The following is a 60,948-nucleotide window of genomic DNA, read 5'->3' as shown; positions in this document are numbered from 1 at the left end:
AATACCATAATAATGCTTCCAAACATCCTTATATCATAAGAGAACTCCAGACAAACACACAGCATTCATGTCTGATTTGTAATACTGCCCTCTGTGGCAAGATGTGGACAGCTAGGCTTGGAATCTCTTCAAAATAAAAAGTCTATCAATTAATTGCTAAATATGAAATATAATTTAGATGACTGGCTCACCATGTCCCATCATAAAGATTAGATAATGTATATATGGTTAATTGCATGGTTGGTTGGTTCTGGAAAGACAATACAGACAAAGGGAGAAAAGGGTAATTTGGAGAGAGAGTGAGAATGCTGTTATCTTCATATCTGCAAAGGAGTTTAACAAAAGAAGAGGAGGCAAGCAAAAAAAAAAGAAAGAAGCAAAAGATATGTCACTACTTTATAATTGCTGATATAATACTGAACAAATGAAGAGTAGTTGTAGTGGTGGGCTATTGGTGAATTGCCAAAAAAAAATGCCCAGGCACCTGCCAATTTCTGCCCTCTTTCATGTATTGTAAGTTTAACTAGATGATTCTCTACTTTACAGGAAATCAGTAAGGAACCTGGATGATTCCCCTTGGCACTGAGCCAATGAGGTGTTGACAAGTACCTGGGAATGAAGGAAGGAGAGAATGAAAGAACGAAGGGGAGATAGATATTTGAGTTCATTAATAGCTCTATTTCAATAAGGCAGCAAATGCTCAAAACTATACTAAGAATTTGATTTTGTGAAGTGTTTTTTCTTCTTTTTTCTGCAGTGATAATCTTTCTCAAGCTGTATAAAATCTATAAATTAATTTATAGTTTGAAAGTAAAAACAAAAGTTTACATCGCTTTTAACATCATTAATGGAGAAACATTCAGATAACATCATATATCTGAGAGTATGAAGGTTTTTTGTGAACTGATATGTCTCCATGAATTTTACAATGAAATTATTGCACTTTACTGGGCCTTTTCAGTCTAATGGACTAAGAGCAAGCCAAATTTCCAAAACATCTAGAATTCATCTAGAATTATATACAATTAGTGTGTACACATATTTCTTTAGTTTTCCCCTTCTTTCTCTCTCCATCTCTTCTATTTCTCATTCATTGTCATCTTTTTTTTTCTAACCTTTTTTGGTCTTTTGCTATTTTTTATCCTCCCTTTTTGCTTTTTCTTTTATTCCCATTGTAGAAGTTGTTTTTCCCCTTTCTCTCTTTTTTTTTTTTGCAGGCTTCTTCACTTTATTTTGTCTCACCTTCTCTCCCCCTTCCCACCCTTTTCTGTCTTTTCTCTTTCAACTTAAAGAGTTTTCTGTCTTTCTTTTTGACATAACGTTCACCTCCTTGTCGGGTTGCACTAATGGTTTGAGCAGAGAGTGCATTTTTAAACTCTCAATTTGTTAAAATACTTAAAGCCCTGTGGGCATAAATTCAGACTTGTCCTGCGTTTCATTCCATTGTTGTACAAAAGGTTGTTGACAATATAACTAAAAACAAAAGAATCAGTGCAGGGAAACTGGCTTGTCTATATGACTAACCCAAGTGTAAATTAGGATGTCTAGTGACATGGGCTATATTTGGGACAGTAAACTAGCTTTGGCTGGTGATAACATCATCACTAACAGATCATGTGACATATGATCACAATTGAACACAATGAATTGTTCATGTCAGACATCAACAATCTTCAAGAATGACTGTGATCACTCTTTTAAGGAAGACAGTCTCATTTTTAAATGCAAACAGATATGCTTGTGAAAGTAAGCTAAATTGGTTAATCCACTTTCAAATTAGAGCTCACATGAGTTTTCTTCAATAACAAAAACTAATTTCACTTTGCACCCATCCCATCATGACTCCTAGCTACTGCCTAGGCAATAAAGCATCAAAATAAGATACCAACAATATCAGACCTTCTGTGTTACCATGGAATTCAGCTACAAAACCATTGTATTACCATGGAGCTAGTAAGGTCTAAGGTGTTTACGAAGCCCTCCATGATAACTATCTGAGGATGGTGAATACACATATGCCGACAGTGGATTGAAGCCGGCGTCAGAGGCAGCTACGACTTATTTTTGAAAGCCGCTGGCTTTGGCCGAGTCCACTTTTTGATGTGGTTTGAAGCGGGTGTCAGTCCTGCAAATTGGTAGGTGTATTGCCCAAAGTGGACTCAAGCCGGCTTGACTACTGAACCAGAAATGGCGAACAATAGATATAGGTAACGAAAAATGTTAAATGTTGACATGAAAAGTCCGGCGACTCCTGTCACATGAATAGGGAACATGAAGGAGGCTTATCTGTATCAGGTTGATAATGATCTTAAAGTATCGCCACCCACATTGCAGGCATGACGGCAGCTTCAAAGCCACCATCGGAGGTGGCCTGAAACTCGACGCATGTGTATCAGGGTCCTAGGAGAATCACTTTAATTTCTAAAGGGCTCATGTTATTCAATGCTATTCTGAATGCACAGTGTTCCTATTTGACAATTCTGATAAATTCTTAAGCTTTTGTTTATTAATCATGATGGTAATGTAAAAGGGTAGTTGCAGTTAAGATCCTATATGATGAAGCTAAAAATCCAATTTACATTGTTTTGTTTGGCAATAAATCATAATCAACTATTGTTTTGTTACATACATCCAAAAGAACAGTTAATGGAAAAAAGAAAAGTGGCGAATAATTATTGACATATGTCGACTTAGCTACCCAGACTGCACTTATTATGAGTGAGTAAAAATAAATCTCAATAGAAATCAGATACAAAGTAGGGCCTCTCTGTGAAGGTCAATTTCACCTACCCCCTCCTCCATTACCATGCCCCTTGTCCAGTGTCTGTCTGTGAGTCATACTTGACCTCTATTTACAAAGCACCTGTCCTAGTTTATGCCTCATAACATTACCCCTGGGACTAAGAGAATCTCCCTAGATATCAAGTCACGTCAAAAAAAAATAGAGATCTACAATTAAGATTATGGGAATAGATATCCCATCAATACACCACTACTTAGTTTTTTTAACAACCAAACCCACAATTGTGCAATAAAGATCCTCTGACATAGTAACAGTTAATCCTTGCAAATTCAAGCTAATCTAGCCCCCTTTACATGGGATGACCCCAATTATGATATGGGACATCTCATATAAAAGGGGAATAAGCCCTGCATAAACTAAAAAGTTGTTCATTAAGAAATCTATTTCTTTGTTACATACTTAAAAAAATGTTTGATCCTGTACCAAGCAGTATATTTAACATTGAATTGATGAAAATTAAAATTCATATCCTCATTAATATGTTTTTGATGGAACTAGGATCTTACCTATCATTCATTGGAATCTCTTCTACTACAGCAGAACCTGTGTTTGCCTTCCAGTTCCCAGAAATTGAAATCCTCCTGAAAACGATACAATGAAAATAGCAACATTCAATTTCAAAATACTATATGAATGTATATTGTCGCAGAACCTGGTGAAATAGAGTGAATCATTTGAAGTATTTAATAGTAGAAAAGGAAATAGGGTAATGCCATAAAATATGTACATACGACCCCTATGTGGGACCTTCATGAAATTTTCCGTCTCTGGTTTCTTGTTCTTATGACAGTCTGTAATGTTCTCAAAGGACCATGACTTGGTCAGTTTATGAAGTGAAGTAAGACTTGAGAAAAACGGGGTCGGACGTACAAAAAGGTTGATCATTTTATGGAATTGCCCAATACATGATAACTAGATACATTAAAAGAAGAAAAAAAACCTAGATAGAAATTTGGGCCTTAACCCATTCTTGTTGTGATATAGAAAGGCAAAATCAAGAAATTTAGGACTAAATATGAAAAAATGCATACTTTGTATGGATTCTTGGAAAGAAAAAAAAATGGATTGAAAAAGATTAGAGAGGGAAAAATCGTTAAAGCACTTCTCTGAATTGATGTTTTCATTGTTACCATAGCAATATAGCTACATTTCAAGTATGCCATGATTGAGGTAGAATAGAGATATTTTTCTCCCCAGATCAGTGCCAATTTTATCATTTCAAATACCCTGGGAATTCCCGAACATCTCACAAGCCAGTCATCTTGTAAAAGACAACCAACCTACAACTAAATTCAGGGGTACATGTAGGCATGGAACTTGTCTCCTAAAACTAAAAACTAACATTAACTGAAACATGGCTGGTGTCATGTAATATGCCATACAGGTCAAGTTCACCCCAGAAGAATGTTGATTTGAATCAATAGAGGAAAATCCAACAAGCATAATGCTGAAAAGTTCATCAAAATTGGATGTAAAATACAAATGTTGTGACATTTTCAAGTTTTGCTATTTTTTACAAAACAATTATATGCACAACTCAGTGACATGTAAATGAGAGTCATTGATGTCCCTCACTCAGTTTATTTTGTTTTTTATTGTTTGAATTATCCAATATTTCAATTTTTACAGATTTTATTTATGTTTGTTGGATTTTTTTTATTCATATTCAAATCAATTTTTGTTGGGGTGGACTTGTCCTTATAAGAACGTCTTTGAATACCTTGGCTAGATCTACGTCTATGTATATCAAGGTTTCTCATATAAAAGCAACAACAAATCAGCAACATAGTGAAGTAGATTCAAATAATTTATTGTGTGTTACAAAATTCAAGATAACTTCCAAATACATAATCATGTGCAAAAAAGAATGAAATGCCCTGAAAAAAATATTTAATAAAATATCCTTTGAAAATAAGTTTGTTTACATTGCAGTAGTCATTCAACTCTAACAAGAAAAAAAAATTAAATAAAACCCAGTAAAGTGCAGAGAGATTAGAACTTTTTTCAAGATAGAGAGAGAAAGGCTGGAAAAGGTGATGAGAGAACTTTCCTAATTGAATTAGAAGGGGTAAACCTATGTACCTCTATACACCAGTAGATTGGTATCAGTCAGCACCCATTACTACCCACATTGTCCTGTGTGTCCCTTAAGTAACAGGGAAACTCCCGAGGAACTATTTCTCATTGACTTGAACTATATTCTTGTAAAAACTAAAATTGTGACTTTTTTACATAGACTATAACAAAAAAGAAAGATCAGTAGGTTTTGTGTGTCTTCAATGTGGTTCTCTAATCTGATGAAGATATTAACATGTTGAAGTACATTAACATTATTTCGACATTCCAAGTTGGTATCAAGCAGATTTGTTCTTTAAAGCTGCAGACAACATGGGTCTCCCAACTTAACAATTCATAGGATCAAGAAATGTTTTAAAGATCATTTAGATGAGATGAGAAAAGACATTTATATCTTGGTATAAACTAATAAGCAAGTGTGAAAGGATTGATTGGAAATTACTAAAGGAGAAAAAGAGAGAAGAGATAAATGTAGAGAGAGAGAGAGGGGGGGGGGGGGGGCTCTACCAAAACAATAAGTTATAAGATATGACATATATGGTGAATCTAGTCATTAATCTTAAACTATACCATGTTTGACATGATTTCTACCTACCCTGAATTTAACCCTTTTAAATTTTCATATTCTTAAGATCTGTTTAAGGTACTAAGGGGGCAGCGGACCTGGAGAATGAACCTACAATGACCCCCATACAACCCTGATACTAACCAGAAAACAGGATCTAGTCTTTATGTTTAGGCACTATCTACTTGTTAATCTAATCTGATGGAAGGAGGTTTTTATTAGAGGGACAGACTCTTATCAATTTGAAAACTAAACACAATCGATAATATTTCACACCATTTTGCTAAAAAAAAATCTGGTTTCATATTGGAAGTTGAACCTTGTAACATTTTTCACACACAGCTGGTAATGGTAGACATTACAGTTAGAATATTCATTATATTTATCAGACAGAGCACTACTTACATGTAACATGTGGGGTGAAATTTTGACATTTTCAAATCCAAAATTATATTGAGACTAACATTTTAGGTGGTCTGGTACAGATGCATGTTTTTTTCCAAAGATTTTTTTTCGAAGTTTTTTTTTTTTTTTTTGCATTATAAATAAAAGTGTTGAATTTATTATCTATCTTGTTTAATTTTCATACAGGAAACAAAAATTGTCTAAGATGAAAAAAAAATGTATACGTGATCTTATTCAAATCTGCAAGTACAAGATATCTTATTGCACATATTTTGTTTAATAGGGTATGATAAACGAGACTAGTCGTCACCACCATATCATGTGACAATGAGACCTAATTCAAACCTGACAGAACACAAACTCAAAACAATTGTTAATACTTTTTTAGACAATAACAGATGACAAAGCTTACTTCCAGGTCAGTTTCAAACAGACCCCTTTACACAATGCATGGAATATTCTTTTTATGTTTTAGTCTCTATTGTCATAAAAACATTAGATGAAATTAGAGTTTCCAGCATAGCCAGCTACAAATATTCTCACCCCTGGGGGAAAAGAAGACCTGTCAGAGCTTTGGTTGCTAGTCTTCTATGATAGCATTATAGATTTCTTTTCTGCAATCAAATTGAACACTTGCTTTTCCTGAAAATTCACTCTACAAAAAATATTGAATGTAGAGTGTCTTTTCCAAGATTGATCTTCCTTTTTTTTCTGAAGTATCCAATGTATTGCAGCCATTCTTTACAGGTCATGAATTTATTAAATTGAGCAATTTCTTGATTGTAGACTGACACCGTGTCATTAGCTCATCTTTGTGCCTTTGGGGAACATGCCTGGGACATACCCCCGATGACATACAGAATATTGGGGGGGGGTAGTGTTGGTTCATAATTAATCACAGTTGCTTTTCTCAGAGAAGAGCTTGACTCACAAAACCTCAACCAAACATGTCACATATCATACCATCCATTGATCTCATTTGTTATATCATGGGATATTTCTTGGAAAAAAGACATAACCTGGATGAGATAAAATGTGCAGTCTGTATGTGAAATCAGTCATAGTATATAAAGTAACATACTGCCACATTGTCCAAATGTAATGAAAAATTATATGATTTATATTAAATGCATTGATATTATCTTGTATAGGGTTTGTTGATGGTATAATTATTAACAAACATTATTGGTCAGTACAAAAAATATCAAATGACCAAGATTTGAGATTTATCAAAGATTAAGGAATTATTAAAACCTTTGATTAGAGCATCACAGCTGAAATGATAGAGATCTTACATAAAATAAATGTACAATATAACATACTAAGTAAAATTACAATATCATATTTTAAAGGTAAAGCTCACCCTCACTATCATAGCTATCCAACTAGACATTAATTTGATTTTCAATTGTTCACTCCGAGGAGTGCCTTAGCCCATAAATTTATAAGACATGTCGGACCTAAATTTGGAATTTGCTACCTTCATATATAAAAATTTGTAAAATATTTTATAATTTAAGAGGAATATGAAGGAATTATTTCTGTCAAAATACTATAAATGATGTTTTTTCAAGTACTTTTCATAATTTTGGTCAATGATGACATCTTTTAAAATTCAAGATGCAAATGATGTCTAATGTCTTACCATGGTATAGGGGCATTTTTTAAGTTTTTGTTTTTAATATTTTATGAATGCTTATTTCAAGCTATGTTTAGTTAAAACAAATTATTTACATATGATGCTATTTAAAGAACTCTGAACTTCAAATATATTTTGTTTATGCTTAGTTCCTACTACTAGTAGTATGTATCATTATCAATGTAACATTTTATTCTCTCAATTATTTTTGTTATGTATAGTGAAAAATTAAACAAACGAACAAACTAGAAGTTTGTTGTAAAAATGCCAGAAAAAACTAAACATATTTGTGTAGGTTTGAGGAAAATCCATCAAAGGTTAGGAATGTTAAGTTTTTAATCTGTGACGTCATATATGAGCAGCTGCCCCCTATGTTATACTCAGTATGTAATATAAAATGCATGAATTTCTAATTTTTCTTTCTTTCAGGAGCAAATGTGAAATGATTTGTCTGTTGACATACTGAAGGTACAATAAAACCATTTTCAAGTTTTGGAGAAAAGGACATTTCATTCATTCTTTAGTATACGATACATGGGGAAGCTGCTCAAATATGTTACCAATTTTTTTTTTTAAATAATTCAAAATCCTTGATGGATTTTCTTTGAACCTTCACCAATATTCTTTTTCATTATTTTGTCTATTTTTAAAATAAACTTTCATCAGGGTGCACTACTTCTTTAAGACAGCAAATGTTGGTCATTATGAAATTCTTACAAAAGATAGATACTATTTTTATGACCCCCCCAAAAGAAGTTTATTACTGGATAAAAAAATTTAATGAATCATAAAAAATTGTTTTTTCTTTAGAAAGTGATTATTACCATGATTACAGATAATGCTTCTAAATAAGATACAGGGTGATTGGAATAAAGAAAACACATACACACACCCAAGAATAAGCAAAAAAAAATCAGTTACTCATTATTAAATGTTTATCCTGAACAACCTACTATAGTCAAGTAGTGTAACCATCTGACTTCTCCTCAGAAAAAAACTGTTTTTATTTTTGTTTCTCGACCATGACCACAAACTTGAATAAGTTCCTGCAATTTACTACTAAACCGCATCAATGACTGCCTTGGGTTGCCAAACTTTTCCCTTCAAGTCCCCCTCATTCCTGTTCTTATGGGGAGATAATGCAAAGAAGCATTTGTCTATCAAATCAGACCCTGTTGGCCTACACAAATAGACAATTACATCTAACGAAATGAACTATACACATACTTGAAATAAATTACTGATTAATTTTTTTCACTAATTCAAATTGTAGTTGAATTTAAGTCATGTAGGTGTGAGGACCTTGTTGAAATAATCACTGACTAGGACAGTTCTTAACAATGTAACTCAAGAATAAATACTGGGTGAAAATTTATCATGAAAATAATATCTAAACCTATTTTAAGAAGCTAAGTTATATATTTTTACCAGTTGAGATGTTAAACAAATCTGTCACAAGAACCTATTTGTAGATATCATTGACTCTGAATTTCATTATACAAACATTCTCCACAAGGCTTTTATGACATTGGTCTTTTAAAACTACAATGCATACAATCATACCATTTCAAGTATCTTTCTAGAAATATCTTGATAAATATGACAAGTTATTTTTCCTTGTTTCTTATTTTTTTAATTCTTTTATTTGATATCAATATGATTCCAAAGTTTTTAAAACATTCAAAATCTCTCAACATTTGTTTGTAATATCTTTTACATTGTTATTTTATGCTGTCCATTTTTTACAACTTTCTAGCGTTCCACTTTAAAATCGTTGCTGATAACACAGTCGTCTTTACCTATATCTTGTTTTATGATCCTGATTTTTACTGATATTTGCAGCTTACTTGGAAAAAAAAACCAGATGACATGGAGGTCATGGAAGTCTTTAGTGCTACATGTAGGAAAAAATACTTATCTTGGAAACATAGTTAATATGCCACAGTATAATTAGATTTAATTACAACAAATGTGATGAGAGTTGACTTGTACAATTCTCTTTCAATTGAGATATCTCCCCAGGGAACTTAACATCACCTTTTCCATTACATGCAAAGATCAATAGATGACACATAGGTAAGGAGCAAATGAAATTTAGTGAGTAGATACAAACAGTGTCATCCTTCATTTGGCCAATCTCTTAACTCTCTTTCCTGTTTGCTTATTATTGAATCGCTCCCAGCACGCAATCTACACTCTACTTTCTTTCCTGCCTGCGTGGGGTGGGGGAAAGGTCTAGCGGTCTAGCTTTAGCAAGGGGGTGGAGATTTTCTGGAGAGATAATTGTTGTGATATGTTGTATGTTCATGTATGGATGAAGATGTACAAATGTATACATCAGAGATGATGGACTAGTTCAGAGCTGTAAACCTGATGTATGTTTCAATATCAGATTGCGATCAATATAATTCTGATGTCTCATATGAAAATGAAATATCCATTTGTAAAGAGGAAAGTGTTGTTGACAAGATGAACAATCTTTAATTTGAATAAGTAGAAACCTTGAAAATAATCTGAATAGAAGAACAGGAAAATGGCTTATCCCCAAATTACAAGATCGGACATTCTTCACCCAAGGATGACCTTGTTTATTCTTGCTAACCTTCGCTTGCTTTTTCCTCAAATCATGTCCATTAGAAGGCTTTTTAAATGATGCACAGGAAAGTCTAATTGCTTAAAATTTGTTTTCATCAACTGGTCTGTCACATGCTATTTGAGAACTTTGTTCCAAGGTGTTATAAGTATATTATATGCTCAATCACAAATGCATCCTCATGCAAGTATTTATGTAGTGTCAAAGGATTGACATATTTAACAATTAATGAAATATATGAAACAACTAACACGAACTAGTGCAGGGTGAATATTTCTATAAGTTGTTTTCAACCCATTGAAAATCAAAAGAGCACAAAAAAGGAGGAAGGGATGAACAGTTATCAATGCGCGCCCCTATTATCTATTTTTTCTTTGTGTGTGTGTGTGCGTGAGTGGGGGGGGGGGCAATTGTTGGGTTGTCGAGTATCATCTGAATGCATCAAAAACAATAGCTAGGCGATAATCAATTTAATTGCAAACCGGACTTACTTGAAAGCTTTGTAAGTATTGCCAATTTTCTGCACTCTAATGTCATACTGAGCGTCGAGGAATGATTCTGTTGTAGCATAACAGTTGGTGATGGCGATGATGCTGCCAATGTCTTGGAAGTCTTGATGATTGTCTACCTTAACCTGAGATACATAAAGAAATAAAAATACATCATCATCAACATCTAATTTTGAAGCACTGCAGTAGTGGTAATAACAAAAACAACATTACTATGCCTACTTGCTGACCAATGGAAATTAAAATCTACAAAATGGTAATAAAATATGTCATGATTATAACAAGGATAGAAGGGTAAGGAGAGCATTAAACTAAAAAAAATCACACAGCCCTCTTTCTATCCAACATAATAAAAAAAAAACAGTTTAAATCTGGAGGAAGGGAAGAGGATGACCCTGGAGCACATCAAGGATTGTCTTGTCACAATTTCAGTCACTTTCTAGTCAACAATTTGTTCTCAACCAATAAGATGTGAGGATTATAGTAGCTTATAACAGTTGTCAATCCAAATCAGTGACAGACAGCTTTATGAAACGTTCCCCTGGTATGCTGTTCAACTACTTCGACCTGCCAAAGAACTTAATGATGCCTTTACCCTGGAAGAAAATGGGCCATAATCATGGACTAATGATCACCTACAGTTATATTGTTTAAACTTATCATCTATAATATTGAAGATGCTGCTGCTGTTATGTCACATTCAATAACTACTTCAAACCCACCCAGGAAATTGGTTCTGATCAGAATTTATCATGGATTTGGTACTGCGGGAGAGTTGCCATGGTAACAGTTTGACATTCAAGTTTCACAACTCAGTATCATGAAGTTATTCTTAGTCAGTGAGGTGAAGCAGAAGGTATGATCTAACATTTGATGTTTTACAAACAGAGGAGCTGGGTGTCATTTGGAAATTAGTACATAGTTTTAGAATTTACAAAGAAATGAGTACAAATGTACAAAGAATAAAAGGGTCATTTTCTATGATGTGTCTTAAAAACATTAATAGTATGAATAACACTGATTCAATGCTATTATAATTACTAGTCACAAAAACCCCAGATCCAAGTGATAAATTTGTTTAAGTGTCTTACTGTCAACCCTCTATTTAATCCATCATGGGGATTGGAGGTGACAATATTAATCACTTAGAGTCATCCAAAGGAAACCCTCAACTGATCTCAAGAGCACTCTGGAAGAAATCTACCTCACTTTCTCATCCCCACTCCTTGCTTTAACTTCTTTCAATTTAGCCCCCTCCCCTCTTCTCCCCATTTCATTATAAGATAAATTAGTTGATATTTATATTATATTGGATGGCTCAGAATGGAATACCTGAAATATTCCAAGAGTTCAGGAAAATATTCCACAAATCACAGATGAGTGGAATATTGGCCCTAACGATTGGAATATTTCTGGTATTTCATGAAATAAAGCCATCCAATATAATTATTATCATCTATCCCACCCCCCCAAAAAAGAGGGAGCAATTCGATTGAACAAGTCATAGATCACTTATCACATTATGCCATCATCACTTCATAGGGCAGTTTATAATCACTCGTGTCGCGTGCGGGTTCGTAATCACTCGCGTTTTGAATTTTTGGCGATTTTTTTTATTTCGGTGCGATTTTTTTTTTAACGGTGTCTTCAATGGGACAGACATGCAGGGAAAATAAAATGAAATTGAAATTCGAGTTTCGTTTTAAGCCGGCAATTAAGTGCCTTAAAATTAAATGTACTCGACTACTGTTTTAACATAACAAACAAGCAAATCAGCCATGTGGCTCAACTAACTTAGAATAGATCCGGACTTCTACTGTGTCTTATACGAGGACTCCGAGTCGGAACTTGCCATATCTGCCACATCGATATTACATCGTATCATTCCCATATGGACATGCCTGCATGCAATGGCCCCAAGGCGGCCGGACCCGGCCGCGGTCGGACACGACGTGCATCGGTAGCATGGAGCAAGCTAACGTGAGTCGAGCTGAGTTAGATCCCACGTTATATATGAGGCGCCGATTGTACCAATATTATATAGAACAATTATTTGTTATATAAATCATTATTCATTAAATAATAAATATTATTTATGTATAATTTACATTCTATTTGTAAATAATTACTATTATATAAAATAACATTTCTAATTATTTATATATAATTCCAAGTAATACTTCATTACTTGTAAATAATAATAGTTCGACATTCCATTATTTATAAATAATGATTATTTATTTTTCATTATCTATAAATAATAATTTTTGTGTTTCATTATTTATAAATAATGACACTGCATACTTCATTATTTATGAATAATTGCAATTCGTTTTTTTATTATTAATAAGTTTGTCGAGTTTTCTATTATTTGTAAATGATAATTATCTATTAAAGGAGAATGAAACTCTTGGAGCAAGTTAGCTTTTGTGAAAGCAGAAAAATCAAAGAATAAGATCAACAAAAGTTTGAGTAAAATAGGACTAGCAATAAAAGAGTTATGAGCATTTGAATGTCGAGATCACTAATGCTATGGAGATCCTCCTATTGGCAATGCGACCAAGATCTATGATGTCACAGATGAACAACTCTCCCCTTTTGGACACTGAAAATATACCCCAAAACATCTCTTTTTGCTCATTCTAATCATATGACAAACGATTCATCAATTATATAATGTTGTGAAACCTCTGTATTTGTCCTCTCATAAAGAGAACACCTCACCTTGTGATAGACTCTATGAAAGTGAGAATATAAGTGAAACAAGTACTAAAGTAATGAGGGAGATGTACGTGTGTGACATCACAGATCTTGGTCGCATTGCCAACGGGAGGATCTACATGGCATTAGTGATCTCAATATTCAAATGCTCATAACTTTCTTATTATTCATTCAATCTTCCTCAAACTTTCAACAATATGTTTATTTGATTTTTCTCTTTGATATGGATTCAGCTGGTTTCAAGGGTTTCATTCTCCTTTAACAATGCCAGTGCACATTTCTTTATTTATAAATAATTTGTTGAGTTTCCCATTATTTATAAATAATGAAAATTCATCGTGTTTCATTATTTATAAATAACATTTTTGTTTGAATATCCCATTATTTATAAATAATTATTATTTATAAACGATTTTTACAGTTTGCCATTATATACAAATAATCGTTATTTATATACAAATAACCATTATTTATAAATAATGAAAAACAAATAATCATTATTTATAAATAATGAAAAACAAATAATCATTATTTATAAATAATGAAAAACAAATTATCATTATTCATAAATAATGAAAAAAAATAATCATTATTTACAAATAATTAAAAAGAAATAATCATTATTTACAAATAATGAAAAACAAATAATCAGTATTTATAAATAATGAAAAACAAATAATCATTATTTATAAATAATAGAATGTCGAACTATTATTATTTACAAATAATGAAGTATTACTTGGAATTATATATAAATAATTAGAAATGTTATTTTATATAATAGTAATTATTTACAAATAGAATGTAAATTATATATAAATAATAGTTATTATTTAATGAATAATGATTATGTAACAAATAATTGTTCTATATAATATTGGTACAATCGGCGCCTCATATGTAACGTGGGATCTAACTCAGCTCGACTCACGTTAGCTTGCTCCATGCTACCGATGCACGTCGTGTCCGACCGCGGCCGGGTCCGGCCGCCTTGGGGCCATTGCATGCAGGCATGTCCGCATATGGGAATGATACGATGTAATATCGATGTGGCAGATATGGCAAGTTCCGACTCGGAGTCCTCGTATAAGACACAGTAGAAGTCCGGATCTATTCTAAGTTAGTTGAGCCACATGGCTGATTTGCTTGTTTGTTATGTTAAAACAGTAGTCGAGTACATCTTATTTTAGGAACTTGCCGGCTTAAAACGAAACTCGAATTTCAATTTCATTTTATTTTCCCAGCGTGTTTGTCCCATTGAAGACACCGTTAGAAAAAAAATCGCACCGAAATGAAAAAAAATCGCCAAAAATCAAAAACGCGTGTGATTACCAACGCGACGCGAGTGATTACGAACGCGAGTGAATATAATAAGCCCTTCATAGGATCAATTTTGGTCGTCGACATATGCGACTTGCATGTCGCTCATTATGATGTCATCAAGCGTAATTGTGCTCTACGCTGCGCATCTCATTGCTTTCATTGTTGTACGCATTGTATATTTTACGCATACGCGCATGAGCATTAAACTGTTGATTATGCTTTCATATTCAGTAGCAAATTTTTACAGGAGCCTATGGGATATTCGTCAGATTTCGGTCCTTTTTAGGGATACGCTCTGATACTGCACAGGCAATTGATGCAGACCAAAATACGCGTTTTAATGCATCGTTAGAAAGCTCTATGTATATGATAATGTATGCACCAATTTAAATCTGATATTGATCTTCCTGTCTGTTACAAGATCTTCTATTCCAGCCTCACCCCCTCCCTGACCCCTCTTTACATCACATCCTTGCCCTCAATATAAGAGGGAAACTAATAAGGGGCTATCTTTTCTACTTCTATTCATTCCTTATGGCACAAAATATTGTAGGGACTTTTTTAAACCAAAAAAAATACACTTGAGGGTGAACTGCCTATTGTCAACATTTTATTTCTTCCCAGCCATTTGTGGTTTCTCTATGACATTACCCTTATTCTATCCCTCTATACCCCCTACCCTCTCTCTTGCCATAACTTTCAACTTTTTTGGAATACACATAATAATAATAATAAACAGTTCTTGTATAGCGCATATCACGATTATGAATAATGTCTCTATGCGCTTCCAAAGGACTTGGATATTATTACCCCAGCTGTAGCTTGGCAGTACCTGTACCTAAGATAGATAGCATATGAAATACACATTCAAATTCTTTGTTAAAATCGAATTATTTTGACAGAATAACTGACAACATTGATAGAGTGTAATGAAAATGAAGTAAAATACCTTGCCCATTCCTGCATGTGCATGCCCTATCTTGATGACAACAGGAAACCTAGGTGTTGTGAGCTGAAAATAAATAGAGAAAAAGAAAATCAAGTTACATTATACCTATAGTAATTAAAAATCAAATTAGCATACATACCCACTGTAATACCAATCAATACATGGGTTAGCGAACATTTTTTAGAAGTAGCCAATAGTCATGTATGATACCATCATTTTCTATTATGACATAATTTAAAAGATGATATGAAGGCATTCAATACCATTAAGCACATAATTTTCTTTCTACATATCAATAACCAAAAATCTAAACTACAAGGATTAGTGTAATCAATAAATCTAAGATTCTTAGAAATAATGAAAATAAAATCAATAAATGAAATTGGATTTAAAAGATTTTGATGATTTGTTAGTAAAGTTTTTAGTTTTACATTCTAGATTTGTATTATAACACATCTCACCTCTGTATTACATTGAAATTTAGACAAAGAGAAAATGGTACAGATGGGACAGAAAAGAATATTGAAAAAAAGGGAGAGATGTGAAGAATAAGAATCATATTAATTATCAAAATTGAAAGAGCAATTAGTAGAGAGAAATAGCAGTTAGAACAGATAAAAGTACGAGTTGTCAAGATGCTTTAATTACAAGTGCATTTAATAGATGAATGCATTGTACAGGTTCAGACCTGTCTTTTGACTTTTCTTTTTGCGCAATTTATAATATCTTTAAAAAAAATTATCCACTGGATTTTTCTACAGAGTTCAGCAAAAAGATGAAGAATTGTTTCCAGCATGATGGATATTGCCATAGCAATAAGGCTTATATACCTTAATTATGACTGTAATATTTTGGACATACACATCTTTCCCATCAATTTGATATCATTGTTACTTACAATGTGTACTTTGTTTCTTTTTATAAACTTTGTACAAGTTTCGGTAATTATGAACAATCAATTTGGATTACCATTTTCTCTTTCTCAATTACAATCAGTCTTTAGCCAGTTTCCATTAAGATTTCAAAGTGAAAAATTTAATTGGGATCATTGCCTAATGTAGCAGGTGTAAGGTAAATACTCTTAGAAATTGTATTAAAAAAATATGTGCACATATTGGTAACAATGATGCCTTAAGCATTTTTATTATCAACTGTTTGAGAAAAGAGCAGTTCATAAATGCCTTACTCAATGTGATCTGGCTTGAAATTGAACCCTTGACCTTCATGTTACTAGTCAGCTACATTATAACTGGGTCACAGAACCTCCATGATTGTAATTCATTCAAAATACATACAAAGTCATATTTAATACTGTAAACAAAACTAGGAACAAAGCTTAACTCTGAACAACATTTAACACAATGGGGGCAATTAATTTTCTATACAGTTAAGGTATCTAACGTGATACTGATAACTATTTCTATTGGGAAAACACACAACATAGTAATTAGGAAAAACTGCAAACTTCTATATACACTCTAAAAAAACAAGAGTATGTTAATGCAACTGAATCTTTGAATTTTTTACAATTTCCATGTCAGAAATAGTAAAATTGGAACAACAAAAAAGACAAGAGAGAATGTGGGGGTGGGGGCTATTCCATACATTTTATTTTTTTTGAATAATAATAATGTTTGTGGATGTAAATTGAGGGTGGCTTAAAAATAATTTTGGAAGAACCGGAATATACAATGGTAAATGATATGTGTTGTGTAATATGCTCTGATCTAAATTATACCCTATTTCATGGTGAGACACAATAATTAAACATTGAATAAGAACATTGGAGACATCAGGAAAGTGGTGTTGTTTCTCTCTGTTAACTTACCATGCTCATGTACATACATACATGTATGCACACACTACATTTTTAATATCAGATACATGATACTCAAGCAAAGCAGTCCAAAATTCATAGCAAAGTTCTGAGGAGTTGTAAGAAGGTAAAAGTGAATGTTTATATGTAAATAATGTGTGCAGTGAAATAGGAATGTTCAAGTAGTCTTTGTTCCAGTAAATATACACCATTGCACTGATTTATAACCATTTATATGGCACCATCCTGAATGTGCTCATAACAGAAATTATAATAGAAAAAATCTTCTTCTAATCTTCTCTTAATAAGGAAATGAGTTAAGAGAAAAAAAAGTTGGTCAAGTACAGACTTTGGTAAATTCATGCAGGTCTTGATATATCTTAATATAATATAAAAAAGAATGATGTTGTCCCTCATACATCATTTTACATGATGTTTTCCCATTTATTCATTTTTCTTATACTGCTTGTTAGATTTTTCAACAGGTATTGACCTATATGATTTTTTTTCTAGTAATAACTTTCTTTTTGAGTGTGACAGTGACATCTTTCCCCAAAAACCAATCAACATGAAAGAATTTTCTAGGCTTCCCATGCCCCCCTCCCCATTTACTAAATACTGGATCCATCCCTTGGTACAACTTCTGATAAGGTTATTGAAGCCTGGCTGGAGTTTTGGTACAGGGTCAATAAAGTGAATTATAATCTAACATTCACATCATACATAAAGTGTGGTAGCCACTGGCATTCTGTGAATTGCAAAATTTATCCTTAAATACATTTTCATTTCAAATCCATCATAACTGTTTCAGGAAATATACATTCATATAATCTAGTAATGAATTGGAATGGTAGTAGGCACATTTGGGGATTAACAAAGGCTAAATGCTCTAAACTACAGCTCATCTTACATTGCAGGATTTGACCAACTTTATATGATCCAATGTTACGCAAACATCAAAAGTAAGGTATTGTTAGTAGAAGTATCAAAGATATGATTTCATTTTAAATAATATTTTAAATGTTACAAGTAAATGATGCATGGGACAATATCAAAACACTCTAGATCTTTAACACTAATCAAGATTATGTTCACTGAATTAATAACATAATATCAAATGACTTTAAAAATACATTTTTCTGATCTGTCTTTCAGGTGGAGAGGGGGAGGCTGCATCAGGCAAGAGTTATTCAACATCACTTCAAATGTTCACATCAAACATAAGAACAGCTATAGCAAATCTAAAATAATCACAATGTTAAAAAGTTGGATGATCAAGTGACTGCAATGGGGGAGGGGGAGGGATGCAATAACGACAAAATTATGAAAGAAGATGAAGTTTGAACTGGTAATAGAAACATAGAAACCAATCAAGGAGCTGGGGTTACTAAAAGATGGAGAGAAGGTGGGGGGGGGGGGGGTACCAAGCCGATGAAAAGGAGGGGAGGGTGAGATGATGTTAACATAAAAACACAGTGCCAGTGAAATGTCAAATTGTTTACCATGCCCGTGTAAAATCCAATCGCCTAGATGCAAAATGCAAGTGATGGACAATAAAGAAACATGAATAAAAAACATTCACTGGTGAAATAAATATAACAGAAGCCATGGAAAAATATAAAGCAATAAAAACTAAATAAAACTTGTTGACAGAGATGAAACTATGAAGTAATTCTTTTCACCTGCATTACGTGTGCCCTGAACTGACCCGTTTTTAATGTCTATCAGAACAGAAAGAGGTGTACAAGAAAAGAAGAAAAAGGTACAAGGTATTCAGATCATCTCAATCACACAACAAAATAATAAAAATCAAAAAGCATGAACTGTATCATAACAAATAAATTTTCAATAAATAATCACTTATTCAAATTATTTCAACTAATAAATTAACATCACATGTTGGAAGAGAAATTGCATCTCCATCCCAACAGAAATTGGTGGTCTATCTGGTGGTCTAACTTGATTCAAAAGTTTACTTTTGAATGAAATCATAGATATCTATATGATCAATATGGAAAACTTATACTGAAGAAAAACAAGCTCAAAAGAATAACCTATTAAACTACCTTAAAATATTGATATACTAAATATGGTAAATCTATCTATTGACAAATGGACTAGCATTAGCTCATTTAAAAAGAGCTCATTAACAATCCTACAGTGACACAAGAATACAGAAATCAAACTAGAGAATGAGTGATCATGATCTCAATGAACAAACAGTTTATCTCTCCTGGGGGCCGTTTCATAAAGCTGTTCGTAAGATAAGAGCGACTTTAAGAACGACTGGTGATCCTTTCTTTTGGTTAATAGTATATTCATTGGCGATGGTTTAGAGTGTAAGAAAGGATCACCAGTCGTTCTTAAAGTCGCTCTTAACTTACGAACAGCTTTATGAAACACCCACCAGGTTGATTTTTTTTTACATGATTCAATATACACATATAATACTTTTTATGTATATCGAGTATAAAACATAGGTTGATGACAGTAAATTTCAAAATAGAGGACCTGATTTTTTGTTAACAATATCATAAAATCTCAGCTTGTTTACTTTAGATGAAAGTAGTCCCATGTGAGAAATAAATGAGAAGAGAACGAAATGTACAATTTTAAGATAAACAGACCCCTGAAGAGCTGCGCATATATAAATGAGCATCTCTGGTTGTTATCTGGTCAGGGTTCATGGATCTACCTACCTGGAATTTCCTGGGAAGGAGGAAGGGGTTCGTTAGAGGTGTAGATCAGCCAAACCCATAACAATAACAACATCACTACCATTATCATTGTTCTAGTATAAGATTATCTACATTTGTTACCAATTGTTCAACCCTTTCTGTGAATGTTAAGTGAAATAACGCTCTCACTCTCTCCATAGATCTTTGCCTGATCTATGCAGTGTATTATATAAATGACCACCCAAACCTTAATGACTGGAAGTACACTGGTTAAAATCATGATTTGTGAATGGAGGCAAGCTATAAGTGGCACAAGTGTAGCTAACCCCAGACAAGAGACTACACAAAGACAAACTTGATTGGTTGGCAATATACCTACCATATCTATTATTACATTGCCGCCCACATAAACTTGGTAAATGGTTAGATCCAATAGTAAAATCTTGAAATTGGTGTTAATTTTTGTTACCAAAGCTATTCAGAACATTCATTGTACGTCATTCTAACTGCACTTATAAGCACAATGTTCATGTCAAGTGTTTCATTTTACACACTTAAAACTGTGCACTACATTTCTTCACACAGTATGTGGTTCATCAGCAGTGTTGTTCACTAATCTTTCAATAAAGGAACATCAAATTGACCTCCTTCTTCCTCTTTCCACTAATAATTAAATATAGAAAATGTTCATTGGTTTAGCTAGTTCATTAATGAGTTAATGTCCTGTTTGCAAACAGATACTAGTACTTTAAATTGAATATACATATGATACGTCCAGTTCAATACATGAAGGTGAAACGATCTCATCATAAAACAGGACCTTGAATGTAACAGAAATATTTCACAGGTCTGTCACATTTTCAGAAACAAACACTTTGTGAGGCATTCCATTACAATTTATTATCTCTTTTGATTAGAAGGCATATGATCCAACAATGAATATATCTGATCTACCCTTGACAGATATTCCAATGGGTCTACCAAACTCAAGTTAACAGGAATTACCTAATTTCCCCCTCCCTCCAATACTTTACGAGTCGTTTTGGCTCAAGACCAAGACTGCCTTATATCATTCTATTCACACCAGGATTTCAAACTTTTTTTCAATGTACGAATGTGGCAGGATCTGTGTGAAAAATAACTCACTTCATGTCTGTTGTGTAAAAAAGTCACATGGAAATAACGAGGGGAGCATTTCATAAAGTGGTTTGTTATTGATTTTTAAGCCAACTGTAAAAAGCTACTGAGAATATACTTTTTTCTGTAAAAATATCTGGAAAGATGTTTCATAAAAAGCCTTAATACTTAGGGTTCACACTTTTGAGAACATGTTGCTTAATCTATCTATTTCCTTTGCAATGTGAATAGGGGTAGAATTAAATTCATTAAACAACATCAGTTATAGGAGATCCCTTCGCATTCATCCCTCCTCACGTAATAGCTGACAGAATTCAACTACGTGAGGTAATTAAGTCTAATAAAGCGGATAAAGAGGGCTGGCAAGCGTTGGCCATGCTTTCTGACGATATGTCCATGACCAAGGTGATGATGAATGGCAGAAAAACAAGGAGAGGGCGGGATGTGCCCCTGGAGGTCCTTTTGTATCGTAATTTTGGTCGCTCTGGGGGCTGGCATAGAATATTTAATAACAGAAAACCAAGCCAAATACCTCAAACTTAGAACACACCATGAAGAGACATGATCATAACAATTCCCTCTGCTTGTCATTGCTAGTTAGTTTCAGAAGGACTTAAGAGTAGCAAATGCTGAATTTTAAGCTTCCTTCTGCATTTAAAGCATTCAGCACAATGCCTGCAAACTGATTCAGAGCATGTGAATTTGCGTCATTGTGGTAAGTAATTGAGAGTTCAGAAACTATGAAAAAGCACACAAAAAGTTCAATAAAGCACCCTAATGATTACTAAGGAAATGAAACATTGAAGGGAAACAGCTTCTATGAAAAATATGTGAAAATCTATTACTTACACTTGAAATGTCAATGTTGTTATTCAAATCACATTAAATGATAGACAAATTCACACATGTTTTTTTTTTGTCAAAACCAATTATAAAGGTTCTATGAGAGACTGATGTATGATGAAAAACATTCTGGCATTGTTGGCTTATGTGAATTATTTTCCCTTAGCAAGACTATTTTGAGCATTGATAAACAATGTTGTATTCAGAATATAGAAGACTAGTGTAAACATTGCTTTATTAGAAGAGGGATATTACCTCTAAAACAGCTACACTAAAATCATACGGTGTACCCAGGACAGCCAGTTGGGTAATCATTGAGAAAGACTTTACTAAAAAGACATTCAAAAGTTTGCCCAGTAACAGGTTCTATAACAAAATGCATTCCTAATAAGTTAGGATAACACATCATCATCATGAACTATTGATAATAGACTCAGAGTTCTTGAAATTGCATAAGATTTAAGGAAAATACATTTATTACAATTTCCTTTAAATCAAATCTCACCCCCCCAAAAAAAAATGATGCTACTCTTTTGCTTACAAAATTAGAAGGTATAATAATGTTTGTTATACAATTTTAATTCTAAGTACTGTTTATCATGATGATGTTTGATTAAAATGAACATGCAAAAATAAACATGGAATAATGAATTAAGGTTTGATCCTGTAATATACACTAGCTGAACCATAGCATTCTATGTATTAAATTTTATTCTATGAATAATCATATTCCATGCATGAATTTCCTTGTAATTTTGGTAATCTTTAATCAAGTATCGTTTGGAACAATCCTAAGATCCCCAGATTGGGAACTTAACTGTGAAGGGTAAGAAGTGGCATCAGTAGAGACAAAAGAAGGGTGGTGTTGAGATTTGATGGACAGGAAAGGGGAGTGGTCACATAGGATAAAAATCATATTCTTGTTTCATGGGACTTGTTATTGGTCTGTTTCACAGCCAATCAACACCTGCTACTGCTAAATTCAATGTGACAAAATACTGCAAATTATCACACACAGGCCATTTCACACTAATGAGCCATTAGGACAGCTGTTACAAACGTAAATATGAACATGAGTCATTGAAAATCACTTTGACTTCTGGCTATCTTCCTTACAGTTTGGGCTATGAATCATCAGATGCTCAAAGAATATGAAAAAGTGAACAGAGTTTGAACTACACCTAGAACTTTAAGAGCAAGCATCCTCAACTCTCAACATAAAGAAGAACAATATTTTTTAAATAAAAAAACTGATAAAAAAACCCAGAATGGTTGACTAAATGAATGTAGTGATTTGAATTCTGTTGTGATAAATACACTTGCATACTGATGGGAAAAAAACACCTAAGGCATTTGCTGAGGTAATTTTCCTATTTACTTGTATCTACATTTTGAATTTGTATAACTTATATATGGGTTCAATTTAAACATGATCTTAATGGGATATATTCAAGTACCTTCAGCATAACCACCTGTATTGATGATAGGACCTGTCCCTCTAGTCAATTGAGCTTTCCGGCACCTTAATTACATCATGGATCAGTCCAAAACAAAGTTGCTTAGGCATAACCAACAGTCTACTGAAGAACTTTTGGAGTGATTGACTATTTTTAGGGGTGTTAAAATTGTGCTTTGTAACTGGGATGGCCATAATGTCTACCTGATGCTGTTTCATCTCAATGATTGCCAGTAGATGAGCTGTTACAACACAGTAAAAAGGAGTTTTTTCTGTCATAATCATCTGATCAAATGATTTAAGTAACATTTAATATGATGAAATATTTTGTCCAGGATGTCTGTTACTTCTCCTGTTATTTCTGCTTATTTGGCTCAAGATATAAATAACCCTTATTATGGTATGTTTCTATCAAAAATATATTTGACTCTAGTTCACACTACATTTTTAAATTGGAAACATCTCTGCCCCCTCCCCCTGTATGAAAACAAATTTATACAACATAACAAACTGCAATTCAAAACAGTTTGGTAGCAGATAAGCTAATGAATATATCCAGGGTGGTCGGTAATACTTCTGAGTATTGGCGGGAACGTTTGGCGTGGTTGGTATGTATTGTACTCAAGATGAGTCACTGTCTTGATGTGAATGCTCTTCCATTTACCTTACACACACCTGTTGCTGTCATGGTAGCCGAGTGTCTTACTTATAATTGGTTGATACTTTTTTAGGTTTATCGCTAATCAGAACGGCAATGAGGCATGGGATCGAAAAGGGGGCAAGCTAGCTAGCTCCGCGCACTGCAGTCTCTGCCCCCTTTTCAATCCCATCATGCTTATGGTAATGATAATAGTAGTGGTAATCACACCACTGGTAACTACAATGTTAATGTTAAGGCTACTGGAAGAGGTATTGGTAATGGTTATTGTAATGGTAATAGAAATGAAAGTGATGGTAATGTAAATGATAATTGTAATCATAATGCTATAGTCAAATGGTAATGATAGTGATAATGGTAAAGCTAATCCTATTGGTAAAGCTAATGGTAATCTAAATGCCTGCTTAAAGCTTTGATGTAAAGGGTCAATAATGTGAATCAAACTCTGGTATCTAAGATTCCGATGTCTACAAAAGGGTAGTGATCATTTGATTTTTGTTCAGCTAAAATTAAAATTGTCATTTTTCAGCAATTTAGATTTCAAATTTGGCACCTAGAACACTTTCTTGGAAATGATTTTATTTTTATATAAAAGTAGCCTTTTGAGCAATTAATTTACAAATTGACACTTAATTTAGAATTAAGTAATTGGATACCAGCCCATTCCATGCTTAAGAAAACATGCAGATATTTCATTGTAAATGGCTACCAATCAAAATAAATCTGGATCTAAAATCGGTCAAGTTATCCAATTAAACACATTTGTATTTTACATCCTTTTCATCATAAAAGTTTTAGAGCACACACTTTCATACAATCCAGTAATGAATTGGAATAGTGACATACACTTTGGGAGGATTTGCTTAATAAAGGTTAATGTTATTGATAATGCTAATGATTTGGAAATGGTAATTTTAACATCAGTGGTAATGGCAATGATTATGTCGGTGATGTTTAAATAATGATGATAACAAAAACAATAATTATACTTTACTTACTAAGTAGCCCCAGGAATAGTTGATCAATCATGAGTTTAAAAAAAATAGGAGGGGGAGCATGTTTTAGAGCATCTGGTCATGTTTTAAATGATTTTTTTTCTTTAAAATTTAGGAAATAACAGGATATGGGAAGCAATGTTTGTATACATTCTCCTGCCTGTTTGTGATAGGTTAGAACTTCCCTCCGGCTCTTTCATTGTATAGATGACAGCATGGGGGATTGGATCTAAAGACTGCACAAGTGTGATACCTTAAACAAGAACATGTGTCTTCTATTTTGAGAAGTGATGCTATTAATATTAACAAGCCTTCAATCACTTACAATAACAAGATGGCAACAAGTGTGTTTTATCAGTAGAAAATATCAATCCTTTAGAATAATTCAACGTCTAGTGCAAGGCCTCTAAATAGTCTAAATAAGATATTGAATCAAATATAAATACGTGATAATTCTATTAAAGCCTTATTAAACCTGTACACAATACTTTTTTGCTAGTTAAGTATACAATGTGCTTCAATGTTTAGGATAAAAAAAACACATGAAAAATCTGAAATGTTGTACTGAGAACATATTTTCATCCATATTAGTGTGGGATTTTTGTGACCTAGTACATCTTGAATTGCACACATTACACTGAAGTTTGGGGAGAATTTGACAGAGAAAAGCATGTGGAAATAAGTGAATATGGCATGAATTTGATCAATTTCAAAGGAAAACATACTTTATGGGTAGTTTTGAATAAAAAAAATATTGTGTCATCCCAGCTAATTGTACCCACCTCACTGCATTTTTGTAAGAATTAAATGTATATGATAGTAAAATACAAATTACATCATTGAATCTTTACTAAAAGTAAGAAAGAAAGGGAAGAGGTAACTGAAATAATCATAAACAAATAAGAAGGGGGAAATGGTTGAGAAATCCTTCTTTTGTAATATAAAAGAAATAGAGGAATTGGATAGGGCATAAAGAAAGGGAAGGGGGGTTAGAAAGAGGGAGAGCAAGTTAGATATCAAATGATTCCAACCCCAAATCTTGGATTTAATCTCTAAATAGCACCTTAATAACTTCCTGTTAGTGAGCTTCTACCAGTCCACCAGGGGTGCGTCTAATGGCTCTGTGACGTAGTCAAAGGAGGGTCATATTGGGGAAAGTGGTCTAAAAATAGTTCAAACTATATTTATTATATATCAAAAAAAGAAATGCAGAGGAAATCGGGCAGGAAGTGAAAAATGTCAAATATTGGATTATATTACTTCCCTTATTTGCAATCAAAGTTTGCTAGAGATAAAAAGATGTTTGTATAATTTGGGTTTGAACAAACAAAATAAGAGAGGAAGAGCTAGGAGAATCATCTTGGTACTTTCTCCATGACAAGGGTGTTAAATGAAATAAATGCACAACAGTTATAAAGCTATACATTTGCAAATTAAAAAAGAAAATAATGATACAATAAAAATTAGAGGGCTATTCTACTCTGACATTGCTTGGTTTTAAATAATATGGACCAAGAAACGGGGTGTTGGTCGGATGGTTCATTTCACTACATTAATAATAATAATAATAGTGATATTTTATATAGCGCGCACACCGTCTGATGCATATACAACCAATAAATGCTTAAAAAATAAGTTTTTTTCTGGTTAAGGTGACATGTGTTGTGTAGGCTGGTGTCAAATCCATAGAAAATCAGAACAAGGGGGCATGTTTCTGGAAATTGTAGCAAAATAAGGGTAAACAGGGTATATCTTTAAACTTTCATATGAAGTTTACAGTTTCCCTCATATGGGTCTGGATTTTGGTGCTACCATAAAACTCAATTGATTATTTAATTATCATTGGGGTAACAGTACTGACAGGGTCTAATTTATTAAAATATATTCTGAAATACTTAATAGGCCCTATTTGGCCTATAGAACATAATGCAATAGGTTTTGAAAAGCAGTGGTCATGTATGTGTACAACAGTAAAGTTGGGTGCCCCTCCCCCTCCCTGGTAAAAGCAAAATACAGATTTACAATGAGAAACAGAAAGAGAGACAGACAGAGAAGACAGTGACAGACGTGTAAATGAGGTAACAGATACGAGAACACTGGGAGCAATAGAGGAAGAGAAGATATGGATGAAAGGAGGAATGTAGAACAGAGAGAGAAAGAGAGAAAAAAAGAGGGTGGATGAGTGGGAAGGGGGTGAGTGTAAAAATTAGTATCAGCGTACAAAGAGTTTTGAAGTAGACATATCCTGTATTTCCAGGGGGAGCACACACCACTGGAGTATTTCCTGTAGGGGAAGTCCATATAAATACAAAGGGGGCTTTACTGATGTTCTTCACTCATTGCCAATAAGTCTTGCCAACTTGACGTAGTAGTAGTAAACACAAGCCTCGCAACACAATTTCAAGTTTTCTCTCTTCCAACATCACTGCTTAAGACACCTGTGGGTCTAAACTGCGCATGAACCGAAGCAATTCAGATGTGGATTATCTAAACAGCTGACCTCCATGAGATATAACTGGACTTAGGATTAGGAAATTAATCCCTGTTAAGTCACCATACTTCATTCATGGTTTAAATCTGCAAGGATCAAAATACATATTTTTGAGGAGTATTTTAGAGATGGAACTGATGATGGTTTTAAATAGACTGATGTCACAATCACTGATGTGTTTATGGTTCCTGATGTTTGCACTTTGTGAAGATGTCAAAGGTACTGCTCAATGCATGTGCATGCCTGAACACCCACAACAACAGTTTTGCAGATCAAGCTTTGGTAAGTAAGTTAGCTTTAAAATCAAATTTAAAAACACTATTTGCCCATTTAACAATGATTAAACCTTATAGAAACAGGAAACTAAGATTAAAGAAAAAGCTCACATGTATACTTTTCTTCTCCCTATGTTAGATATCTCATCTTTCAAAATGTTGTGTGAAACTTTGGGCCTTTATTTTTTCAAAGAGAGCCTTTTTATGTATTACTCATCTTTATGTTATATATTTACCACACAAGTCCATTCTAGAGGAATTTGTAAAGTATATTGGATTTTTAAAGCATATTTTAAATATTGCATTCCTCTATAATATAGGATACCCCCTTCCATTTCTTTTGGTTATTACAAATCCTCTTTCTTCAGCTAGAACAAGTTATTATACATAATACAATATACATTTATCAGAATCAGAGATCCACTTAAATAAAATGAAAGCAGTAACAAACAATACCAGTATTTAATCTAGGCCTACGGAAGATTCAATGTGCCAAGAAATATAATAAACTTACAAGCCATTTTCGGAAATGGAGATTTAAGTTGTAAGATATTCTATCATTTAATTTTGGTAACTGAAGAATATCTTTATATGCCAATCTGAGGAAGGAATTTGTTAATCTCTAAAGGTAAATTACCTGAATTTTACCCCTCTGTTATTACATTCTTGCCTTTACTATACTATAGGGGATGAGTAATACTTAGAAGAGAAAAAGTGACTGCTTTTACTACATGTTTATCACTTATTATGTTGATAAGCTGTACTTTTTCTAATGTAAACTATTAATGTGTATGCTGCTTTTGTATTTTTTACTTTTTATTTTTATTTTCAAAATACTTGTATAATTTATATGTGATTTGTTACACAAAATCATGAAAACCCAATAAAAACTTTAAAAAAAAGATTCAATGTGCCATCCACTTACTGATATAAAGTTTATATGTTCTTTCAACATTTTGGAATATGTTTTGGTATAAAGTATAACAAACATTGACGTAATTCTCAAATGACAATGAATAGAGTATAATTTCTTCAACATACGTGTACATGTAGGTGTATACCTCATATACAGTATGTAAACATAATGGGTGTTTCTGTTTACATGCTTGAATCATATCATACACTCTGAAAAATATACAGGTGTATATTCATTATTCATATAGTGTAGGTGTCCTTATAAACACACACTCATTAAATATGCTCAGCAGGTCATAGAAAGGTTAATGTGATGAGCATATCAGATATGATTGGCTATATCATACATTATCTGTTTGTAACTAATTATTCGACTCTCAACTGAGTTCTCAGTTATGGAAAATTATGCCCTTCATTGGATAATATTTTACAATTTTGATGAAGTTTGTTCAAAAGGGGAGATATAATTCAAGAAACCTTGCTTTTACTTTGCTACTATTTCTACTGTAATCTGATAGTGATAACAAAAGTGAATAGTATGTGCAAATGTAATAGGCCTTCTGTTATCATAATTCCACACACACACAAAATGCAAAGAGGCTGCTTAATTTAGTAAATCTAATTATATCTCTTTCTTTAACATCTATGAGCCTTTATGCTAATGTCCCAATGATAATCCTGACGAGCAATGATCGATTTCCTGTGAGAAAAAGTACCAAGCTGAGCAAAAATTATGAACCAATTTGAGACTTGGGTCCATTTACCATCAAGGTAAATGCATGGGAGGGGCAGTGTTGAGGAGGTAATTGATTACAGAGGGGTAACATGACTGGTATCAGCACCTTTGTAATACCAATTTCTTTTTTCTGGTGGATCAGGGTAAACCAATTAGCATGTCCAACTTATATAATTGCAACAATGAGGAGGGATCTGCTATGGACCTTTATATAAACTTCATTTAAAAAGTATCATAAGGAAAAAGTATCAATGCAATTTCCAAAGCTAAGAATGAAGATCACATGTGGTATGAGTTAATATTCAACCAATGGGCTACAGGCTGTCAGAAGTGGGTATAACAACATTTTTATGGGGGGGGGGGGGGTGAGTGGTTGGTGAGGCTCAATCTCTTCTTGTTATTTTATTTTTTCAAACTTATATACGTTTATTTTAATGTTTTTTCCAATGAGAAATTAATATATAAACATCACAACATTATTGTTCAGTGATATTTAAAAAGAAAAGTTACAAATTGACCGCCCTGAGTAAAAATTTATCTGAGTGGAAATAAACTGATTAATATACTGGGTCTATTTACTTTTACTAGTCACATGGTTATTTTCTATAACAGCTCCCATCTCTATGAACTTGAATGAACTTTTGAGGAAGGAATTCAGTGTTTACTACCACACTTTAAACAAAAATGGCAACAAATGGAAAGGCAGACAACAATCTTGTAAAGTGTTGTTTCCTTTAGTACAAACTTGTAAAAGTGCCAAAGAGTAAAATCATTATACTTGCATTTGATAAAAAAATCACAGAGAATTGTAAAAAAGTCAATCTGAGTTCATGAAAATCATAAAGAGTATGATTTTGTAGACAGAAAAGGTTGGTATTTAGACAAGACAAGGTATCAAAGTATTAACATAATGTTAACTATAGAGAGCAAGGGGTGGAAGATAATATTATCATGAATTTCCCTTGGGGTACAACATGGAAGGAAGAGTAATTAGCTGAATGAATAAATAATTACACAATCATGTTTGTTGAAGTGATAACCTTCAATCATAGACACCCTTCCTCATCAAAGGTCAATATAATCTGTACCATTGGGGTAAGCAAATTGGCTGGTATGGTACAAAATATTTACAAAGAGGGTGAAAAATTTGTAGTTTGGAATATGAAAATCATTCTGCCCCTGATTACTTAATTGTTTTCAAATCAAATTTGGAAATGAAAAGATTCATACATTGGATGATTAACATGGGAACAATTTCAACCGGTGACCCCTCATTAATGAGAATTTTACACTCCTTTTAGGCCGTGTTTATGCTTCCACTTTTTAGGCCAGAATCAGCGTTTCCATACGTGATTGGTCCAAAACATGGTTGCGTCCATGCTTACTTTCATTTAAACGATGTTTCAAAATGCCGATCGTAAACTCACAAAAAGGTGCGTTTGTAAGCGTCGTTTGACCAGAATCAGGCTTTCTGGGGAAGTATAAACAGAACCACGATCGTTTACGTGTTTAAATGACGTCATTTGGGACATGCTTCCGGTGAGATGAAAGTCCGCGGGCAAATACAGTCACATTGCTCCATGGTCACATGTTACCTCCGCGTAATAACAACACTCGAAAAAAAAAATTTGAAAAAAGGCGCGCCCAATTTGACCTCGCTTTCCTGCTCAACGAAAATTACGATGCGAAGCCAGCTGGAGATCGTGATTTTGCCTCTGAAAGGTTAAGCATAAACAGCACTCCCAGAACCACATTTACGATCGGCGTTTTGAATCGACGTTTGAAAATGCTGATTCTGTCCTTGCAATGGAAGAATAAACACATTTTTTCTTTGCTTGTTAGTCATATGCTCAAAAATAGGAAGAGATTTAAAAAAAAACTTGTAATTTTACAATTGTCACTCTTACAAAATAGTATGATTATCGTATATCCATCTTCTTTTACAAAGAATGTAATTACAAAGGGGTCATTGAGGATATGAATAACATTTATTTTATTAATCATTCTTGCCATTCCTTTGCTACTACAAAATATTGAGATTAATTATGAAGTTAGGAACAACTGGAATGAGCCCAAACTTTGGCATGAGCCAATGGTATTCAAGGGTAAACATTTGGCTTCTCTGTGCTAAAACACCTGCAATGAAGCTGTTGATTTGACTAATCCACAAACAACTACTGATGGGTAGAAATCAAGCTAAAAAGCACCTTTTATATCTTTGTTTAGGTATCATTAGCCGGGTAAATGCTCCTCTTCATAGACGTTAGATTTAATAAGCAAATAGACAACCTGTGCATATCAATTTTATAATTCATCATGAGCACACCAATATTTTGCTAGAGTTGATGAACACAGATATTGAGTGAATACACAACAGGTATGATCAATCAATGAATAAAAATGGTGGAAAGAAGAAAAAATGATAATAAAACCAAGAGAGTGAAACTACAGACAATGTTTCCAAAAATGGTTTGATGTTAACTAGTAAAGTTGTAATTATCATCAAATGTGTGACAGAGAGATATAACTTGATAAAAAAGACAATAAAAATACACCATTTAAATCATAATTTTGATAGTAAATTTGAAAAAAGGAACCCTAAGTCTTCCCAGCCACATATATTTCTCCTGCTCCTTAACTTCTAAAATAAACTATGAAGTCAAAACTGAAACTCCTAATTCCCTAAGTCACTAGGATCATCTGTATGCTGATGGGACAATTATTCAGCAGAATCATTTCCACTATATCTTGTGTCTTCCTCCTTTCCATCTCTAAGGCCTTGCCTATAAAGCAACAAGTTCCTTTCTTGTATCATCTGACCTACATCCAGTACAATATAAATAACAAAAGAAGATTTGACATTTTACATGTAGGCAATTTGAACAATGCAACAAATGTTTCATTTTCTTTATTCTAGACAATAACCATTCATTTTGACATTAATAGTTTTGCTCAAATTTTGTGAACCCCACCACAAAATGCAATCCTTCATGCTGAGAATTGAATATAGATAACAATACTAAAATGTATAGTTGGCCCACAGAAACAAATTTTTACTGAATATAATATTTTATCACCCGACTTCACAATTACATATCTATAATATGGCAGAACGTGAACACTTCAAATGTTCACTTTTTGGTGGGGTTCGCTAACTTTTGAGCACCACTGCTAGGGATCACGCAAACTTTTAATTTGATGAACATGGTCAGTATTGAATATTTTCCTCATACAAATACTAACAATTTTAAGAAGAAATTATCTTAATGCTTAGATTATAAAAAAAAATATTTCGTAATTTATACACCAAAACTAACAAATTCAACCATTTTGTTGCTCTTTCAAAAAAATTCTTATATTCTCATCCTTCCCCCTTTACAACATGTAGGCGAAAGAATTGGATATCAAATATTGAAACTTTAGATTGTTTGAGTAGATCTCACTTGTGTTTAAGCCAAAATAATTTGAATTATAATCATAGTAAGAATGTTGTCACTATCATGTGTAAGAATATTATCAAAATTCTGAAACAGATGTATCATCTTGTTTGTAGCATGATTATGACCCAAAATGATACTGGTATTCATAAAAAAGGATACTGAATGTCACAAATATTGAACTATTTTTCTTACATGAATCAAATTCCAATAATCTAAATTGTAATAAGCAAAAAGGAAAATTTCTTGATGCCACAGAGAGCGATAAAAGGAATCCAATACCATTTCCAGTAACTTATGATTTTTTGGTCTGCACCAGCCCTGCACTAAAATAATCAGCACCACAAGCGGTCAGTAACTATAGCAGAGCCGCACTACTTTTATGATCACCCATTCAAAAACTTGGGTACATAAGGGATAACTGTCATGGTAACAGAACACGCCACATACAGAGCAGAAGTGCTCCGTATTGTTACCTTTGTCTATGCAAGGAATTTGGCCAGGGCGTGGTGCTGCTATCGTTGAAAAACTCTTTGGTCAAAGCATGGTGTGGGCCTGGCGCTGGTCTGGTGCTGATAAAAGCAGCACCAAATTAGCCCAAAGTTTTATGACTTAGGCCTAGCACTACTTGAATGGCAGGTTTTTTGTTTGGTGTGTCATGATGTCATCTATGTAGAATGGTATAATGCTATGATGCACTTTATTGGCCTTTACCCAAGTATTTTGAAGTTGTGCACAAACACTCTTCTGCATTTTATATTTATTAACTTAGACAATGTTGGAATGAACAAGCAAATGTACTTTTTAGATACACTGTATATTAGCTTGGATTGATAAATTCATGAGGAAATGTATTAGGCAATTTGGAGTTGTAAATCAAATATAAAATTAGAAAAATACAGGAGCTTTTATTCTTAACTCTGGTTTAAGTTTAATTTAAACTCTGGTCCAAAGTTGTAGTTTAAATATCAATAGCTTATTGTAACATTAATCTCAGATTTGTCAGCACGTGATGCTCAATTCACTTATATCTGTCTGGGAATAATAACTAAAGTTTGTTTTTGCAATTAAAGCATGGGAAAATAATACATATGACATAAGAATCATGCGATGTAAGCCATTTGGCTTCCCATGATTTAAGCACATAGTTAGACCATGGCCTAAGTTAAACTGGAATTAAGAAAAGAGGCCATGAAGTGTAAAGACTATTTGTTTAACATAAGTCTTCCAAAGTAGTGTGACCATTATTGTAATTTCATTGACTGCTTCTTTTAAAATTGAATTTTATAATTAGGTCATGTTGTATCTTCCTGGTTGTAATGTTAATTTCTGATATCATGTATGTATCATTGTGCAATTGATGCCAACACAACAACATACTCCAACCCAAACAAACTTAATCATCCACTAGAAATAAATGGTTCTCCGCCAACGCAAAAACCTCTGAGATATAGACAAGATTAACGTGTCTAGGAGCCAAGCAGTCAGGAGAGGGGTGCATGTACTACCGGAAGTGACCCCCTGAAGGTACCCCACAATGACTCATCCCATTACCCCAGCCCCCCTTTTTTTTTTTTTCTCTCTCTCGTTACTGATACAATTTGATTCCAAATGTCAGTTGCCCAAAGAATAGATTAGTCATTGCATGCACTGTTGTTTTGAAGAGGTCATTTTTTTACAGGTACCTAGATGCCAAAATCATGGATGAAAATGGGATAGCTTGCTTGGTCTTTGTGCCCCAGTAGAACTAATATGAAAATATTGTTTGGCAAGATGCAAGTCAGTTCTGCCAAATATTGTTGAGGCCATGCACATGATTGGATGAAAAATTCACAATGATAATTGATATTTATGAGAAATGCTTCATATAAACTTAAACATATACTGTAAAACTAAAAGAAATGCTTAATATAATATGGCTCAGAGGGAATGAATAATACTCAAAAGTTATACTTTAATGATTAATTATTGAAATCATACTACTAAAAAAACTAAGAAGAATCAACAGGACAGCACATGCTGGCAAACTTATAAAGAATTGCAGAAGATTCAAATAAACTCAGACTGAGAAAGATCTCAAATTTTGTATTGGGGTTAATCTCAAATCGAATAGATAGCCAGATTTAGAATACATTTATATTACCTGGCATATTTAGACAAGATGTTCCATTGAAAACATATATTACCGGTACTATTGAGTTATTAGAATATATCAAAATCTAGATGCTATCAAAGCAGATGCAAAGCTTTAATAATCATTTTTGTTTTGTGAGTTTCTAAGAGGAGGGGTAGGTTGGTTGGCATGTTCTTGGGCTGTGGACAGGAACTCTAAAATTAGATCTAATTGTGAGCCTAGGACAGATGGTTGGTCCAGCAAGGGTAAGAACAGGATGTATCTCTAATAGAGGAGGAACATGTTTTAGATACTGATAGACTGGTATATGGATCCATGGTGGAAGGGGGTCTGGTATGCGTAATATTCACTTATTATGAAAGAAAAAAATGAAAACATCATACTTCTCATTTATTTAACTGATCATGGTCATTTCATCTTATGATGAATACTACCCAAAAGGTAGTAACACTGTACCAAGAGTGTGTATGGATCTGTCTTTTGAATGTCATGCAAGAACAAGCACAGGTCTATCAAATTTGATGTTCATATACATACATATAAGTATAACTTCAATAAGATGTCTGTGGAATTGAGCCATAGAATTCTAAGAGTACAATCAAGAGTATTTCCATATGCTTTACAATGAATGAACAATATTGCATAGATAAATCTATGTCATTACTATGAATAGGCCTATTGATTTGTTTTGTCCCAGCAGTTTCATACAGAGATGCATCAATTTTACATCTTACAAATATTGTGCAGGCCTACTTCTGCAAGACATTAAATCAATAACTTTTCAATAATTATCTTATTAGGGGATAGGAAAAAATCGGACAAGAAAAGGTATTTTCAAAACTACAATTCAAAGAATATCACTGGAAGGGAAACACACCTATTGAGATTAATAAAGAAAATTACATAAACTGATCAAAAATAAATTGATTCTGTCTCTCGTATTTCCTGTCTTACATCTCCATTGTCCTAATCATGATCGCAAATGTTTCTTTAAATCCTATTTCCATGCTGAATGTTAGAATCTCTTAAGATGTGTCTCTTGTTCCTTTTCATGGTATGACTATAAGAGATAATGAAATATGATGATTTAAAAACACTTCATTGAGGAAGGGGGATATTGGATTAGCAGTCACAAGAAGGAAAGTATTTGAAGATTTAGTTGTATCAGGATCATGCAGTTTCTTAACATTTTCCTTATCTCCTCACTTAATCTTTAGGGATAAAGTGCAAGTATTTTTGGCTCTAGAATCATCCATCAATGCTAAGCCCTTGAATGGGGTACATGATAGCCCCCATAAATACACCCTTCACATCCATGATCAAATGCCATGTAGTAGGGATTAAAACGGTCATGGTTTAAGACAGGAAAGTGAACATCTGTGCTCTATTTTACAAGCACTTTAAGTTAGCTGTTTAGCATCATGAACTATTTATAATACATTGATATGAATAACCAATGAAAGGAGGAAGTTGGTATGAAATTGATGATTTAATCCAAAAAAGACAATTCCAAAATGATTTAAATCTTGCTCACAATAAAAAAAGATAAAATAGGCAGCTTCATATGTTGATTAATACCAAGATAAGATGCATGGTTGATATAAGAAAGTTAGTAGAATTTACAGTCAAATTCAACAGTGGCTGCAGACAATTATCTATAACATATAGATTATAATCTCTATGTGAAAGAGTCCAATATAGAAGGCATGTCATATCTTCTATCTAGTCACTTTAAAACCCTCAGGAAGTCATTCACGGATCCAAGTGATGAAAATATAAAAATCAAGTGCACATCAGATTTCTAATCTTGATCATCCTTTCACAAGCTCAACCTCTCATTTTCTCTTTCTTTCCCTCTTTGTCTCTCTTTCATTCTATTATCTCATCATCTTGTCTTTGCCTTGAACATGGGACCCCCTTCCTGATGTCTCTAATCCTTCAACTTGTGACCTTTAAGATCTGGAAAAGGACAAATTAGCCCCAAACAACCAACTTGAACCATCATATCAATGCGCTATAAGGAAGTGTTAACCTACTTGATCTATTTATATCCATGAATAATAAATCAAATTCAAGCTAGAGGGCATAACATAGATATTAATATAATATTTCTGATGTGGTATTCCAGAGGAAATTGTGTTAAATAAAATTCAAGACTTGGACACCATCCCTCACATTTTTACAATCTGAATTGGATTAAGAACAAGAAATAACTTGTAAAAAGATCACATCAAAATCCTTCCTGTCTTCAAATCTTATGTTAAAAAAATGGTAGAAAATAAAAAATACAAGTGTTCCATAATTTATATAAATGTAGCTTGACACAGTGAAACCTGCATACAAAACTAGACATTGTTTAAAAAAATTGTTTAAAAATCAATATAGAAAAGGAATCAATATTCCCTTTTTTGTATGGTAACCAATTAACACAATAAAGAAGAGCTTAGCTTGTTCTGAATAAGCATAAACCAATGAAGAAATCAGCAATCTTTTGTTGATCATGAGTGGGCTCCACATCCTAATATACAAATGATACATATTGGCCTATGGGTTGCAAGATGCAATTTTCAAAGTCCAATTAATATGCTGGTTTTGAAGCCAGAAACTGGATCTTTTCATTTGGTCACTACTCAACCAAGTCAACATTCCTGATTATGATGATAATCTTCTGCCAAAGATCTAAAGCAATTATTCAATGGCTCTGAGATTGAAAATAGGCATAATTTATAACGATTTTCTTCAAAACGCTACCATTAAGTTCCTAAAATGATGTCTTTTTGTTTCTTCTATCTTACTCTATTCCAGTTGTTCGTGGTCGAATCATTGGAAAGCTAGTACACTCCAATCGAAACCATGGAGGGGCGTCAATGGATGTTGCACCAGTGGATATCGATGAAGGAACGACAGCTTATATTGTGAAGGTAGAGAGGATATATAAAGGTGAAGGCGTAATGGGACTACAGAGACATGTTGAGGTTACCATGATGAGACGAGATAAGGAATGTGGCTTGAAAAGACTAAGGAAAGGACATGTTTATGTCTTCACAGGTAGGTGAATGTCATCCATGAACTACTAGGGGTGTCACCTTGTTTACAGCAATAAAGCCATGACCTTTTGTCAAATGGCAGTATTGCTCTGTATAAAAGTAACTATTCCAAATTCAGCAATTCTTTAAAAAGCCCTTACTTTATAACTGAATTTAGTCAATTAGTGTTGGATTACTTGAATTGAATTACAAATCATTTTCTTTGTATTCAAATTAACCTTTGCAGTTGAAAAGTTAGCATCAATTTATTGGGTTTTTTTCTTCAACTTACTGTAAGCTGAGTTTACAGGATAGGTCATTCATTTCAGAACTAGTTGACACTTTTGCAGCTGGATTTTCTTTTCATGAAAGATATGATCATGATAATTAATGTTTGTGGAATCTATTATGTTTCTACTGGTTTTAAGCTTTACTGATATACCATGGGCATGATGGGGTTGTTAATAAAAGAAATAAAGACATGGTTAATATTTGCTTTTAAATGTAACATTTTATATATGAGTTACGATAGACTTATAGCTATGCTAAATAGTACAATAGATTATATAATATATGTTACAGGGCCAATGTCTCTTAAGTCTAGAAGTTCAGAAGAAATTTCATAGAAATATCAATTGTAATAATATTTAACAATAACCATTAACTGGAGACTGATGTACTTTAAAATAATGAGACTGTAATGCTGACTGAAAATGAAATAATCATCATTGAAATGGCAGCCATTTCTTTAAAAAAAAGAAGAGATAACATGATCAGGGGCCTGTTGCAGAAAGAGTTGCATTTAAACGCAATTCAAAATATCAAGCGCGAGCCCCGAATACGGGTGCTTCATTGGCTGAAAATCAAGTTGCGCAAGATTTTTTGAGCTGCGTTTGATCGCAACTTTTTCTGCAATGGGCCCTGTGTCATAACCTTTGCCTTTTATTCATTCAAATCCAAAATGATTCCTTTTGTTCTATCATCCAGTACAATATTATCAGAGAACAAGTATACAATGGGTAGTATTTTATTACATTGTTATGCCTGTATTTTCTTATAATATTTAATATCATATATCTACTTCACAAATTTGAATTAATAACTTGAAATAAAGAATGAAAAGCACAAATCATCCATAGTAAACATATTTTCCTCTTTTCATTTCATCTCAGGTAACCATGATGAGACAGGATTGTATAACATTGGAACATGTGATTGGGTGATTGAATACTCAGATCTTACCAAAATGCAGAAACAGGGTGTTAGATATCTATACAGACAATACTGCAATACATGTGAGGTAAGACATGGGTTTGGTCAATAGAATTCATGGAATCGTAGATGTGGGTTAAAACACTGACTAACAGGAACCAGACACAGACTTTGAAGAGAGAATAAAAGATCCACAGGACATTATTTGATTTTCAATGAAAAAAGGGATATATGAATAAAAATAACAAGAATCTGTGAAAGATTGGGTATGATGAGAGATATAGCTTAGTTATAACAGAAGTAATAAGTATTTGAATTAAGTATTTATGGTACTGGAAGAAATTAAACCTTCATACATGACCATTATTTGATCAATAAAAGTATATATTCATTTCTATGATTGCTATATCTTCTTTCATTGATTGTCATTTAATAAAAATTAATTTTGTAAAACAATTCTAATCTTAAATGATCTTTTTTATTTCAATTTCAGATCAATCTTTGTTTCAATGGGCATTGTAAGCAGCGGAGTCCTACATCATGTATGTGGGATGTTGCAGGGATTGGCTATGGAGATGACCAATGTGAAGCCAAACATTCTAGATGTATCAGACTGGGTAATGGAAGCTGTGGATGGTTCAATTCTTTTGGTTTCAAAGGATGTTACAGAAATCGTGCATTATCACAGCAAAACAGAGTGAAATAATATTATACCAGACTTATAACACGCAGTTTATCTTTATTGTGATATTGTACTTGCTAAATTGAGGATGAAGCAGTAATGACATGCACAGGAGAAGAATTTATTTTAAGAAAATTAAGCTGAGTTGAGAGGCCGGGTTATGCAATTGAATTTTATTTTCCCAGTGTTTGATGTCCTGGCCTTTGTTAAAAATTCTTAATAAAAGTGTAATTGTGCTGTTAAGTGTGTGATCAATATTCAGATATGAAATGATAAATTGAATATATCATTTTCAATATAAAACCATTGTAAGAAGAATCCATCTAAGAAAGATAACCCCCTTGACATGTGTGATTCCAATCAAATGGCATCTAAATATAAACAGTATTCATGATAAAGATCTGGAAATAAATGTAGTCTTCCTCATATTATGTAATTTTTGATATTATCACTCTACCCATATAGGTATGAACTTGAACCTGTAATAAAAATATTGAGACCAAATGATATATATGTAAGCTATCCACAAATGTTTTGAGCATTCCAGTATTGAAACTGAAATATAAAGTATATCCTTAAGCATATTATATCCATGTTATGTAGCTTGAGCATTTACCTAGATTGTATTTCAAAATATAGATCTTTAACAAAATAAGGCAAGCTATTTCGTAAGCTTATATTCACATCAGAGATCTAATATTAAATCCTTTAAAACCCATGCGAATCATGCATTTAAGTTGGTTTATGTTTTTTTTTATAAGCAGTAGGCCCTAAATCATCTCTTATCAACAATGTGAGCTAAGCTACAAATGTGTTTCAATTTATTTTTAAGGGTATTACAATATGAAAATAAACTCTACTTGATCTTTTTTTTCAGTTTGATCCATTGCAACAAAATAATGTAAGTCTCGATAATCTCAGTAATGTCAACTTACATCTGTTTGGTTTTTTAAGTATCACATATATATCTTACTCCCATCGCCATCTTAAATTTCTTATTGTACTCAGTGATTGACTGGATGTTTTATGAACTCGAAACATACGCAATTTCAGAACAAATAACAAGGTCATCAGCTTAAACTGCTATCATTATATGATGTAGCTTTTTAATGTCATTCAGTGTTTGTAAACATGTTGATAATTCTTTAAATTAATGTAAAAAATGTGCCTTCCCTTTCTACTCACTTGTATTCATATAGAATGAGTAAAAAGTTCTACATTTCTATAGAGAAGAGACCATCATTAACATTTCCTGCCTTTTCTTCTGCATTATTTTAGCTTGTTTTTCCAATGGAAATGTGTAAATATGTACTAAATATTATTTTCTTTACCTAATTGTTGTACAGATGTAAACAGTGTAAATATGAAAGTGCCAATTTTTGCACAGTGTTTATATATATTTTGTAAATAAATGGTTGAATAAACATCAAAGTGGTCGTTAAATCTGTTGACTCAATTTATAGACTAAGACTTATTTTTTGAAAATGTAATTTGTGTGAGAGAGATAAATAGGGATATAAAGAGAAGAAAGATAGAGAGAGAGAAAATGGAGAAAGAGAAAGATTAAGATAAAAAGGTATGGTGGAGATGAACAAAATGTGGGAGTGAAATCATGAAAAGAATAGATAAAGAAAAAGGAGTGAAATAGAAATGAAATAGGGGATGATAAAAGAGAAATACATCAAGAGAAAAATGAAACACATATGATGTAAGCAGATGGATAGAATCACAAGAGAAAAAGAATTCAATAATGGAAACTGTTAACTAAACATAAACACTGAAAGAAAAAGCCAACCTTGGTAATGAAAGACTTGTAAGAATTTAGAATTGAAAGTTTAAAATTCAAGATGATTTTCACTGTGTAAATTTCAAATTCGCGACTTAATGAGTATACTGTGAAAATTTAAGGGACAACTCTTGAAGAGTTTCTTTTGAACAACTTGTCTTTATATAGGATAGGTGGAATTCCCATTTAAGTATAAATTAAATTACAATCAAGAATGGAAAGGGAAGCAAAGAACCCTAAAACTAACTTATTTGTTGAATAACACAATTCAAATTTATTCGCTCAAATAAATTACTAAAGAGGACATCATTTTTTTAATGATATGATCACTCTTGAAAACTAAAAACTAGGTCTAAAGCTGAAGGGCACAAAAAAGTAATTCATACACTCATTCAGTCCTATGATAAATCACAGCTCATAATAAAATCCTAGAAAAAAACAACCATCTACAGATATCTTTATCTACTGAGAGGAATCATCATCATCGTTTAAAGTACAGCTCTAGGAATGTTCATCAGATAATTCATCCGCTTAAAACAATTCATCAAGTCTGAAATAAGAATAACCATATTTTCAGTCATTTAAAGTGTGAAGAAATCTGGAAAAGCATTGATGACAATAAAATTATCACTAAAACTTTATCAAATGGCAAAATCATAAAAGAATAATTTTTATCATTTATGTATGATACATATATGAATATTTGGTATAAATGAATTTAATGTAAACAAATAAGTCACACAATTTTTTTTGGCACATGCTTGTCCAAAATGCATTGCCCATGGATGGATAAATTACAGGTGTATGCTAAAAAAAGCCAAGTAAATCACCATTATTGTAATGATCTCATCAACAGAGGGCATACTCATCTTTTACTTCCTTAAAGCATTAATCTAGAGTGGTTAAACAAAGGAAATATGGTCAAACATTCTCACACACTGTTAGCCCAACTCCAAGGTTTTCCTTTCCCATCTTTTTGAATTTTTTATGACTGTATTGAGACTCAAGTGTCTTATTTTACGAAAATGTCTGATATCTGTGTTATTCGTTGTTGGTTATGGAAATCTATAGTCTGACTCAATTGGTTACACTTAAAACCATTTTGATACATCAACCTTCCCATTTCTGATTATGGGCATGCTGCCCTCTAAACAGAAAATGACAATCAAGACAGCGAGTAAAGAAAGAAATTGATTATTGAACATATTCCTAGCTCATAGTAATGCAGACCAACTTCATTCTAAATCCCAGATAAATCTATGTTCTAAAACAAATTAACAAAGAAATGAATAAAAAGAATCAACTATTGATAAGAGCTTAAACCTCCCTTTGAAAAGCAACTCTGTTTAAAGGACTATCCTTAGAATGAAAGGAAATAATGAAATAGAATTGATAAAGAATACCAATATTGAAAATAACCAAGAGATAAATGAAACTGTCAAGATGCAATGATAAATGTATAAAAGTTTATAAAAATATGTTTTCACTGGAAGAGGAGACAAGAGATATTCAATATCCCCAAAAGAACATGAAGAAACAGAGAGAGAGAGAGAGAGAGAGAGAAAAAAAAAATATGTAAAAAGAGCATATCCGGTGGGAATAGGTGTGATGAAAAGTATCTAGTTTGCGTGTGTATTACATTCAAATGTCATACTTTAAAAACAAACAAAGCCAATAACCATGACCAGCAAAATGTATGAATTGTATGATGTTATTGTCCTCAATGTACTGAAATTTGATACTTGTTTGTATTCACATAATTAAAAAGAAACAAATGAGAGATCACAAAGGGTAATGAATTATGATGTCCTGATAAATATATGAATGGTTTTTAAATAGACAGCAAGTTTTGTTTTTTGCCAATGAAGTATGCAACATAATTATGTTAAGCATCTGCTATAATTTTTTATCAAGCATTAAATTCATCCTACTATTCAATACCTTTGTATGGGGAATGACACCAAAGGACAAACGTATTACCACAAGAGCCTAATGAAAAGAGACATTTCTTTCTCAAATGTTCCATTATTAATAATTTGTTAATACATTGATGCAATTTTACCTAGAAATAGATCAAGGAGTGGACGTTATTAGTTTGAATGAAAGGGTAAGGTTGAAAACTTACATATAAGTAATAAACCCCAGCTTTCCTTGATCCTTCACCAATAATCAGATACAGAAGGACTCCTATCTACGTCAAGAGGCTTCACCGCAATGAATTAGACAGTCAAATCCTTATGAGTGGTCATTCCAACATACCTGAAGCAATTCTAAGTAATTTTTCAACCTTCAATTGACAATGCAAGAAAGCCAATGAATATTTATCATATTTTTTTACAAAGGTTATATAATGCTGGAAGTTAACGATTGGTACACTAACCTTTTCTCATATAAGGATAGAAGCAAGAGATGTGAAAAACTGCCATGATTGCATTTACCCCCCCCCCCCTCCCCATGAAAGAAAAACTGCTCAAAGATATTAACTTAATCTCTACTGTCCAGACTTGATCTATACACAACAAAAAAAGTAAGTCCCCCCTTAAACAAACATCAATAATTTCCGAACCAATGCGAGTTTTTAATATATTTTTACATGAGCGTGTAGGTAATTTTCTAGGCTACCCTCTGAGTAAATGTTATGGACGTATTTTTCGTCATGCTTCAGTGAGCACTGTCAGAAGGCACTTGATCTATACACAACAAAAAAAGTAAGTCCCCCCTTAAACAAACATCAATAATTTCCGAACCAATGCGAGTTTTTAATATATTTTTACATGAGCGTGTAGGTAATTTTCTAGGCTACCCTCTGAGTAAATGTTATGGACGTATTTTTCGTCATGCTTCAGTGAGCACTGTCAGAAGGCAAACATGTCACTTTTCAAAAGTCACAAGCCAAATATCACGACTTTGATTCCATTTTATTGGAACTAATTCCACATTCTTATCATGAGAAATAGTCAGAAGGCTTGTAAAAGGTACTTTCTAAAAGACGATACAACTTTTTTGGCTAAATTTCACGGTTGAATAAACACAAGTCGAAATTTGCTATAATTGGATTTTTACACATTTCTATCCATAAAAATGAAAGAATATGATGACAGTTATTTTTGGGAAGAGTTTCTTCAACAATATTCATCGTTTCACGGTTCAATGAACATTTATTGAAAACAAAAAATACGATTTTCAAATATCATAGGCAAGTATTGTTTCATTTTGGTAACTAAAAATGATCTTTTCTCAGCTTTTTCGTTATGTTCATGACCAATTAACATGCTTCAATGATTCAAAGGCGTTTATGTAAACATTCACGCTTAAATGAACATGTGGAAAGTGATTCGCTCTTTTTTAGGTTATTTGAAAAAATGCAATTCGTAACTATGGATATATGTCACAAACCTCTTTGCATAGTTCATTTGATTTGATTTTTATGAAAATCCCGATGTTTAATGCATCAGTGAGCACACAATATTCGAAAATTATGCAAATTAGATGAAAGTTTAAGGCCTTGGCCCCACATTGTGCCGTATCGAATGGTTATTTTGGTGTGCGCGCCTTTTGGATAATGTTACTCTGAAGCCATATGCGAAGTTTCATGAAATAACTGTTGGCAGAAGTAACAAAATCCGTCCATGAAACAGACCCTCATTTCATATTTGTTAAAATTTTGACTTCCTCTCCCATAGACTTGTGTACATTATGGGTGCATATGTTTAAGAATAAGTAACCTCTTATTCAATATGGTGGAACTTTTTTTCAAGGCTGTCTTTAGCAATGTCATTTGGCAGTAATGTTTATCAACCTATGGGCAGAATTCTGAGCAAAAATGAAATCGAATTGTTTATTTATGGATGAGTGAGCACGCATCAAAGTGGGAAAATTGGTATTGTCAATGTCACAGACTCATTTTAAAGGGTAATTGGGGGCAAAATCGGTTTCAAATGTGACTTTAATTGCTGTTATTTTTATCATCCATCATTTCTATCACTACACACTTTTCGAACTTTAAACATTTTCATGGTTGAGCGAGCACATTCGAAAACTTAGAAATGAATACTCTTTATACTGCATAAAAGTATTATTTTCCTTACAATTTCTCATGATCAGTCTAATTTATGGACAAATCAGTGGTGGATCCAGAATTTTAATACGGGGAGGGGCCTATAATGGGGGGAGCCACCAACATTTTCAAATTTTAACATGATCTAACAAGTTGTAGAGGATACTTCCATAAACCCCTATGATGATACGTCACAATACAGGGGCCGCGGAACGGTTTTCAAAGAGGGGGGGGGGGGCTGAGCCAAAAGTGTGTGTGGGGGGGGGGGCCGACCATGCAAAAAAAATCATGAACGTATGGTCATTTTTACATTTTTGTAAATGCTTTTGGAAAAAAGTGGGGGGCTGAAGCCTCCCCCGCTTCCGCGGCCCGGGCCCCTGCAATACATTGTGCTCACTCAACCATGAACATACGATATCAAAATTGTATGTGGAGTGGCTAAATGATGGATAGTAAAACAGCATAACACCAAAAAATTCACCTAAAAACAACTTTTGCCCAACTTTGTATTTGCACAATCTGAAAAACGACTCTTGTGACTTTCAAAAATGGTCATTTTTAATTCAATCTTTAATTACTCATGCATGACTCAACCGATCAATCTCATTTTTCTCCATGAGTTGCTTAATGAGTGTAAAAAAACACTTACGAAATATCATATCTCAAAATAATTCTGTTCAAAAGTTACAGCAATTTGATTTAGGGGGGACTTACTTTTTTTGTTGTGTATATATATAAATGAATACTAATCATCAGTGGACAAATGATGGAACTAAGCACAACCATCACACATTTTTGCCAAAATGTAGTTGGGTTATATAATCATGGAAATTGCCAATTGATTCAGTGGCATTGCCTGACAATTAAGAGAAATACGTAAGGGATGTAAATATACGTATGGGATGTGAAAACCTTCAGAATTCTGTGAAAATCCTCTAACATGTCTATCAAAGAAAAAGCAGCAGATAGATCTCAATAAAATGAGTTGAGAAGTAATTAATGTCATCATGCCTCAACCTTTTTGATTATTGAGTAATCAATACAATTGGAAAAGATAAATTGTATAAAGGAGTTTTGATGATGAGCAAAGGAGACTTAATCCTATTTTCAGAAAGGTTCCATGAGCCTAATTACAACAGGAGGGCTAAAGATATTCGTTCGACCCAACCCATTGGAATTTTTTTCAATTTAATATTGCTGATTGACAAAAGTGTATGAATATAATTAAAAATCTAACACTGATTCTAGAAATGGTAACTACTGAACTTCCTTTGCCCAAATTGGGAAGATATCAAATGACTTTGGAACTATTTTTTGACTGGCGGAAGAATTAGGGCTATTTTACTGTTTCAGTTGATAAATTTGATCCCATCATAGTTATCTTCATAAATGGCAATTTATTTTTAAAATGAGCTGGCTATGATACCCTTCTCTGGTCAGATATGGAATGTCTGATATATATCCTATCCAATGGTTGTAAACATTCGACCCTCTAATTTCAAGTTAATTTTTTATGAATTTTTCAAAAGTGCCATTTTAACACACAAGTCTATGGGGAATGTTTTACGCGCGTGACGCCGAAAATTGTGGACTATACTTCCTGCATCCCAACAATATGAAGACTGCCCTCATTGGTAATAGTCAGTACTGTCTCAATTGGGCACACGAGAGTAATTCATCTGCGTGCAAAGCATGTCGGACAGGCGTAAGTAAAGATCACATGACTTTATTGATTAAAATAATCCATTAAAAATAGATCAAATGTTTGTATATCAAAAGAAAAACAATAGAGATAATGCTATGTTCATACTCTTTCATAATTAAGGCATTTGGGGAGGCTCGACTGCATTTTTGTATTTCATTTTAATTATTATTACCCACAATGCAGTTCTGGTTTTTCTGGCAATGAACTGGCCGAAATTATGGTTAGTCTTATTTCAGGCCATTTAACTTTTGATTGAGCTGGGCAAGTACCTGATTAACATATCAAGTCTTAATGTACTGTTAATTGTGACTAATGTCAGTGAATTAAAGCAAAATCTATCGAGGGATTGATTTTTAATGATTTTTTGATGAGCTATGATATAACACGTGAGTGAATGGGGGTCTGTAATACTCATGTGTGCCCTATAGCGTGACTACACTTCTACACTGTCGTTGCTATGGCTGGGCGTAGTCTGCTAGAAATCGGTGGTGAGAATGCTTCAAACAGGATTATGCAAAGTGATAGGTTATGTTTGACAACAGTTGATTAGTATGTAACTCGGCATTTAGTGCATTTATCGCTTACGATGCTGAAATGACGCTTTAAAATGTATATTCAATGCTTGTTATCATTTATCATGCAGAAATGTGAGTTTCTCTACTGCTAATAGGAGATCAGATCTGGTTGGTTTGAGAGTGTGAAATGAAATAAGTAGGGATTTCAAGATGATAAATAACTTCTAATTATCATCAGGATTCCTATTTTCAATATTTAGAGCACGCAGAGAAAGAAAGATGAACAAAACATTAAAATACATAAACTTGTCTCGGTCAGATGTTATACATCATCGATTGCGCACTTGAATACTATTCAATTCGTTGAAAGCTACGGGAGGAAGGGGGGGTGGAGCTGAGTCGGGGTACACACCTCATCCTCCTGGCTTGTAAGCAGGGCGGGGTTGATGCCTATAGCACCCTGCTCCCCCCTTCTTCCTCCAAATTAACGGTTATAATGAGGAAGAGAGGCGAAATGAGCAATAGAAATGCTTTCACTCTTTGTTTGTTATCAATTTTCTGTTATTTACTTTGTTTATTTTTATGCGAATACAAAGGTAACAAATCACCTCGAACAAAATTAAACATGTAAACAAGAAGTTGTAAATCCACACAATTCATATTTAGCTCATTGATGGACATCAAGCAAGTAGAATTTGTAGCTGCAATACCATAGAAAGCGCACAAAATATATGAATGGAACACTGCATTTTTACATTAAAGTGAGAGGTGTCTAATGAGACGTTTTCTTTTCTTTTAACACGTTTAGTCAGATTATATATAGGTATTGAATGCAAGGTATCAATCTATTCAGGAGAACCCACTCTTTCTTTTGAGACCAAATTTTTTGACTTTTTGACATTTGACCCTCAGTATAGGGCACACGAGAGTAATTCATCTGCGCGCAAAGCATGTCGGACAGGCGTAAGTAAAGATCACATGACTTTATTGATTAAAATAATTCATTAAAAATAGATCAAATGTTTGTATATCAAAAGAAAAACAATATAGATAATGCTATGTTCATACTCTTTCATAATTAAGGCGTTTGGGGAGGCTCGACTGCATTTTTGTATTTCATTTTAATTATTATTACCCACAATGCAGTTCTGGTTTTTCTGGCAATGAACTGGCCGAAATTATGGTTAGTCTTATTTCAGGCCATTTAACTTTTGATTGAGCTGGGCAAGTACCTGATTAACATATCAAGTCTTAATGTACTGTTAATTGTGACTAATGTCAGTGAATTAAAGCAAAATCTATCGAGGGATTGATTTTTAATGATTTTTTGATGAGCTATGATATAACACGTGAGTGAATGGGGGTCTGTAATACTCATGTGTGCCCAATTCCCCTGGTTAAATCGGGTGATATGTGATGAGTGAAGATTTTCTGGAAAATGATGAGATACTATAATTGTCTAGACTTTTGATTTCAATACGACAGGCTTCCAAAATGAAAAGGATACTTGCCATAAAACTTCCTGAGAAAAACAGAAAAAACATTAGAAAATGACCATTTTCTAGGAAGATATCTTGTTTTTCCTTTTACTAATGGGTTACTGATGACCAGTCTTATAAACGATACATGTACATGAAGATAGAGGTTCTTTTGAATTTTATATAGTGAGGTACTTCAAATACATGACCATATTAAAATAATACAAACCAACTTTAATAATTACATTAGGTATCAAGACTTGGAAGAGCTAATAATTGTCGCTTTGATATACAATTTAATAATATTCAATGCTATGCATTTACTAAGCAAATAGACATACCTCAAAGGCATCAATGAGAAACTGTATTAGAACCGGAATGCAAACATCAAATTATAACATATCGACTAAACTATCTTTATTCTTTAAATTTAGTAATATATGATTTTTTTTCAAAAATAAGAAATCCTATTTCTCACAAACTGCCATTAACAGAGCAAACATGAAATTAGTCAGACACTGAAGCAAGAAACAGTCAGCTTGGATTAAAGAAAGTATAAGTGAAAAATCTTAGAAATAAACCCCCTCTCAAGTTGAATATTCAGCACAGTTGTGATTGATTTCAGTCTGAAAAGTGGACATTTTGAATTAATTTATATTGATCTCCCAAATGAATTGTTCCTTGTTGCAGAATATAAGAAACTCATCCTCTCTGTACTAATTACCCTATGTCTGGGAGCCACTTCCTTTTCTACCCTCCCTTGCAACAAAATCCTGTTCTTACTTTGCTATCAAACCGCAGTAAAGAGTTAAATCCAGAATGAATAAAGTCTACAGTTGGAATCTCTATATCAAAGCTATATGTGCAAATTAGATGTATAAAATACAATGTTTAAATGAACATTAAGTTATAGTTTACAACCAATATAAAATCACTGTAGGCCTATTCTTCCTGACTAACATGATTTGGCTTTGAATTTATTTACTTTTTTTTTTCAATCTACCTTCAACTAAGTCTATATTTTTATGCTCAAAACATTGACAAACAACATAAAAAAAATTATCTTGTCATACCAAGAAACTTTCAAATTTACCTTTTTATATAGGCCTACAGAGTTGTCAACCTCTCCCATTCATATAACATTAGTAAGAAATCATAAGAAAGTAAAGAAGTGGATTATGTTAATCAAAAGAAGTGACTGATAATATGGAAATTTGTATGATGCAAGAATGAAAGCCTAAGGGGCTGGAATGGTGAAAATAAACAAATTCTAGGAAAGAAATATGAAAGATGAATAAACAAAATACAGACATTACAGACTTACTAAAAGTAAATGTTGAGACCTCTGTGAATTATGTTTTGTTTTTTGCCTAGTTCATTCATCCTGATCATCAAAGGGTAAATATCCTTTCATATCAAATACTTTTGTGAGTGTTTCCTTCCGTCTCCCAAGACAAATCATCTCCTCCTGTAATAGTTAATGACCAGTTCTTTTGTCATCATCTTTAAATTCAATGCAGTCCTTACCCCTTACCGCAAGATCCCCCTACAATCTATAGAGCTACATGAATTTGTTATAATTCAAGACATTGATGCCAAGAATGAAAAGTGTTTGACTGTCTTACAAGCTGATAGACCCTTATTATATAAATATCATAGATGAAAATAAAAATACTTATTTTGGTGATATATTTCAATTTATACTGAGGCTAAATTGTAAAAAGATAACATTTTTAATACATCAAAGCAAATTTGTCCCATTTTCATTGCAGATTTTTTTTACATGAAAGCTTGTGAATTTGATGTGATAAGCTGAACATTTCACCTCAGTGAATAATCAAACAATATTGATCAGATTATCATTTGTCTTACCACATTCACGTCATTCAATTCTCTGTAACTGCAAAATGTTTTAACCACTATAATTTCAAGACAACGTGATAACACTTTGATAAATATGTAATGACAAACTGTTAGATATCTTATAGGGAATAGATGGGGTTTGTATGCAGCCCAACCTTTATCTGCCACATTCAATAACTTTCTAATCACAAACTAATGATTCAAAGTAACACTGTAAAAATGCCATAATTATTTGTGAAGTGCATTTCAAAGCTGCTGCTCAGGCCTTAAAACCCTTTTCATATAATTTTCCATTTGGTTGTCTGCATCCTTTAATTATTTTCAATAGATTACACACTTACTATATTGTACTTTTAAAGACTATCCCTGAGAAATTGATGTAAGGAATAACCACAAAACACAAGACAAAAAGGAGGGTTATTTTAATAAATAAAGGTCCATCACTATAGACTTCTTAACAATCTCCTTCCTTAGTCTGTTTCATTGTTTTATTATTTGTGTTCATCCCACCCCTTTGTGACCAATACTCATTCCTTCCTTCCCCCTTCTCTCAGCACTTAGTCCCACCTGCTTCCTCCTATCTATCTTTTATTTTTCTCTTCATTCCTGACTAGAGAAATCATCTCAAGCCAAAAATATTCTGACTAAACTCACAAGCAAAAGGTTTCAATCATACACACACTGACAGTGATTAACAAACTTTCACACTTCCAGAATTATTTTTTGGATCGTGTCCATTCACGTGTTGGAATTTCTCCTTTAGAGGTTTTATTAATTTTACATATTTCAAAGGGGAAGGCCATTCCAAGCATTAGACAGACTGACAACCGCAATAACAGAAGTTCATTTTCTTTAATAAAACATGCAACAAAAAAGTAAGAGGTTATGAAATAAGGAAAATGAGATAATAATGGACATGAAAGGGACACCCAGGTTGATTTTGCACCTTCTATCAACATAATGTTGAATAAAATATAATAAATACCAAGTCTTTTTATAATTCATGTAACTGTAATAGGTATCCACTCAAAAGTACACGATCAGCACTAAAGTATTACCTAATAATGTGAAAAAAATATGAATCAATAACAAATAATAGTAAAAACTGTGGTCAGTGCCACTTGGAAAATGTACGCACTGAATCAAATAAAGAAAAACCCATGTGATAGATGAAGAAAATAATCTGTAAAATACAGAAACTTGTATGTGTCAAAATGGAAGTGGCATTGTCAAAAAGTATTTGTCTGTCAATCATATCATTTCATAACCAAGAATATCAAATTCATAGATAGTACTACTCAATGATCTAAAGTTCCTGGCACCAAGTAAAAATTCCCCCATCTCACCTAAGTGTCTCCTTCCCTCTTATACCCAAGAGGATATTCTCTACAGCACACATTGCCAATTGTTTATTTCAATCAATGTAATATGGCTGGAAACAGGAATATGAACTCACCCACATCATGTTTTAACAATAGAATTGTTGACAATGAGGTGAAATTCATTTTAAATATTTGGCATAATAAGGTTTGAAGGGAGATTAATATTTAGCTGTTACACCTCAAATGTCAAATATCCCCCTCCTAAAAAAGCACAAAAGTAACCACCCATTACCTCTGATATGATGGTTAATTATGTGAAAGTATGCCATATATAGCAGAATCATTGTAAACAAAACAAATATATATCTCCTACAGATTCCTTTAATCTATCCATAACTAATATGACGAAAGGAATTATTGTTAAATTAAGTACATAGACCTACAGAGTATTAATATTCATATTCTCTCTTGATATACAGGAGTCACAATACTGAGTGGGTGACAATGTCTTTCCTTTTGCACCTCATCATCATATTCACATCCCATGAGAATATATCTCTCACTTTCAAAGAAAGATTTGTAATAATTGGCTGTCTCCCCTATAACACAAGCTACATTTGATGAACAGTAGTTGACTAACTTTATATGCCCTTTTGTTAGGATTCAAGATGGGACCCATCATAAGGTTCTTTAGATATTTCCATAATCTTAAAGATGAAAAGGGCAAATGTAACAATACATTCTTTTCAATATCAGTAGTATTATCTTCAAGTATTAAGAGTAAAGCAGCATATTTACTTAAGTGTTAAAAATTGATAAGAAAAAATGTATACATGTGCTGGAAATCATGTGGGACAGAAGAGTATTCATTGATAAAAGTAGATATAGAATATGCACATCAGCAATCATATAATCAACTATGTGTTTGAAAATATTTCAACTGTTGCTTTTTAATCTATGGTAATTAAAATAAAACTGGTTAAAAACCATTAAACTCCCTAATATTTATCCTTTCCCAGTAAATTATATATGCATGTGAGGAAAAAAAATCACAACTATCATATGACATACACAACACAACTAAAGATATCTCAATAGTTTGAAATGGTGAACTGATTATCCAGAATAATCTTCTATGGAAGAATGTCCTTACCTATAGGGTAACAATTATATCATCTTTTCTAATTGACTGTCTCTTATTTCAGTCCCCTAGGACTCACCCTGACCCAGACCATCCTTTCATCATGTCTAGGAGTGGACGCTGACCTACATGCCACCTCAAACACCTTTACGTCTATTTCTGTAATTTTTTATTGAAATTGAAAATCATAAAAGATGATTGATGAGAGTTACAGGGCCAGTATCTATTGAGTAGAATGAACACAGTGGAAATCAAATTAACTTGTAGTTCTTAGAAATGAATGTGACAAATGTGATAAACCTGACTACAGTAAAAATATGTACAGTACATATTGCATGTAAATTAATCTCCAGCATCATGGTTGTCCATCACACGGTAAAAAATAATGACGAGTCTATCATCATTAAAACTAAATTCTTATTCATGAAGTATGGTGAGCATAAGCAATTTATATATCGGTATATCCCATTTAACATAAATGAAAGGGAAAAGAAAAAAACATTAGATAGAAAAAAGTGAAGATGAAAAATAAAACCAAAAGACAAAATGATAAAGGAATGTGCAGGATAATCTTTTTAAAAATCAATTTATGATACTAAAACACAACCTTGACTGGTAATTTTTTCATAGTAGTGCAGACATTCTGTCAGAATAAAGAAAAGTCCTTCCTTCCTTTATGATATTAATTGGTTACTTAAGTTGGTTTAAAAGCAAGAAGGCCATGACTGTGAGAAAAGCGGGTATATTAAGTCCTTCTTGTCCTTAGCAAACAAGTTACCCTGTCACGTTCTTCTTCCAGGTTTACTTCAGGATAAAGCCTCGCTATGGGGATAAGTTCATAAACTGTATTTTTGGATAGATTTTGTTGAATTGTGTTGAAGAGGTGAGAATTGGCTTCCTGAATGTATTTCCTTTATATCAGGTGGGATATACCCTTCCTGTTTGTCTTATGTGGATGTTGGGTACGTGATATCGCTCTTCAAATGGTTTCAAATCTTAACGCTGAATAACCTTTAAAAAAATTACAAGATGAACCCCGTTCTCGATGTCTGTTTTACCTGATTGATTACGATAAGAGATCTCTAGATTTTGTATTCGAAAGGAGTAGCCCTTTTATTATCCCGTTAAACATTTGTTTCACTCTATAAGTGCAATTTTTTTGTTAACACATTTTAAAACTCTTACTTGAATAATATGAGTCTCAGTGATAACAGGTTTGGTTTTCTCCCAAAAAAAATTACACTAGACATCTCAATTCATTTGAGACATACATGACATATTAACTGACTTATTATTAAGTGAATTAAAACTTCAAAAAAGTCTTTATAGTGGTTTGAATTTCCTTTACAGGAAATAATGAAGATTTTATGAGTCAGCTTGACCGTAGTCTAATTAATAAATTCCTTTCTCATCCAACTGATTTCCTTATACAAGGCTCTACTGTTTTCCACTGGAATTGTTTTACTACAATACATCACAGCCAATATAAGAACTTAACCTTGACACTTTAATCATCTGGAGCCAAGCTATTGTCTCAAAGGTGTCTGTCTTTAAAGAATGAGATTCATCAGCATCTTTTTATCTTGGAGTTATTCTGTCTTAAAGGGGAAGTTCGCCCTAACAAAAAGTTTGTTGTAAAAATAGCAGAAAAATACAGGTAATAAAAAATATTGTCGAGGTTGAGAAAAATCCATCAAAGAATAAAAAAGTTATTAGAATCTTAATTATTTGATTTGTGACGTCATATGTGAGCAGCTTTCCTACATATCATATGGTAAATAATTAATGAAATGTCATTTTCTCAGAAAATTGAAAATGGTTCGTACTGTACCTTCAGTATATCAATAGAAAAATCATTTCAAACCTGTTCCTAAAAAGAAAACAAAAATAAGTCATCAGGAAGCATTAAAAAATAGAAATTTATGCATTTTATATCAAATAGCATATGGGGCAGCTGCTTGTTTATGACATCACAAATCCAAAACTTAAATTTCTGATAACTTTCTTAATCTTTAATGGATTTTCCTCAAACCTCCACCACTGCTTTTTTTCAATATTTTTTTCTGCTATTTAAAAAAAAGTTAAAAATGCAAGTAAAGTAAACTATTTCAAACATAACATCATTAAAGAATATTTGCAGAAAACACACAAAAACAAAATAATAAAGGAAATTTGCATCATTATGATACAAACAAAAGCTGATAGAAATAATGCTGTCTACAAAATATTTTCCTGATACATTTTCTTTCATTTTCATTTTTTTCCAATGAAAACAAAGTATGATTTTAATTTTTGCTGTGAGACAAAAACACATTCACTCTCTAGGCTATTATCACACTAATTTACTTCCAAACCATTAAAACCTCAACCAAATTCATAATAATAATGATTTTACGTCACTAGTCCATAGACCTGTCTAGGGGGTGACTTTCATTTAGACCTTGCCTGCTGGTTGAGTGGTCCCAACCACACCACCATAGAGAGTGTGGGCTGTAACCACTCTATAATTGCTTTAGCAGGGTTTTCAATAAATGACACATATCAAATGGGTGGGATTCATATTGTTGATGAGCTTTTACATTGAATTAATGATTCATTCTGTTTTTCAATGTCTGATATGAAATTAAATAATGTGTAAGCAGAGAACTATGAAGTATCGTTATATACACTTATATGATATGTTTTAAAAGTTAAAAAAAAGAAACATATAATGATTTAATGTTTAAAAACAAGAATTTCCTTTTCAATAGGGTTTTAATTCATGGATGGAAATTGATGAAAAATATTGTAACTAGCACATCAATGATGTGGAGCTCATCCGGCATCTCCCAATGAAGTTTAACACAATTTTTATTTCAGCCCAGTTGACACTGTAGTAAATTATAGTGGTGACATTAATTGAGGATATAGAATTGAAATTGATGAAGAAATGACATAGAAGCATTTTTTGTGATCTATGAATAAATTTCATATAAATTAAGCATAAATAATATTCTAGTCAAAATTTCTAAACTCTGTGTACAACCTTGGTGAACCTCATGTAGCTCTCAGATGGAACAAAAATAATCAAAATCAATCAACAAATAAATAAGTATTTTTTGTGAGTTTTGAAAATATATGAATAAATTAGCATATTTAATGAGTTTCAAAATTCTGTGTAAATGTTTTGAATCCCCCACCTAGTGCTATCATATAAAGCAAACAGAATTGAAATCGGACTTGAAATGGCGAAGAAGAAGCATTTAGAAAGGGACGACGGATGCCACACCACGGCATTAGCTCATCTGGCCCTTCGAGCCGGATGAGCTAACAAATGAAAAAAAAAAACATTTAATATAATATCACATGGCACTGACTTTGATGTATGCTGAGATAAGATTTCCTTCATATTTCTTTGCTGTAAGATTTCTTTTCCAGCAGTTATCCAAACTATATCCACGTCACTACTGCAACTTAACAAAGGAAATTCATCGAAGAGAAGAATCATTTACAGAATACCTCAGCAGGAGAAGTATCATCTTTGAATATCAATCTTATTTATCCTGTCAGTTGAGAACATCTTGACTAATTATTGAGGGCTACTAGTAGGTAGATACGAGACAGGATGCTTTCGTCACATCCCAGGTTGAATTCACAGGTAAAAACCCAGAACAAACCTGAGATTATTCTGGTGTTCCTGCTGGTTTGATGGAAATGAATACCTTTTATGTTGTGGGTACAAGAACTAACAATGATAGTAACACCTCCTGAGAAATGGGCTTGATTCGCTCTGGGCACCTTACCTTCATTTAGCACAGGGAGTTTTCAGTGCATGGTTCCACCCTTTGATCCACTGGGATGAAGCTTTTAAACATGTTCCTTTGTATTCTCTTGCGGTAGAATCATGTTTTATGCTGAATTTGTACATCACAAGGAATTAATTGACAAATAACATTCCTTCATATCATATGCTTATTAAAAGATCCACTCAATTGTAGGAAAGTAATCAAACTGCTTACAATTTGTATTAAAAGGTTTGTAATTTGTAAATAAACTTTTGGCATTACTTGCATGCTCGATCTGTAATGAAAATCATAAGTCAGAAAAAATTGGAACCAGTGGGATTCAAACCTGCCATCTACTGCTTGCCGGGGCAAGGTTATAAAAAAGGTTATAAAAAATCTCCTCTCCCACAAGACACCAAGGAGTAGAGCTATTAGATATTCCTACATTCTTTTACAAACCTGACAAAGCCCTGGTATAAGGGGGTGTAAGATGTTAAAAGCATCTTATTTTATTCTGGGAACATGCTGTGCTCTTCTTTACGCCTTCCTCCATTATGAACTGTCAATGGCATATCAGTGCTTTTTATCAAGCTTTACAAACAAAGACCTTACTCTCATTTCTTAAAACAATGATGAATAAAGATGCATTACTCAATCTTCAGTTAAATGCTTTTTCATTTCATTTCATTCATAAAATGAAAAGATATACAAAGGTTCTATCATAATAAACATATCATTGTATCTACTGAATCAAATCAAAGTGACCTTTTCACACAAATGCAATTAAAGCTTATTCTTTCATAAAGCAAATTAGTTTGGGACACATACAAAACTTAGCAAATTGTAGCAATGGATATAATATTATTTCCTACTACTTTCTTTGATATTGTTCTAATAAAAATGCTTGTACAAATATGGTCATGTTATTCAACTTAACACGTTGTTGTTGTCCATTCAAATTACGTTCAAATAAGAATATTGAGGAAAAGAAGCAGCAGAAGCAAGACAATACAAAAAGAAGATTGAGGAGGAGAACAGAGAAAAAGTAAAGTTTGAAGCAAATACAAATTGATGCAAGATGTTGGGAGATTGGAATTGACTTTTTGAAAGGGACCTTCTATTACTGTAAAGAACTATGATGCAATTACAAACTCAACAATATGTTCCAAATAGTTCCATTATATAGAAATATATTTTGTTAAAAATCTTCAAAAAGGTCACTAAAGGTTCACGATTACTGAGGAAGATCATATTTCTTGATGCCCTCTCATTATCCGTTGGCGATTTTCAATCTGACATAAGATCTGATTGAGTATGCCTGCTGTTTTTCAAAATATCCTAAACAACTGAAAAATGGTCCCTGTTCACAAATCTGACAGTTTCTGTTCATTACCAAATTTTTAAAGTTCCAGGTGGTATTTTTAAATATTCATTACCAGAGTCTTTTACTTGACCCCCTTCCCTCTAAAACTGAGTTCACACCGCTGCTTTCTAATTTCCTACTCATACTTATAGTTTACATGTATTTGGAATATGAAACTTAGTTTAAAGCAATGAGGATTATTGTTAAAAGTGCAGGGTCTGGACAATTTCTAAAACTAAATGATAATTGTAAAGCAGTGAGTGTTATTGCTTTAAAAAATGAAGAGTCAATGGGATAGAAATTCATTACATGAATTGGTACTTGAACTGCTGACATGTTTGATAATTTAGCACTCTGTATAATTGACCTGGGTAGTTCCTACATCAAATCTAAGATATTGTTATTGGTCAGTTATCAGTTGGTTGATATATCAAATTATCAGTCTTTATATAACTCTTTAAAAAAAAACTGGAATTGTTTGTTGTGTTAAACTTGTGTTTTTACTGGTTGGGTTCCGTCTGAACATAAGGTTCAACCTCCTTGGCGAGGGGAGAAATATTTTCAACTTGACCTCAGTCCTGATGGCCTGTGGATACTATTTAAATCCATTTCTGAAAAAAATGATTGTAATTATAATCATTTCACACGTTATATGATATTCTTATTCCAGTTGTGGTGCCATGTTTAATTACAGCAGACATTCTTTCTATTGGCATACCAGCAGCATAGAATAGGAGGGAATATATTGTATTCAGGCAACAAACCAATCAGGGAATTTCTTCTCCCTTCTGACAAAATTCCTATAAGAAAACATACTACTTAGTGTGTCATACTTATTCTTCAAAGGTCAAGTTGATTGATGGCAACAAAATCTCATAATTATAAGGTCAATCAAACTTAAGTTGTTGACAACTGCGTTATTCTCTTATTGAAACCTTTCATGATTTAATGTGTATATAAAATAAAAGAACTGCTTGAATTCAGGAACCCTACAATGGCTGAGTGCTCATCTACATTCATATCTCAATTCAAGACTTTCAGTATCAAATATAATAATTTGAGTCACACATTACTGGAGAATTAAAATAGATTTTAAAAATATTTAACAGTCCCTCAAACCAAAAATTTTACACACCTATCAATACATTTTCATGTAGGCCTACAGCTCAGAATGGAATCTCTTTTGAACCAAAGCTTATAGGCTAAGAGGCCTATTTGGTTTGAAATAATTCCTAGAGTAATTTTTACTGCTCCAATTTATAATATGCATATGCTTTGATAAATGGAATACATGAGAGATAGATGGATCAGAGATTGCAAAGAAACTGGTTCTATTGGATTACTTATAGACAAATTAAAATCCTTTATTTTTGCAATATTAGTCTCCAGTACTCCAGAAAGAAGGAACTAGATTTCAAAATAGAATTTCTAGGCCATTCCTAATCCCTGTCCCCCGATTTCTTAGACATGCACATGAACCTACAACGAACCTGGCACCTGCTTCCTAAATCTAAGAAAATCTCTGGCGGAAATAGCAAGATTTACACCCAAATAGTTACTCTGGGCTTTATGAATTACAGACGTCCTAATCTAAATCGGCTAGTATGGCTGTGACATCACAAAACCAAAACCAGCCTGACTACAAATATGGTTTGATATTCAATAATTCAGTCTCTGTTCCGGTCCTTGTGTATTACCTATGAAATGTGGAGTAAGAATTTTAAAAAGACCTGAAGAACGTTTAGAACCTAGGCATTTTCATTCTTATTACTTTCAAGGCTGGTGTAACTAGTTGGCTACATATTTGTGACGTCAGATGACTGAGGAAACAAAAATAGAGAAAGAAAATGCAAGCTTTATTTCTTAGTCACCTGTAAACA

At 33.0% G+C, this 60,948-nt stretch overlaps 2 protein-coding genes across 2 annotated transcripts; one reads left to right on the top strand and one right to left on the bottom strand.

The window, feature by feature from the left end:
* Positions 1-751: 751 nt before the first annotated feature.
* LOC129255457 (synapsin-2-like) lies at positions 752-19,128 on the bottom strand. Its single transcript, XM_054893807.2, has 4 exons — positions 19,082-19,128; positions 15,584-15,646; positions 10,573-10,715; positions 752-3,384 (listed from the first exon to the last, which is right to left on the bottom strand). Exons 1-4 carry the CDS (start codon positions 19,085-19,087, stop codon positions 3,306-3,308), a joined length of 291 nt encoding a protein of 96 aa, XP_054749782.1. The 5' UTR covers positions 19,088-19,128; the 3' UTR covers positions 752-3,305.
* Positions 19,129-27,815: 8,687 nt separating this feature from the next.
* Positions 27,816-41,505, top strand: LOC129255458 (metalloproteinase inhibitor 3-like). Its single transcript, XM_054893808.2, has 4 exons — positions 27,816-27,939; positions 37,960-38,202; positions 39,353-39,480; positions 39,886-41,505. The coding sequence occupies exons 1-4, from the start codon at positions 27,816-27,818 to the stop codon at positions 40,096-40,098; spliced, it is 708 nt and encodes a 235-aa protein (XP_054749783.2). The 3' UTR covers positions 40,099-41,505.
* The last annotated feature ends 19,443 nt before the right edge of the window (positions 41,506-60,948 follow it).

The sequence above is a fragment of the Lytechinus pictus genome, chromosome 3 (genome assembly GCF_037042905.1).
Source record: "Lytechinus pictus isolate F3 Inbred chromosome 3, Lp3.0, whole genome shotgun sequence".
Classification (NCBI taxonomy): domain Eukaryota; kingdom Metazoa; phylum Echinodermata; class Echinoidea; order Temnopleuroida; family Toxopneustidae; genus Lytechinus; species Lytechinus pictus.
This window is presented reverse-complemented; position numbering and strand designations above follow the sequence as displayed.

What these genes read in the sequence shown, in the direction of transcription:
- LOC129255457 (XM_054893807.2), bottom strand. An exon ending in CACATGCAGGAATGGGCAAG is followed by an intron (nt 10,716 to 15,583) that starts GTATTTTACTTC and finishes TATGTATCTCAG; the next exon opens with GTTAAGGTAGACAATCATCA. An exon ending in AATACTTACAAAGCTTTCAA is followed by an intron (nt 3,385 to 10,572) that starts GTAAGTCCGGTT and finishes TATCGTTTTCAG; the next exon opens with GAGGATTTCAATTTCTGGGA.
- LOC129255458 (XM_054893808.2), top strand. Translation starts at nt 27,816, where the DNA reads ATGTCACAATCACTGATGTGTTTATGGTTCCTGATGTTTGCACTTTGT. An exon ending in GTTTTGCAGATCAAGCTTTG is followed by an intron (nt 27,940 to 37,959) that starts GTAAGTAAGTTA and finishes ACTCTATTCCAG; the next exon opens with TTGTTCGTGGTCGAATCATT. An exon ending in ACATGTTTATGTCTTCACAG is followed by an intron (nt 38,203 to 39,352) that starts GTAGGTGAATGT and finishes ATTTCATCTCAG; the next exon opens with GTAACCATGATGAGACAGGA.